The 60,948-nt window shown below is 25.6% G+C and overlaps 7 protein-coding genes across 12 annotated transcripts; 3 read left to right on the top strand and 4 right to left on the bottom strand.

Annotated features, from left to right (window-relative positions):
- Window positions 1-20,722: 20,722 nt before the first annotated feature.
- LOC123264185 lies at window positions 20,723-23,337 on the bottom strand. Its single transcript, XM_044727347.1, has 2 exons — window positions 23,134-23,337; window positions 20,723-21,955 (listed from the first exon to the last, which is right to left on the bottom strand). The coding sequence occupies exons 1-2, from the start codon at window positions 23,239-23,241 to the stop codon at window positions 21,665-21,667; spliced, it is 399 nt and encodes a 132-aa protein (XP_044583282.1). The 5' UTR covers window positions 23,242-23,337; the 3' UTR covers window positions 20,723-21,664.
- Window positions 23,338-24,973: 1,636 nt separating this feature from the next.
- LOC123264183 (UPF0605 protein GA14893-like) lies at window positions 24,974-27,271 on the top strand. Of its 2 annotated transcripts, XM_044727344.1 has the most exons (5): window positions 24,974-25,114; window positions 25,975-26,050; window positions 26,320-26,358; window positions 26,520-26,904; window positions 26,966-27,271. In XM_044727344.1, the coding sequence occupies exons 1-5, from the start codon at window positions 25,041-25,043 to the stop codon at window positions 27,193-27,195; spliced, it is 804 nt and encodes a 267-aa protein (XP_044583279.1). In that variant the 5' UTR covers window positions 24,974-25,040; the 3' UTR covers window positions 27,196-27,271. The 2 variants fall into 2 exon arrangements, with proteins under 2 accessions (XP_044583279.1, XP_044583280.1); XM_044727345.1 differs by lacking the exon at window positions 26,320-26,358 and having other exon boundaries at window positions 26,966-27,269.
- Window positions 27,272-27,403: 132 nt separating this feature from the next.
- On the bottom strand, window positions 27,404-29,950 carry LOC123264180 (mini-chromosome maintenance complex-binding protein). 2 transcript variants are annotated; one of them, XM_044727340.1, is made up of 4 exons: window positions 29,799-29,950; window positions 29,659-29,710; window positions 29,286-29,554; window positions 27,404-28,981 (listed from the first exon to the last, which is right to left on the bottom strand). In XM_044727340.1, the coding sequence occupies exons 2-4, from the start codon at window positions 29,663-29,665 to the stop codon at window positions 27,464-27,466; spliced, it is 1,794 nt and encodes a 597-aa protein (XP_044583275.1). In that variant the 5' UTR covers window positions 29,666-29,710; window positions 29,799-29,950; the 3' UTR covers window positions 27,404-27,463. The 2 variants fall into 2 exon arrangements, with proteins under 2 accessions (XP_044583275.1, XP_044583274.1); XM_044727339.1 differs by lacking the exon at window positions 29,799-29,950 and having other exon boundaries at window positions 29,659-29,769.
- Window positions 29,951-31,265: 1,315 nt separating this feature from the next.
- Window positions 31,266-32,427, top strand: LOC123264182 (N(G),N(G)-dimethylarginine dimethylaminohydrolase 1). The gene is made up of 5 exons (XM_044727343.1): window positions 31,266-31,556; window positions 31,640-31,742; window positions 31,807-31,904; window positions 31,971-32,066; window positions 32,128-32,427. The coding sequence occupies exons 1-5, from the start codon at window positions 31,299-31,301 to the stop codon at window positions 32,380-32,382; spliced, it is 810 nt and encodes a 269-aa protein (XP_044583278.1). The 5' UTR covers window positions 31,266-31,298; the 3' UTR covers window positions 32,383-32,427.
- Window positions 32,428-32,662: 235 nt separating this feature from the next.
- On the bottom strand, window positions 32,663-33,853 carry LOC123264184 (probable malonyl-CoA-acyl carrier protein transacylase, mitochondrial; the record flags this gene model as incomplete). Its single annotated transcript, XM_044727346.1, has 1 exon — window positions 32,663-33,853. A coding segment is annotated over one exon (1,143 nt), but the record flags the coding sequence as incomplete, so codon positions are not given.
- A 661-nt stretch (window positions 33,854-34,514) lies between these two features.
- Window positions 34,515-39,671, top strand: LOC123264178 (integrin beta-PS-like). Of its 2 annotated transcripts, none has more exons than XM_044727336.1 (13): window positions 34,515-34,867; window positions 34,948-35,143; window positions 36,123-36,351; window positions 36,431-36,539; window positions 36,664-36,834; window positions 36,918-37,184; window positions 37,269-37,445; window positions 37,572-37,700; window positions 37,809-38,150; window positions 38,365-38,580; window positions 38,668-38,793; window positions 38,892-39,230; window positions 39,312-39,671. In XM_044727336.1, the coding sequence occupies exons 1-13, from the start codon at window positions 34,655-34,657 to the stop codon at window positions 39,384-39,386; spliced, it is 2,589 nt and encodes an 862-aa protein (XP_044583271.1). In that variant the 5' UTR covers window positions 34,515-34,654; the 3' UTR covers window positions 39,387-39,671. The 2 variants fall into 2 exon arrangements, with proteins under 2 accessions (XP_044583271.1, XP_044583272.1); XM_044727337.1 differs by having other exon boundaries at window positions 37,269-37,448; window positions 37,575-37,700.
- A 5,680-nt stretch (window positions 39,672-45,351) lies between these two features.
- On the bottom strand, window positions 45,352-57,917 carry LOC123263291 (homeobox protein aristaless). 3 transcript variants are annotated; one of them, XM_044725920.1, is made up of 5 exons: window positions 53,687-53,705; window positions 53,428-53,602; window positions 50,824-51,118; window positions 48,593-48,638; window positions 45,357-46,161 (listed from the first exon to the last, which is right to left on the bottom strand). In XM_044725920.1, exons 2-5 carry the CDS (start codon window positions 53,441-53,443, stop codon window positions 45,427-45,429), a joined length of 1,092 nt encoding a protein of 363 aa, XP_044581855.1. In that variant the 5' UTR covers window positions 53,444-53,602; window positions 53,687-53,705; the 3' UTR covers window positions 45,357-45,426. The 3 variants fall into 3 exon arrangements, with proteins under 3 accessions (XP_044581853.1, XP_044581855.1, XP_044581854.1); XM_044725918.1 differs by lacking the exons at window positions 53,428-53,602; window positions 53,687-53,705 and adding an exon at window positions 57,594-57,917 and having other exon boundaries at window positions 45,352-46,161; XM_044725919.1 differs by lacking the exon at window positions 53,687-53,705 and having other exon boundaries at window positions 53,428-53,671.
- Window positions 57,918-60,948: the final 3,031 nt, after the last annotated feature.

The following is a 60,948-nucleotide window of genomic DNA, read 5'->3' as shown; positions in this document are numbered from 1 at the left end:
TTTATGACAGAATCAATTAATATTAATATTTAAATTAAAAAATGAAAAACAAATGTGAATTTACAATTTCAGATTAAAATTTTAAACTGTTATTTTTGTTTTTTTTTACAATTTGAATGTTCAAGAGTATTTTAGTTCAATCAGTATATAATGACCTACTCGACGCTAGATTATGACTCAATAAAGTTTCCAATGGTGATTGAGTATTGTATTGGAAAACATCGATTAACGAAAAAATAAAAAAGAAAATAAATGATGTTAAAAAAAAAATAAAAGTAAAATTTATTGCAGTGTCTGATCAATGATATAGAGTATCGATGAATTCAACTGACGTATTTTATAAAAATTTTCTCATCAACTTTTTCTTAAAAGTTTTTATCTTTATTTTATACTTTATTTTTATTTGGTCATCGATATCTAGTTAAGTGCAAAATAATGCTTTTTCGTAGTTGTCTTAAAGGCAATTTCGTACTACTCAGGTCATACCCCGTCAAAGGAATTGAGAGCATATAGAGATTTTTTCACCGTTTTACTGAATAGGATGCTCTTGTTTCCTTTTTTTTTTTTTTTTTTTTTTCAATATATATATTGTATAGAAATACAAGTATATACTTTATTTTTATTTTTTTTTTGTTATATACTTTAAAGCAGGGTACTTGGTACTCTATACGTAAATAATTTCTCTTACTTTTTATTTTTCCACTTTTCTTTTTTATCATAAACATTTTCCTTTTTACCATGATGATTACTTGATTTCTGTTTTTCTTTTATTTTTGATACAAGTTAACAATAATTAAAAAAGTTATTATATGATTACAGACAGTAGTAAATTAAACTGGCAAAATATGTACAGTATAAAATATATATGCTTACACGTTTGTACGAAAATGCTCACGAAGCCAGACTTCAAAATACATCATCTGTGCAAACACTCGTGTTTATCCCTTCCGGGCAATAAAATCAAACTGTCATAGCAAAGCAATACAATACAATACAGAACAGTAAATTATTGCCACTAGAGGTAGGTGTTTCAATATCTTCTTATCGATTAAATGTCAATTAATATATTCTACCTCTCTGGCTTTCTCAACATCTACATATATACACTTCAAAATATTTTACCGTCGTGTATATTCAAAAATAAAAAATTTTTGTTTAATTATTCTAATAAATACTTTTTTTATGTTACTTTGATGGAATTTAATAACATTTAGAGAGAATAATTTTCATCTAAACCGATGTTTATTCCATTTATCCAATTTATAAGATGTTCAGTTACTGAAATAATTTTCCCATTCACAAGATTATTTCAATTATGATTTTACGATATTTGCGAAACGATACAACACTCTGTTATATTAATAGTTTATCATATTATTGGAAACCATTATCAAAATAAATTGCCAATAATATCATTTTAAAAACTCGATTTACTTGGATGCTTTAACTCAATGAATAAATAAATATAAAAATTTAGTTAATGAAAAAAAAATTATAAACAAATGCGACAACAGTTAACATAGAGATGAATAGAATATTTGATAAAAAAAAAAAAAACGATGTGGAAAAAGTTTGTTGGCTTACATAGAGAAGAGGGGAATTTATATTTTCTATGATGCTGTGTTTATATTTTCATGATTTATTATTGGGTAATATCACTAGGTTACGTCATTCTATATAAGTATTAACTATAAAAGGTATGCATATTTACATAAATGTGATATATTATATAACGTGAATAACTGTAACCGATCTAAAGTATTCATTTAATACTTAATCAATATATTAAAATTATTTTAATTAATCGTTATAAGTTGTAAAAAAAAAGTTTGGAAAATCCAAATGAGCATGCCTTAAGCGCTCATGTCATACATAAATTATTTAGATCATAACAAAAATTATTCGTTTTTAATTTGAATTTTCCCGCGAGTAGTATTATCTCCTCTGTAGATCGAGCTAAAGAAAAATTTTAACAGATGATAAAACAGTTAGTAATTATACCATCATGTATGTATAGTTTCTGCTTGTTTATAGCTATTTCAATTCTGTTTATGAAAAACAATATATATGGCTGCCGAAATCGCAGAAAAAGTCACCGAACTGACAATAGAAAAAAATTAACTGTATCGAATCGGAATTATTTTGACACGCAATTTTCACAAGGGTTTTAATAAATTTCTTCAGGAGTAAAACAAAAAAAAAATTTAATCGTGAAAGTGATTTTTGACAAAGTTGTGGTGTTATCAAGCCCATAGCTCCCGTGAATACCACGCTCCTATTCATTTAATTCATCAGAAAAACGAGTTTTTTCTGAGAAATCTTATTCAACCGATAAGAAAATTTTTTTAATGTCTTCTGTAGTTACTATTATTTATTTCAATATGCTTTTTACCCATAATTTTTTTTGTTTAAATTATGAAAATCACGTTTTAATCGAAATCACGATTTTTAGGGGAGAGTAGAGCATACCTGCGCGCTTCGCGCTTAAGGCATGCAATTATAATTAATAGTTTTATTTATTTTTTTTTATCATTTATTGTATATATATATATATATATAAAGTTAAAGGTAAAAAATTAATAGAAAATAATAATAAAAAAGGCAGTGACCGCACAAATCCACCAGATCACAGAGAATTCTTTCCATGCATCGGGGATTGAAAGTACAACAACATTGAACCAGTACATAAAAGTATCAACACATCTATACCAATACACAACAACGAGACTAAACCTTTATACTCTTTTACACTTTTACACTTTTACACTCTTACACTTTTATACTCATCCATTATAAAGTGAACAAGAGAAGATTACACTGACAACAATGAAGAGCATTTTCCTATTTTCGTTTCTCTGGATATGACGAGAGTAAAGTTTCACCCACCAACCCTTCCCTTCCAACATTCTACTAGCATCCAAAATACTTGTTACGTGATAGTGTTACTGATTTTAATTTCTTATCAGTTCAACATATACTTTGAGTTTTTATTCTCATTACCCTTGTCACTCTACTTTCAGCATCTTCTATCACCAATTGAATTAAAAAAAAAAAAATTTATTAGACAATACATTAACTTTTAGTTCAATACTAGAATTATTTTCAGTTATCTTATTACTATTAACCATTTTAATTTTGGTTTAGGTACATAAGTATAATATATTTATGCAATTTAGCAAGATAATATAAAAGCAAGTAGCTTCCTTCTGTACCGGTGTGTTTAATAACCCATAGAATAACAGATTGTGTAGTCATGTTGCATCCAGTGTAGTATAACAAAGTTATTTTTTTCTTTTTCGTTTTTTTCATTTCTTAAAAAAACAATATTTTAAATAAAAAAATATTTTTCCTCAACAAAAATGAATTTAAATAATTTTTTTAAAATAAAACACTTGCCTATTTTTAACCGCGTAATCTAATACATATGGTATAATCCATGTGTAAATAATTGGTACTGTTGATGGTGGATTTATTGAAATAATATAATAGGCCATAATAAACTCGGTTTTATCATCGGAAATAATATATTATCTACCGATGTACCTTAACCCCAATTAAAACGGCAATTTAGAAACGTTTACGATGGATATTCACCACCTAGCAGTATAGTCGCTTACGCCGTATTATTACATAACAATTATGAGTAGTTGTCTTGAATTTTGACACGCCGGGACATAATACATCAATGATAATTTAAATTTAAACTCAACTGTTATTTCAACTAATAGAATATTCATTTATTTATTTATACTATTTTGTTGACTACTTATAAAATTATTATATCAATTAATAATGATTTATCAATAAAAAAATAAAACTATTGGTTAAAACCATACCATACATAGTATCGATAGCAATAAAATGTTGTCCAAGACGTTGATTTTGTTTATCTTTACTGTTGTCAAATTTTTTAGAGTTTTTTGTATATACGTGTACCTTTAAACATTTTTATCTCTGAAAAACTTGAACTCGTGTTTATTTAAATAACGTATACATATATCCAGTGAATAAAATATTTCAGGGATAGTTAAGTTAAGTAAAATAGGATAGGAGAGTTTATAGAAAGAAAAAAAAAAAGATAATATAACAATACCGGTCATTTGGGAAATTTCATACCCTCTATATTGATAATATATGTACATCCCAATTGATACGACTAAAAATAAAATAATTTATCTCTACCGACTCTTTACTAAACTCTCGACAAATAATTTCCTAAATTTTATTTTTTTATTTTTCCTCATTTATTTTATTACTCTCACTAAGTGACATAATAATTAATGTCTCATCGTTATAAATAATTTATTTACATAAAAAAACTAAAAGTATATATACAGAGCTTTCACGATTTACCAAATAAATTAAATAAAAAAAATTTTTTATTAAAAAGATATTTATGAATTGTAATATATCTAGGTATATAAATCAAAGCTTCGTGTGATGAGAATGGGACAATTTTTAAGTAGTGAATACTACTGATAATAAGTTCGATATCTCGATTTACTTATCCAGGTACCTTACACGTCAGCATGTAGCCATACCGTGTTAACAGAGTTAACAGAGTACAGCCCGAAGCCTCAAGCTACAAGTCAAGAGGTCGTGACAAAAGTGTTGAGCAAAGTATAACTGAACGTATTATAATGTGAATGGTGCAAGTTGCGATTCACAAGAGATATCAAAAGATAAGAACAGAATGAATTGAGAAATATTAACATGACAGTATATATATAGAATTTATACCTTCTGGCAATTTGCCGTATATTTTTTTCCTTTTTCGTTTATTCTCCATACACCCGCCAATCCAATCATCGTCATCACCATCATCATCATCATCATCATCATCACGATTATTATTAAAATCAGGACAATTAGAATTTTTGAGTTATTAGAACAATTTAATGAATAATGATAACAATATTTAAAAAATAAGGTTAAATACATTAATAAAATTTTTTGTTAAAAAGTGAAATATTGGATTTTCACAGATAATGCAATTTGTTTTTTCTTCCCCTTCGGACTTGAACTAATGATATTTATGAGACCCGCTTTAAAACTTTAGCAGTAGAACGTTTTCATGGAAAAAAAAAAAAAATTTACGCTAGTAAAAATGTGACATGCCCATATCAATGAATTTACCTATTTATTTTTTATAGTTTATTTTCATTTTTATAGCACCGCAATTTATATTAATATATCAAGTAATGTTTTTATTAAGTTTTATTAGTACTTGTACGGAAAATCTGATAAAACTATAAATTTTAATTAGACGCTGTACGCGTTTTACGCGCGCGCGCTCTCTCAATTAGTATCGAGAATTTTCATACTGAACTAACTTTTCTTTAATCATAAATTTTCTACTATATAGAAAATGTATTATATACTTGACTCGACTTCCATCATGTTTCATCTTTCATTTCAAATAAATATACGGTATGTTGAGCATAATAGTGTCCTACAAAGTGTATAATCACAATTATCAATATAGCTATATACAACTTATTTCAAACTAAATCAACTGTATATGTGTTCTACTAGCTCTAATGCAATAATTATAAAATTTATCTATAACATATATATATATATATATATACCATCAGTATAAAATTTTCAAATGCCACTGATATAAAAGTATCTAGGTGTATCTCTCCTTTCTCACTCTCCAAAATGTTCAATTTCAGTTACTCACTATTAAACTCAATAATTACTACTAAATAATTATAACCGATTGAACAACAAACCAGTTGCTAATAAAATCACCAATCAACGTATTAGTCATAATAATACTCATAACTGATAAATAAATCAATTACTGCATCTGTTGATCAACATTTTAATTTTTAATTTTTAATTTGTCTATTAGCTACCTATAAATGTTATTTTAAATATAAAATAATTTAATAGACATAAAATGCATTGATAAAAAATTTAACAAAAGCCAAGCCAGTTGTTGAGTTACTTTTGGTGTGGTTACGTAAAGCAAAAAAGTGTAGTAAAAACTGTACATCTGAAAATGTTTACTTTCGCGAGTAAATCAACTAAAGTACATTAGACTCAAAAGAAAAAGAAAATGTAAAAAAAAAAAACGTAATAATTCAAATAGGAAACCAAAAGGAAATCAAGAGGAAATCAAAGTATTTTTTTTTTCTCAGTGAACCCAACTGAATTGCGCTGATAAAATATCATATGATTTTATTACTAAAAGTATTTTAAAGCTTTTACGGTGATTTAATATCATTTTTTATGCTTATAAATGTACAATATTTTATTTATTTATTTGTTTTTATTTGATTCTTAAATTAAAAAAATTAAGAATAGTTTTATTATTTTGAAGTAGTAGGTATAAGTCATATTTTGAAGTGTATACTTGCGGTCTTGATAAATTTTGCGGTAAAACTTTTAAAATAAAGTAGAAAACTTAAAAACTGTTGGTGTTATTGCTGCTGTTGTTGTTGATATAAACTCAATTTTACAATTGCAGTGTCCTATTTAAAGACTCACTGTACAAATAACAGACATATAAATTAAAATTTTTTAATTTTTCCTTTTTTTTTTACTCGTAATTATGTAGCACATTCAATTATGAAAATTAATTAATATTGAAATAATATAAACTTTTTATTACCTTTTAAATAGATTATTATTTACTTTATTTTATAAAATAAATATAATATGTCAATAAGTGTCAGTTGACAATTAAATGATGCTGAATCTATTTGAGGTATTTCAACTGTGATAGATTTTTAGTATTAAAGTTTCACACGTAATCTCTCATACCGCAAAACCATGTACCACATATATACGCGCGTTCTATATATCACGAACCTACCACCAAAAATATTAGTAATATAATAAAAATAATAACATAATGGGACAATTAAAGTGAAAAAAAAAAAAAAAAAAAAAAATTATTGACGGAAAATGTGTGTTTGTATACTGTGATATCGTAAAGTATAAAAAAAAAAAATCAACAACTGTTTTTTAATAAAGCCGCACAAAGGACTTGTACAATAACCAATAACATATTTTACTTGATATATTATTCTCGAGAGAATTGAATGGTTGTATATTTTTTTTTTATAGTAACTTTTTATATTTGGTTTTGTTCGTTTGGTAGCGCGAACCACGCGGGAAATCAATACGAGTGGCGGATTTCTAAATATATAGAAATAGAAATTATTGGGGCATTTTTGTAAATCCAATAGCTTCCGGCAAAGTGTATATGTATATACATATACAATATAAACTGAAATGAATTGCACACGAAAATCAAACTCAGCACGTATGTAACGTGACGAATCATAAATTTAATAAATTTAATAAATTTAATAAATTTAAAAACCCTATTGACTTGTCAGACCGATACTTGTAACACTTGTTAAAAACTGTTAAACTCTCAATAAATGTATAACATTTATATATTTTAATTTTATTTAAGAAAATATGTTTTCGAGGTACAGTATTAAAATATCGAATTTTGCTAGCGTCGTTCAGAAGCACGTTGAGACAATATTTTAATGTAAATTAAATGAAAACCATTTGTATTCTTATTCGACATTCGTAACAAGTATAGCTCGAAAACTAAAAACTATTTAATATTTTATTTATACGATGAAACATGTTGAGAAATTAAATAAACATTTACTTATTATTATTATTATTTAGATTGGCGACAGTGAGAATAATTATAAATAATAACTTGAGTTAGTCAAATAATTTAATTTAAAATTAAATCGAATTTTCGATATATATTAGAGTTTGTTAAATACCGGTTTTCCTTAAAATAAATAAAAAATACAGAGTTATAGATGGATCAATCGAAATAAGTAAGATATATGTACATAGTATCTTAATGTAATAAACTCTTTGGTCATTTGGCACAAACCATTAACAGTATATAAACTAGGATAGACCCACACAATATCATTCTGTATAGTTTATATCAGTTTAACCTCATACCTTCTCAGAAGGATATAATAAATTACCAAATCATGAAATCATAAAAGACGGTGCTGGATAGAATGAGTTTGTCGAGCTAGAAATTTTTAGCGGAAAAGATATTTTTTAAATTTATGACTCGGCTAAATGTTACCTTATTGTTTTGTCTCTTTTCCAGATTTTTTTTATTTTTAACTTTATACTATATAATAATAATAATAATAATAATAATAATAAGAAAACAACTGTGTCATTGGAGATTAAATGGTATTTTTACTGACAAAAATATAAAAATGATAATATTTGTTTTATAAATATGATTTTAAAGAAATATATTCAAAGCAACTAAATGTAACAAATAAAAAATATTCATATTTTATTAATATCCGTTTATATTTTTTATCAAAAATTTCTTTCCGTAGTTAAAATTTCATTTTTTTTTTCTTCAATACAAATGAGTGTACATAAAATAAAAAATGATTTGAAAAACTATTTACATAGGATAAATAAATGATGTTTGTATAGAAACACTTGAAATGTCGTTTTAATGAACAAACTAGAATATAGTGAGGTGTAAAAGACATCTTTATTGGTAAATAGAGGTCAAATTCCAAGTGGTTAGATGGTATTCTGTGTTGAGTAAATCCGTTTAGATTAAACAATCGACGTGTACTCCCTTTCGATTTAATTCAAACAGAGCATTCAATCAATATTCACCAATAAATCTAACCACAATCTAAAACAACAATCCGTTTACATATTATTATTATTATTATGTATATTCATATAATAGATAAAATTAAATTTAAAAATGACAATCTTTAAACGTCTATAGATGTATATATGTATATGATATATGATCCAAAATTAATATGAATGTTAATGGCATGTGTATGCGAGAAGACCCCAAGTTTGCTCCCAAGATCCCAAGATACGTCCGTCGGTATGTATATTAACATTAATATCAAGACGATCAATAATTCAAAGTTATGCTCATAAATCACTAACCCTCTGTACCTTTGTACCTACGTACTTCCATATGCGGTAACTTGAGGTTAAATATTGCACCCTAATAGCACACGATATCCTCACCAACATTGTTTTTCATGACCTACTAAATTTCTTTTCCATCATTGTTATCATCATCATCATCATCATCATCGATTATTATTCATTAATTATAAAATATTGATCTAAAATTGATAAATTTTGAGTTGTGAGACAGAAGAGAGAAAAACTACTAATTGTTACAACAACTGTTGAGAGAAAGGGGCTGAGATACATAGATTTAATACGCCCGGGTTGATCCCAATAAAGGGCAACGCTTGTTTTCATTGACATTATAAATTTATCGTATATTATGTTAGATTTAATGATGAGTTACAATTTGAGTGGTTTAAAGTAATAGTTAAAAGGTGAGACTAAGGACACAGGGTAGATGGGCTGTGGCCCGTGATATTGCAAGTTGAGATTGCAAGGAAGCCAACTTTCTCAATTAAAACCTTTCTCAACTCCCTTCCGATCAACCAGGACCTCATTCACATTAACATTTACAATTACATTTACATTCACATTCACCATGATATAAGCTATTCTAATAGTAATAGTTTAACCAACACAGTTGATGTTCCTTTCCCCGTGGTAGCTTCCGATGACCTAACTTTTCACCTAACTTTACACATATACCACTTTGGTATTGACATTAGAATTTATTGATGCTAAAACCTAAAAGCTTTTAGACTTAAATATATTAATATTAATTTTATATTTTTATATACTATATAAAAATAATCATTAAATTTATATAATTAAGTCTGACTAAAAAATTACTTCAACTACTGTATTTTAAAAGTCTCATTAATTGTATATATTTATCGATTAACCCTGACTGTTTAATAAGTATAATTCTTTTAATTTTATAGTTGGGCAGATTTAGATCTTGATTATGATAATAATATATACGAAATAATGTTTGAGAATTAGATACCACCACAATGTCTTTTTTTTTATTATTTTACTATATAGCTGGCACTGACCTTTAACTAGTTGACTGGATGGATATTAAACCGACTGATAATCGTACATGCAGTTGAAGACAATGCTCGGTAGAGTTGTACGACAAAAGTGCTTTCTACGACAGGAAAATAATACGATGCACTCGTGTTTCTCATTGTTCTCGGAACACCAACATTTTCTACACAGCCACCATCGAACAAACGAAAAGTACTGCCAGACAAATACCATTCCTGTAAGAAAATAAAAATAATCCGAGTTAGAAAATAAGGAAGAAAAAGAGGAAAAAAGATCTAAACAAAAACCACTGTGAATAAGAATAAATTGAATTAAATGTTACGAGTTAGTTTAGTCTAATCACTATAAAATAAAACTTGTTTTTTTATTTCTGGATATTATTTATAAAAACTTTATAAGGTAGCAATTTAACTAACTCAATCAAAATAAATAAATAAAAAATTTAGTTTATTTTAGAAAAGTTTTTTAATAAAAGTTACCCAATAGCTATGTTTAAGCATATCTTAAGTATACAATTAATAATTTTAAATTTAATAAACTAATGGCTTGTTTAATTCTTTTATAAAAACTTTTTATACAAATTTTATGGTAATAACAATTACTGTTGCCAATAAAGTTTGCAAAAGTTTTAAGATAATAAAAAAGAATAAATAATTATTATACTTGCAGTAATATAAATTATTCATATTATAATAAGTCAAAAACTTTTAAACTAACGAATCTCGTTTTCAACACCACGACTTTATTTTGTCAACTATTTTCTTATTAAAAAATAAAATCTTATTTTATTTATAACAATTAAATCAATTAAATAGATATGTTTTATAGTATTATAAATAATAAGTAGTATGTATTAACAAGAAAATAAAAATTGTATGATTAGCAAGATACAAGAAAATGATAAAGTTTACGAAATACTTGAAAACTCTTCTTGTCTTGGACTTGTTACTCGAATAAGCCAATTTAACGTGCTGGTTATTATCAAGGCAGTTTCCTCATATATATACACTGAAAATCCACTTATGTACTTTCTAGTTTTCCGTTCTTGTGCTCATCAGACAAAACTAAAACTTTTCTTAAACTTGAAGAAAAAAAAAAAAAAAAAAAAAAAAATGTGTTTGTTGAAAATGATTTTCAACAGCAAAGGAATGCTCAATTTAATTTACTAAAGAATTTAAAGTTTATCCTATTGCTATAATTCACGGTGAATTAACTGATGTATCGGAAATTTGCTGACCGATAAACACAATAAGCTCAAGTGGATTTTTCTCTTCAATAAATTCCCATTTGATTATAATTTTAATTGTAAATAAAAAACTATTTAAATCATTTAAAATCATTAACGACATATAATAAAGTTGATAGAGTTGCTCCAATTAAAAATATCTTCGAATATATTTATAGTGAGATGGATAGAGAATTACCGAGAATTCGGTGTCTATCAGTACAGTGAGTGCATGTTGACAAAACCATACTCTGGATATGTCTATTCGTATATATAGATATATTAACAACTGTGATCTATCTCACCAGTCAAACAGTTCCCACAAAGCATCCTTACACATACCCATACGATGCTCAAGCGGTGTGCATGAGGTTGGTACGGGTTACGAGGAACACTACGGTGGCAAACATTACTCGGCGCTTGATCGCAAAGCACGTTCCGACACTGTTGGAACGGTAAATGAATAATCAGCTGGGAGCTCTATACCAGTTGTCTCCAACTCCTAATACTATCTCTGACTCTAACTCTTAATTCTATATATAAATAAATAGAAATTAATTTTAATTTTTTCAAATTAGATGATTGTAATTGTTTATTTTTTTTTTATTAAAATGTAAGATTATGAGTAATAAAAATATTAATGATTTTATCAATGAAAAATAGCGCCTGCAGTATGAATACACTGATAAAAAAATTAACTTGACTCAAGAGCCAAAATCTTGAACCAAGAATACCATTTTGAAGAAAATGATTTTCTTCAGTCAAGAGAATAAATTCTTGAGTCAAGAAATTATTCTTGATTTAAGTAAATTTTTTTTGTCTCAAGAATTTGTTTTCTTGACTCAAGAAAATCATTTTCTTCAAAATGGAATTCTTGATTTAAGATTTTGGCTCTTGAGTCAAGTTAATGTTTTTATCAGTGTATGAATAAAATTTACCGGTTAAACCAACAATGGTATAAATGTAGATACAAATTTGAATTTAATGTAGTTTGATAGATTATGGTTTGATAATACAGCTAATGTAATAATAGTAGAGGAACTAAACACTCATTCAGGTTTACGATGACGACGTCCAGCTACCGAGACTTGCCACACATGTTTGTTACATAACTTCCGTGAGTTATCACAATAACAGTATCAATAATAACAATAACAACTATACCCAGAGGGTTAAAGTCATTACGGGAGTACGGAAATCCCAGTGTGCTCATATTAACAATAACACTATTATCATCATCATCATCATCAGTAATTATTATAGCCGATGATATATTAAGGAAATTGATCATATATATTTAATATTTATGTGAAAATATGTGTTTTTAGTTATTACATAGATCATCAACACCAGTTATTAAGTTGTGACGTAGAATAAATAAATGGAAATTATATTCTCGTGATAATCCGATTGCAAATTCAAGTGATGAATGTGCATGTGGATGCAGGAACAAGTCGGACCTATGATAGTGTAGGACCACTAAAAAAAGTTATAGCGAACGTGTAACAAGCATAACTTTTCGCTCGGCTTTCAAATTCCCATTCGATTTTCCGCCGTGACGCGAACAAAATTGCATTTTCACATTCATCTGATTCAAATTTTTTTTTTTCCATCTATATACATACAATTAAAATTAAAATTTTACGTAAAACGCCATATTACATTTATAGCAGATGGATCAATGAGTTTAATAAGGAAAATAATTTTTTATTTTTAAATTAATTAAAAATTTTTTGTACTTATTTAATTTAAAAATTCAGAGTACAAGTAGTTGTGGCGATTAATCGATAATATTTATATAAATTCAATTAAAAATAATATAAAAACATATTAAATATATGTGTATCTATGTATAATAATTTACATAAACTCGTAACATAGATCGCGTATAGGAGTATTTGCTGCTGAGTTTGTTTACCAACTGATAACGTCTGTAAGGGTATAGAGCATTACAGTCGAATACAGATAGATATATAATGTTGCTGTTATTATTATTAGTCTTTACTATAAACTGTAGACTGTAGCAAATGATCTCTATTCATCTAAAAGATACATCTATACATATATACACATAACATATATTTTTGAGGTCCATAATAACCAGGAGATGTGATATTATATGTACATATTATATTGTATAAGACCGCAGCTATATGACCGCAATCTAACGATCATACCCAAAGATTAAAAAAAATGAAAAATGTGTACAAGCTTATATTACGATGAAAGACAAAAATTGACGCGTTGAGATTTAGGTCGACGATTTAATCTTAACTCTTTCTCTATTTAAATATCTAAGTACACGCGTGATTGTAAAAACCAAAATAAAAAAAGATTTAAAAAATTTTAATCTTGACGGATAGAAAAAAAAAAAAAGAAAAAAACGCTTCCTAAACGAAATATAAAAAATTTTCAAGTCCGAAAGTTCAGACTTCAAGTTATATCCTCCCCCCTCCCCTTCCCCTTTACTTACTGATTTACGTGCAACAAAAGTTAATCAAATATTTTTTTTTTTTTTTTTTTTTTTTTTTTCATCCTCTGTTAATCAATTTGCCAAGTATACGTAAAATAAAACTGTAAAACTGTAAAACTTATGGTTATGTATATATGTATAAAGGTACTTTGAGATCGAATCAAGGATACTTATATATATTTAGGGATGAATAAAGTGTAAGTGAATCATAAAAAAGAACGACGAGCGGATGAGCCAACTGATACACGACTCGAATATTTGAAATCAAACTTGAGACATGCAAAATACCACAAGTACATCGGATGTGCATGCAGCCACTGTATAAATTATTACATAAATGCATGTCTTGAAAATTTTTTAATAATTTTTTTATTAAAAAATTCACAGAGTAAATTTTAACGTCAACACTTTGCCGAAACGTATTTTTAATTTTCTTATTTTTTTTTTTTTTTTATTACTTTTGAAATATCAATTATTCCCTCACTGAGAAAAAAGTATTTTGCTACTAAGGATATTTTTTGTTGATAATCAGAATACTTGGTATTGTGCTACTTAGAATACGTAGTATTTTGATTATCACAATAAGTATACTGATTTTCACAATACCTAGGTATATATACTGATTATCAGTATACCAATGTACATTACCAATGTAATGTTACCAATGTAACGTTACCGACTATTAGATGTTTATAACCTTACTTTACTGGCACCGTTTGTTCAATTTCACTGCGGTAAGCGACATTTAACAGGCTGTTTTTTTAAAACGCGATTTTGGGAAATTCATTTTTTAAATTTCTTAAAACCTATCGAGTCGAAAATTTAAAATTTTAAATCATATTAAATATCTCTTGGTCGCTGATCAAAATGAAAGGAATTCCACCAACGAATGACAACATATCTCCAGTAGATAAGTTTTATGACTTGAAATAATGAAAATGAAGCAATCGGTAAAGTAATTTTCTATTTTATCGAAAACAATTTAATGGAGGCGCACATTTATAGTATTAAAGCTCGATTTATAGATGTCACTCTATCAATATAATTAGATAAATCGCAAGTATTCAAAAAAATATTTCATTCATAAAACTGCGCATTAACGTTAATAAGATAATTTATTAACACAAATCTAATAATAGAAACAACGATGGTTGGGTCAGTTATATAAATATGAGTTTAGAGAAATTAATCTAATGAAATATAAAAATGACAAATAGTAAGTGATTACGCCAATGTAAAGCACATATACCAATGTAAAATTATGTATATATATATATAACAAGTCAAGACTGGTTTCCCTTGGTTTTCTCTTAGACGTAAAAATATTATGTGGGTACATAGTATTTAATTGAGCGAAAAATGTATACCACGGAAAAGAAACGTTACTTTTATTGATCGTTGTCTACGTCCTTGCCAAGAATTCAAGACGTCATCGAGGCCGCGCCTTTATCCTATTAATCATATATTAAAGATATTTATCTATATACTTATATTATCACTAAACAGCTTACACAGGCCACTGACTTTTAATTGATACGTGTCGAAGAGTTGATTTTATCTTATTTTTTTTTTTTTTTTTTTTTTTTTTCCCCCCGATATGATAGACCTTAAGACATATTTTAATCGCTAAAGTGACGTCACAATAACTAATCATGAAATCTGAGTCATGCATTTCAATTTTGCTTACAAAGTGTATCATAATCTATAAATATAAATATATATATATATCTGTATATAATGGTATTCATGGATGTAATTATGTAATATTATAATGATATGCGAAAGAAACCTTTTAGTCGTTCGTCCATCGTCACAAGTCAACTTTTCTTTTCAAATTTGAGTCACTGTCTATTAGTATTTTAACCATATACAAATTGGTTACTATTATTATTATTATTTATTTAGATTATTACCGTGTATTGCAATAATAATTACGTTGTTAACTAACTGGCGCCAGTATATTTCCTGTCAACAAATGTAGATATATATTTTTTATTCTTTTTTATTTGTGTGTTAATAATATTTATGTTTTTGCTATATATTTTTCATAACATGATGACCTCAATTGTGGTTATGCCGATCGGTCATGTGGCTATGAATTGTTATTGAAAAAGATTAACATTGATTAAATAGGCATGATAAATACGCATTTACATTTACATACTTATATTGGTTAATTTTAGAATACAAGTCTGTGTGTAAATATTTATTAAATTCAGTTTTTATTTTTATCTTTATCCTTAACTGCTTTAATAATAGAATATTTATAAAAACCAGATGATAATTTTTTTACTTTTATTTATATTACATTTATTTTATTTGATTTTACTAACGTTATGATGCAAGAGTAAATTGACCAATTGTAACTTTAAATATCTATCTCTTGTGTAATGTATCCACGTTATTAATTTTTTTGGACGCTTCAATGATATTAAACTTATTATATATAATTACGATAATAAGTATAATAAATTTTACTAACTAACTTTGTTAAATATTTTAAAATCTTACAGTATAAAAGCAGTGTACAAAAATATTAACAAACGTAATTTTTTTTAATTATAAACTCGAAATAATAACAAAAGCAAATAAAAATTAATACTATCGTAGGCGTTGAGACACTAAACTATTCACCTGTAATACATTGGAGCGTTTGAAGCGCCAAGCGCCACAACATACCCACCGATTATGTAGTTTGTTTAGTCCAAAAATAACACTGGTAACTTGTTCTGTCGCGACTAACAGTAATATATATACACACATGTAATGTACGTATAATATGTATAACTAGTAAATATATTATTGTGAATTGTGACACGTTGATTATACGGGTACTAATATACAAATCACGTTCTTACCATGTGTTACAATTTTACACATTTAAATTTTCGGCAAGTTTCCAATCACAGTAAAGTGACTTTATTGTGTATTTGTTTTTTTTTTTTTTTTTTTCATATTTTATTTTTTATTTTTTCTTTTTATACATCACTATTCTTAAAATGTTTCTCAACGTAAGAAGAAAAATTTCACTCAATAAAAATACATTTCAAGGATTCGATCATCATAGTCATCACTATTATCGTGATAGTTGTTATTTTATTAAGACATACATATTTGTTTTATTCTATAAATAAATACATAGTAAATAAAACATAATTTTATACAATTTGTGCTGATAAAATAACTCGAAAGCTACATATTCAAATGACTGAATAAATTTTGATTTAAAATTCACTTTTTATTAAATTTTATTGAATATTACAGACAATTAAATAATTAACTATAACAGTAAATTATCGTAAGCACACTATGATAAACTATTTTTATTATTTTTTTTACTCTAACTAATGTAAAAAATGATAAAAATTTATAAAAATATACACTCTGTTTTTCGATTTATCTCAATCGAATTATAAATAATAATGATAATAATAATAATAATAATATGTCCGTGACTTGATCTTATGGTAATATCTATTATATATGGTCTTGAACTTTGTACATAACTGTATAAATAATAAAAATTAATAATGTTAAAAAAAATAAACAAATTTCATTAAAATTTTTAAAAATATCAATCATTTAGTTAATTAATTAATAAAAAAAAAACATTAAACACGGTAATAAGTGATATTAAATAACTTATCGTAATGAGTCAAATTCTTGGGTTCTTGATCTCACAGCGGGCACTTACACGTGCAATGATGGAAATTTCCATTTGTAAATCCCAATGGCGTAACCACATATAAATTTAATAATTATCTAATAATATTATTAATTTATTTGAAATTGATTATTTTTATTGATAAACATAAACAATATACTTCTTAATTATAAGTTTGTTTAAATAATGGTAAATTTCTAATCCTTAGGTTTATATTGATTGGAGTTAATAAATAAATTGAAACGATAATAATAACTGTTTAAAATTTTATTTAACACATGTCATAAAAATCGCTATACATTGTCATTTTAATAATTCAAGCATCCAAAACAATTTTATTTCATTTGTTTTAGTTTTATTGTTATTACATTTTTATTTTGGTGATGTAGTTACAATTACTTTTCAACATAAATTTTATTAAATCTTTAATATTCATTATAAAAATTTCGTAGTTATAGATATACATAGTTTACAAATACACTGGAATGTTAAAACATCATTTTATTATAAAACCTTGAATATCCAAAATTATTAATTAATATAATAAAACGATAATCTATTCAATGTTTCTAATGTATTTTAAAATTCTGCTGCTGATTATTTTTTTAAATATTAATATCAAGGTTTTAAAGTGATATAAAAAAAAAAAAAAAAAAAAAAAAAAACTACTTATTTCTAATTAATAAAACTATAATCTTAAAAAATATAAAAGTTAAAACAAAAAAACAAAACACTGAAAAATAATATGTTTATAATTGACAAAAATTTAAGAAAAATAATTTTTCTCCATTTCCTTAATTCAACTATTATATATATTATGATTAAACCTGGGTTTTTTGGCAGTGATATTTAATCATGAATAAGATAAAATATATAAACAGCCAAATTTGAATTTAATAATAATAGTATTTGTCATTTTACAAGTATATATCATAAAAGTAATCAATAAAACTAATCGTATACTAGAATCAATAAAAAAAAATAAATTAAAGTAATAATAATGATATTAATTAATCAATAAATAAATTACTTAATTTTAAGAGAAAATAAAAAAAGAAACAAAATACTTTATTACGTCTGAGCAAAAACGTGAAAAACTTAATTATTCGACACTGTTCATACTAAAATTAATAACTAATGATCAAACTGTTTAAATATAATCTTATCCATGTGTCCAAAAATCGGCTCAAAAAATCCCAAACTATTACAAACACATAATATAATATATACATAGTGAACTCTTAATTAATTATCGATTCTCACAATTCATAAACTGTGTGATTTTTTTGCTTCAGTAATAATCGAATCAATAAAAAAATTAAATGATAACAAAACTGTAACATCTAATAAAAATTTTATAATAATGAAAGTATATATAGCCGTGCGAAAAAAAAAAAAAAAAAAGAAATACATATATATATACAATATTTTAATATTATAATTGGCTCGTTTATTACTAAGCTAAAAATCACTGCAATAAATAGATCGTTATCTCACTTGATCATTAATAATGAATATATATTTAACATTTTTTTATCTATGAATAAATATTATTATCCAAGATATTATTCACAGTCTAATCAGTTCAGGTCATAAGGCATTCACGAATAAATAAATTAAACACTAAGTTTGAATAATATTTTGTATTTTCTTTCATAATTAATTAAAACTTAATGTTCAATATATTAAAATATTTATTTATTTATCCGTATAACCCAGCACCAGTAAATAACGATCTTACACACTATTGTTATTATTTATCATCGTATCTTTCATAAAAGCAGTCTTACATAATAAATATAAAGCGACAATTTTTTAATTATCCCCGTTTTTTCAAACAATTGTAAATAATAATTAATTAACAATAATAATAATAATAATACTATATTAATTAATGAAAAATTTAATCTATGCTTCTTTTTTTTCCTCACTTATCCACAAAACTACCAAATTTATCAAATCACTTATTTTAACCCTCTAATACTATCAAATGCAAAATGTATAGGCGATTTTATTTAAATTTTTATTTTTATCATATTATTATTACTATTATTATTTTTATCAATTACTCAAGTACGATTTTTAATTAATCTTAGGGTTATTACGGCGTATATAAATTTATATTTTATTGATTTCGAGACGACTTTATATTTAATTAATTAATACAATAATAATAACTAAAAGACTAATTGAATGAGAAATCGACTCTCACTATCGGACTTGCCGATTAATTATAACTTAAAATAGAATTTTTGTTTTTTTTTTTTTTTGTTTTTTTTTTTATCGTTATTTATTCATTTATTTATATATTTACGTATAATAATTATTAATTTTACTCTCACCAATTTTTGTTTATTTTAATTTTTTTATATTCGCAAAATAAATCTATTCTTACAGCATATTGTATCACAGAATTACATACGGTACATATACTTTTTAATTGTTCCCGGTAAAACCGTGATGTAAATAAAATAAACTAAATCAATTATTAATTGAATACAATTACCAAAGCAGTTCTAATAATAAAATTTATCAAGAGTTAAGAACTAATATGATTATCATTATTTTTATTATTATTGTTATTATCATGTGTAGTAAAATTAACTTTTAAAAGATGTTTTTAAAATTTCAACTGTTAATTATTCTTCATTGAAAAAATTCTGTTTTGTATCTCTACTTAAAAATTTATTTTTCTATATGAACTTTTCATAAAATTATTATTTTATTATCATTATCATTGACATGATATTTACAAATCTAACGAACAACTTGCATTTAATTTTAAAAAGCTCAAAAGTAAAAAAATTATCAAGTATTTACAATTGTGATAAATAATAATAATAAAGAATTACAAAATAAATTTTTGAATAGAATAACAATAATAAATAATTTTTCTTTTTATAATTTAAAAAAAAAATATATATATCTATTATGACCAGAAGGACGACACTTTTTTTTTGTGAATAGCTCTTATCATAATTATTAATAATGTATAACTTTATTTTATTTTATTTCTAATTTCAAATAAACTGATTTAATAATGAAAAAATATCAATGATTAAACATTTTTGATTTCACCCCACTCTTTTGTAATAAAACGAAAAATAATCTAGTTGATTGTCGTTTTTGTTTTTAATTAGAAAAGTATTGGGAGCTAAAATGATTGAATAAAATCAATTAGTACTATATCATCAAATCCACTACGCAGAAAAATGATCATGAAGTACAGAAATAACAATAATATTAATAATAATAATAATTGCAATGTCGTTTCTATATTAGGGTACCTCGTAACTTGCTGTTAGTGAAAATATTTTTTTCTTTACTTTTTATTATTTATCTGCAGTTTAAAAAAAAAAAAAAGAAAAAAAACGATTAATTTTAATTAATAAAAATTTATTATAATGAGTCAATATCAACATGTACTAGGACAACTTATTGTTAAAAAATTAACTAATTACAGCGTCAATAATAATAATAATATTATTATTATTATTATTATTATAATATCGCGATATTTTTAGAGATAACACTAACCTCAAATCGACTAGTCTCTACTACAATTGTAATACAAATAATAAATTATACTAGGTGGACATGATTGATAAATAAACAATCAAGCTTCCACAACCCCAATATATAATCGTCTTTATAATAGTGTAGTACTCGTTGTATATAATCGATAATCTTTTAAATTTTAACTACTGAAACGAAATAAATAATGAAAAAGAATAAGGAACGACTAAATAATAGTGTAGCAACACAATAAGCTATTGCTGATGTTTTATTCGCTTATATATATATAGATAATTTACTTGATGATTGTAATGGTAGTTGTCGATAGTAGTCGTCTCGTAACCGTATAGTAGTTTAGCTAATAATTTATTCAGTGTACCATTTTACTCAATACAATTACTTGGACATGTCAAATTAAAAAAAAATATATCATTATCATCAGACTAGTAGTACACTGTGACACGTAATTAATATTTTAATATTGTTTTACATATCAAAGTATAATAATAATAATAATAATAATAATAATAATAATAATAGTATCGATGATGATGATGATGATGATAATAACGTTGAGATATTTGATAATAAAATAATAAAAAATTCACCATGCAGCAGATCGATCCGGACATGACCGCACCACTTTAGTAGTATCATTTATATCATTGTTATCATTGCTATCAGTGTTATCTTCTAATATAGCAATCCTTGATACCGGAGGTGCCGAAATTCGTCTTGTTGAATTATTTATCTCGATGGGTTTTGAGCTAATTCGGTGATAACCAGATACTGGTGAAAGACTCAAAACCCCTTGACTGTTTCACGATAAATTTCTTTGATCTTCACCACGGTCATCTGATTTTTTTAATGACCTTTTAAGTTTATCTACCAGACGATTGTGAAATTTGTTAAGGGAATTTGAACTACCAGTTTTAGGTGGTGATGATCCAGTACTTTTGCATGGACTTTGGAGAGAACTTTGAGATGTTCGTGATGAAGTCCGCGAAAAATGACGAGACATTGCTACTGAACGGTGGGCAGGGGATGTTAAAAAATCTGACCCTGGTGATGTTGAGAGCGATGGCCCTTCTGACTTTGAACATTCAGATACCTTTTAAATAATTAAGTATCAATAATTACTAACAATTTTTTTTTTTTTTAATCATTTTTTTATCAAATTCATTTTAACGTAAATAATATATTAAAATTTAGGATCAATAAATTATCTAGAGATAATAACAGATGAAAAAAAAAAAAAAAAAAAAAAAAAAAACTATTATTTTATAAATTACAGTAGAATAATATAAATTATTTAAAAATCAATAACAAATACTACAACTCAATATAAATTCATCCGTTTATAATATGTAATTATAAATTATAAATTTTTATCAGATTAACATAAACACTTGATTAATATCTTTTAGTTTTAATGTTTAATGCTTATTGCTTTATGTGATATCATATAATATTACGATACACACTATAAATCCAATTGTGCTACTTGTTGTAACAACTATATATGTAATCAATTATACTATTTATTTATTTCTTCGACTATTAATAACAATAATTTAATTACAAACAAGGCCCTATACTCTCCAATTGTTGGAAAAGTCAAGTGACACGTTCTCTATTTTGAAAATTAATATAAACAATAATAATAACAACAACAACATTTAATTACAGTAATATTATTGAATATTTATTTAAGTGTACATGCACTTAAATTCAATTAATACTACATTAATTTCAGTTAAAATAACGTTTTGAAAATTATATATTGGTTTATAAAAATTATTCGGTTGGATAAAAAAAAAAAGAAAAGAAAAAAAGTAGCAGATGATAAAAAATTATTGATGGCATTATTTATTTTCAACTAATGATAATGATACCTAACTAAATGAGACGTTTGTAATAATATACATTATAATAACTGTTGGAAAGAAAAAAAGAGGCACGAGTCAAAAGGAATGACGAAACACAGTGAAAAATTAATTCACTTTCTTTTTAATTTTATCGTTAAATATTTTTGTCATCGAATAAATTAATAATATAAATTAAAAAATAAAAAATAAATTCATTTATAAAATTGATGTATGAAAAAATAAATAAAAGACTTGCGCAATACATGAAATATATCTACCGGCGAATAATTTATTATTATTTAAAATGTTATGCTTATGATGATGATAATAATAATGTAAATAATATTTATCAAAAATAGTTGGAAATATAAATCGATAATAAGTTAATATAAAAGAAGAAAAAAAAAAAAAAAAAACTAACCTTACGACTACGACACGCCTGAGGATTAGAACATTCCGAGGATCTTCTACTACGGTTAGTCTTGTAAATATCCCACTCGTTTTTTACCACAGGCATCATAAACGCCATCTCGGTAATCCAAAATGCACTCAACTCTTTTATATATATTAAAAATAATAATAATATTATAGTTATATACGTTTAAATATTTTATTAAATTTTCACTATCACTCGTTGTTAATTAATCACCACTATTTTATTGTAATAGTAATAATAATAATAATAATAATAAAACTTTTGATAAATAAATATAATTTTTCTATAAAATAAAACACAGACACGTAGTATTAGTAGTATTACACGATGTTATTACACTAGCTAGATAATAAAACAAATACTATTAAAAAAAAAAAATATATTTATATCAACAATAATTTATTGCGATTAAAGTTTATCAAGTACGTTAATAATAATATTAAAAGTACTCTACTTTTCCAACTTCCAACCCGTAATAGTTGATTTATTGAGTTGTATGTATTTATATTATATATGCATTTAAGAGTATATCTATTCACCACGGCAGACTGTTTCAGAATGAGTACGCTTGGCGGCGTGCAGCGTACGCATCGATACTCAACTTTTAGTCTACCAAACGATATCTATACTATACTAACCAGTAATCACTACTCTCCTCTACCCTCTACTATACACTCTATACTAGGCTATTCTCTGCGTTGTATTATTTTAATAAAATAGTGGGGCTACTACTGACGCTATTGGTCTAATCTAAGGCGGGACTCTTACGTCACTAAATCACCATTGATTTTCTTCTTACCGTATAGAATAATAATAAATACTTACTATAATTATAATATATTTACTAATTTTAAATATTATAATAAAAATTATATTGGTCATCTAGAAAATTTGTCAAAATTTATTCCTATATAGTCTAATTGTTAACGTTTACAATTTTACACAGTTTTTTTTTTTTTTTATTTTTTTTTTTTAATTCAAATATATATATATTATTTTATTAAATAAAATTTTTTTAATATTTTTATCTTTCTTACTTATTAAATTTTAATTATAGAATTTATTGTTTATTACTTAAATACTGTTACTATTTACTTTTAAATGCAAATCTCAAATAAGCGAGTAGTAGAGTAGTAATAAAACGTATTATTAATTGTTAAATTTTATAGTATTAAGACAGCAAAAATTGAATAAATATTTATATTTTCGACTGGTGGTAACATTTAAGATTAGCAGTTGTTAGAGAAGAACTTATAAAGATAAATATATTTATTAAAATTAAAATTAAATTCCAATAAAAATAAAAAAATTTACCACTAGATAGTGATTTTTTAAAGAATAATTAACAAATTTTTAGCATATTATTTTTATCAATCACTGTATCACTGTATTACTGTATATATTTAACAATTGGTTAACAAATAAAAATAAAAATTGTTTTATGAAATGAAAATAAAAAATTGAAAGAGAAGGAGCGGTTTCCGTTTAATTTGGATAACAATTAAGGGAGGGAGTAAAGTTTTGTTCACTTGAGTTAACTTATTATATATAAGCAAAATAGATATAGACTTTTGTATATTGTATATTTTCAGTCATAGTAATAGTAATAGTCGGACTTTATACGGTTCTGTTTCACTGGCGCGAGCCAGTAACCCATTCATTGCGCCAACTCGTGTTCTACTCTACTCAGTTTCTACTTATTATATAGATATAATATTCAAAACAACAATTATTTATTTGTTTTAAAACAAAAACAAAAAAAAAAATCATATTAATTTTTAGTATAATGGGCACTTTTAGTGTTTATTTTATTTTCATCATCAAATTTTAAAATAACTTAAAAAATATGAAATATATTTTCATATTTCTTTATAAAAGTTTAAAAATTTAAAATGGTTTTTGATCCAGTTACAAGTGAACAGAGAAAACAATTTTTTAGACAAGGATATGGAGCTCATGTACCTGGGTAATAAAAAATTTGTTCAATAAACTATTTATAAAATCATTTTTACAATAAATTTGCAATTTAAAAGTTTTGCGTAAATTAAATTATTAGTTTTTTTTTTTTCTTTTGCCAATACTAACTTGATTAGTATCGTTATTATCACATATTATACTCTAATAAAACTTACTTAATCGTTCAATAATTTAATTATACAAATTGTTAATTTGTCAGTAACATAATTACAATTACTAAAAAAATTAATTCAAATAAAATATTAAAAAAAAAAAGTATTTAAACATAGATGTATTGGTAAAAAATTATTGAGACTTGTACGAAGACTGGTACGAATTTTTTACTGTATTTATAATACAATCCGATTACCACGCAAGCTCACATCACGAATGAAACCACTTACTACCCTAATATTCAATATTTTTTCAAATATTATCTAAAATTTTCCATAACATATTATGTAAATAAATTCCATAGTTACTACCTTGAATTTTAATTATTATTATTCTTTTCTTACTAACCATCAACAATATATTTTATCGATTTTTATGACAATGTTGTCATAACAAATATTCCACCTGCAATGCAGTCTGATATCGATTAATAATATTAAATATTAAGTTAAGAAATATTTTAAGTATATAAATTATTTTTCACAAGTATAAATAATAATGAAAAAATAAATAGTACAAAATAAGGGTTATTCATCTACAACAAAACAAAAAACACTTTGAAATAATCAAGGTTGAGCGGTTGAGTTATGCGCGCGCTGGTTACTGGTTGTTGCACCCAATCCACAATTTAAATTAAATTTAAAAAAATAATACCTTTACTATTTATAAAAATATTTGTTTTATTTTATTACTTAGATACACAGGACACTGTCCTACCTTGAAATTTCGAGTAGGCAAACGATTCGGCGCTAGCACCGAAGAAATAATCAAGGTCAGTATATACTTGGTTATTTAAAAAAAAAAAAAAAAAAAAAAAAAATACTTTAAGAAGAAAAAAACAATTAAATCAAATGAAAAGTATATGTTTAAATATAAATTAGAGCAATAATAAATAATTGAGAACATGGTTTACGTAAAATTGTTTAATTTATCAAGAAAACCTGCCCTCAATTTCTCAAAATTATAATTTAAAAAAAAAAAAAAAATGTATTTATTATCTATAAAAAAAATTGATTATTTTAAATAAATTTAATTTGCAAGATGATAAAAAATAACGAGGAAGGCCGTAAAAAGAGACACGTGAGTCTGTATATTGCGAGTAAATATATATATATATATAATAATAATATTATTATGTTTAATATTAGTGTATTGCACTAAATTTCTTCAAACACTTTTGATATAATATATTATTATGTTAATAAATGATGATAATAATAATAATTTGATTAAATTTACAGGAATTACTGGAAAAAAAAATTCTAAAATCTGGACCATACAGACCTAATTCTGGTAAAGATGTATTACTGCCAATATCACGAGAACATGATATACGGAAAAACTATAAAAATAGTGATAATAACAACTATCAAAAATCCCCATTTATATTGGGTTATACGGGTTATATTCCTGGATTTAATAACAAATATGGTCTTCCATTTATGCGCGCTGTTGAAGAAGGTGGAAAAGAGTGGCGTACTTTACAAAATAAATTACGTATTCGTCGTGACACTATGCGTGCTCAAATAGAAAGAACAAATTCACGTAATCTATTGTCAAGAGCCAGAACTGACAATGTTGATATTGAAATTGATCATGGATTTCATCCAGATAAATCTTTTTTTGGTAATTTGTCATTATTATTTATAATTATTATTATAACTATAGATAATTTAATATTCTGTAGATAATCAAGTATCACCAGATAAACCACCAATCGTAGGATACACTGGACACATTCCTGGAGCTAAAAGTGAAATATCTTTATCAAGAAGATACGCACAAGCTGCTAAAAAAGGTCTAGAATCATTACGAAAACAACAAAAAAGTCGACTTGACTCGATTAATGATTCTGAAATTATTAAAAGAGTTTTAGATACAACGTATCTTGATGATACTGGTCATACTAAGGCTTAATTAATATTTATCTTCTATTGGTAATTAACAAGCTTTTATAAATTGTTAAATTTTATTTGAAATCTCGAAATATTTCTTTAATACAGAAATACTTGAGAGAGAAAAGAAAATAATATTAATTTATTGCTATTTTTGTTTCTTATAAAACAATTAAAATAAAAGAAACAAAATTTAGCTTTGTAAATCTCTATGTAAATAATTGTTTATAAAAGTTGAAAAAATTTATTAAAATAATTTATAAAAGTACAAAATAGATATGTCTAAATTATTATTTAGATAAACGAGCGAGTCTTGATTTTTCCAAGGTCAATATCTGTTTCCATCTTTCAACCGATAATGAATCCTCTCCATAACTAATAGCCATAAATCTTGCAAATACCATAAGTTGATGTAAGCTATCAGCGTTAATTAATTTGTTATCAATACGTCTCAAATCAACAAAATCTTGCTGAATAATATCTGTTATATCATCTTTTAATTTAAATTCATTTTTGTGGAGTAATTCAAAGTATCCACGTATATTATTGAGTCTCTCTGAATTTTTAAGAAACTGTTTTGTTGCTTCAATAACTTGAGAATAAACTTTATCAGTTTCTTCATTAATCTTTAATGGTATTTGCATAGCACATGGAATAAAGGATTTTACTTGTGATAATATCAACACTGGAATATCTGTTTCATATTCAATAGTATAATATTTGAAATCATAATTAATTTTTTGAAATTTAATTAAATCAGTTATAGCCTTGTAATTAATTTTACCATTGGGTGTTACTTGTCCGGGAATTAATTTAGTTTCATCAATTATTAAATGAGTATTATCACTTAATTGTAATATTCCACTTATCAATTTATCAGAATCATAATCTTTTTCCGGAACTAACTTTGAATTATTTAAATTATCTAGTGTACATTCAAATAAATGAGTTTTAGCAATAAATAATTTTAATATATCATAAAAATTATTTGTAAAATATGGAAATTTATCAACTGAAAATCCATTAATGTTTAATGGAAAATTTCCTAAACATAAATAATCTTTGCGTGTATAAATTCCTGATAATAAATTACAAATAACATAATTAGCAGCCAATTCATCTCCAAATAATAATTGACTCAATACTAAATGCAAATCACTCCGTATTAAATTAACTTTAGATATTATTGAATTATAATTATTGTAAAATATTTTTGGAACAAGTTGATTTATTTTAATCGCGTGAAGACGTGGAATAAATGATGGTGGTGGTAAATTGTACGTTTGAGCTTCAGCTATTTCCATTTCATCCATAATATCTTCAGTTAATGTTAAACCATTTATGTTATTAGGATTCAAACAAATGAATCCAATAATATCGAGTGCTTGATTTAATTTATAACAATCATCATTGTAAATTTTAACTACACATTTTTTATCATCGACTATTGGAATTGGAAAATTAATTAAATGATCCTGCGAAATAATTACCTTGGATTTTAAAAATTTATCATTTTTAGTTTGTGATTCTGCTGGTACAACTGATAATTTTTTTTCTTTTTTAAAAGCAGGTTCTGTAGTATCCATTGGTTCATCATTATCATCGTCATAATCATTATCTAAAGCTCGTTTTTCAGTTGAACTACTTGACGTAGCTTTTGTTAAATCATTTAAATTATTTTTATTTAATTCGCAGCCAATCATATTCTCTTTTGCCCAATTATTAAGACCAGGTATCGATATCATGAGACAATTTAGACGTTCCGAGTTTTTATTTTCATCACAATCAAGAATCACCTCCTCATTAGCCTGTTTAAAAATTATATAATAATTATTAAAACATTAAAATATATATTTTTAAAATATAATAATAATAATAATAATCTGTAAGCCGTAGCATACATGAGAAAACAATTCTTTTAGCTTCTCACACCTAGTACTGCTTTTTACTACTTATTTAGTAGTTATTAATTATTTTTAGCCCCATTTTATCGAGCTTGGAATGCCAAATGATTTGTGACATAGCTCATAACAAAAAAATAAAAAAAAAAAAAAAAAAAAAAAACTCCTTGGAGGCTTTTAATATATTAAAAATTATGAAAAATATACTGACCAAACATTTTAAAACATCTTCGTACATTCCGGATCTCATTTTGACAATTCCAGTATCTAAATTTTTAACTTGGTATTTTTCCATATATAACTCTGGATTATACATATCTTGAATCATCCCTGAAAAACGTACTAACTGTCCATCTTTAAGGCTGTGCAATGGCAAATTATTTAGTGATGGTATTCCCTCAAAATTATCCATAGATTCGAGAATTTTATCACACAATTCTTTATTCTCAATATAATATTCTTTTGTCCATTCTTTAATATCTTAAATAATAACAAAAAAATCCAAATAATTAATGGAAAAGAAAAAATTATAGGTTAGAAACAGTTGAATTAATTGATTGTAATAATTATAATAATTATAATACCTGTCATTGTTAATGTTTAAAATTGATACTGTTGAGAACCGCTATTACAAATCTATTGTTTTTTAATATAAATTTTATTAATAAATTTTATATTTCAACGGTATTTATTTCCCGCTAAATCAATTTATATATATATATACCTGATTTGCTGGTGGGTATAGTAATAATAATAGTAAAAGCGTTTACATCGACTATAGTATATCAAGTTGAATCGATTGCGCAAGCGTCAATTTTAACCGAAAAAATTATATAAATTGCTGTGTTGCAAATAACACTTTCAATTAAAATCTCATTAAATACTGACACTGTCTATTTTTGTTGTTTGTATAAACAAGATGAAAAAAATTTTCAATAGCGTTAAATATCAAATAAAAATTTTAAATTAAATGAATGATGTTTCACATTATCATCATTATTATTATTATATGCGCAAATATTGCTTGCGCAAATGTATTATATACGTTGTAATAAATTATATTATTGATAAAACAATCATTTGTTACTTAATTTTTATCAGTCGATAATATTTAAAGAATAGAAATAAAAAGACCTAAAAATTCTAAGTAATTAAATATTTTTAATAAAAAAATTAAATTTAAGTTTGAAGTAGTGTAAAATAAAATGACAACTCAAGGAAAAAGTAAAAAACGAAATGAGAGTAATAATAATAATAATAATGATGATAATAATACAATAATAAAACCTGGTGGTGTAACTGTTGGAGCTGGAACGGCTACTATCACTAATGGTGGAAAAAATACAAAAAAAACTAAGAAAAGTGGAGGAAAATCAAGATTTACAATGGACATTTTTAATGATGAAGCTATGGAAAATGCATATTACACTTGTCATAATATAATGGATGTTTTAAAATGTCGAGGATTTCCTTGGCCAGAAGCTCAAAAAAAGAAAAAAAAAAAGGGAAGAAAATAGTAATATATTTAAAAAAAACATTTTTTTTTCTACACATTTAATTAATAATTAATAATGTGTATTTATTTGCTATTGTAATGGGGGAAGGGATATAAATCAAATTTTGTCTAATTGAATAAAAATAGAGTATGTATTTATGTATTTACCTCTGATAGTTGAATAAGAAATAAGAAATAACAGTTGACGCCATCTTGAGGATAATTTTTTACAACTGCAACCCAACAGCTGACATATTATTATTGATAAAAAATACATACATCATATTAATTAAAAGTGTTTGTATGTAGGTTGTATTTTTTTATTTCTATAATTTAGATATAAAATAATCATTATCACATTCTCATTTATATAGAATTTTAGCTCACTAAAAAGTGTTTTTGTAGTAGTACCCAAATAAAATATTATTCTGTTTATATATCTACTATAGTAATAATAATAGATATAGATATATAATATATATCAGACAAACTTTAAACAAAAGTGGGTATATATGTACATAAATGTTCTCTCAATTACTTAATAAATTGATTAATTAATTTTTCCTGTTGGTATTTATTTATAAAAAATATTGTATTGTATATTTTTTACTATATTAAATTAATTAACAAAAATGAGAGTGTGACAATGATTATTGTTACTTAATAAATAATAATTAAAAATTAAATTGTTTTTAGGTATATTGTTGAATATAAAGAGAAAAAAAAAAAATGCCGCTACACAGATATACACACGCAATATTATGTCGAATACCAAATTCAATAGAAAGCAAGGGCGAGGTCATTGTTGAGGAAGCTAGAAATCAACATTTAGCACTTGCACAACTTTTACGAGAACTTGGAATTGATGTTGTTGAAATGCCAGCTGATGAATCTGCACCTTTTTGTGGATTTGTTGAGGATATTGCTGTATTATGCAATGGTATTGCTTTAATTGCCCATCCTATCGATACTACTCGAATAAAAGAAGTAAAACAGTTTATTTTTATTATAATTATATAATAATAAATAAATATTATTCTTGAATAATGTAAATTATCGATTAATTATAGGTTGAAACTATTAGAGCAGTGTTGAAAAAAGAACTAGAAATTTCGCTTATTGAAATAGCTGATACAAGTGCTCGATTGGATGGAGGAGATGTTTTATTTACAGGTATTATTATTATTATTTAATATTAAAATAAATAATAATTGAGAATATAATTTTGATAATTAAGGTCGAGAATATTTTGTTGGACTTGGACAGTATACAAATGAAGCTGGAGCTAGAGCAGTTGCTGCTGCATTTCCAGAGTATCCTTGTGTTCCAATAAAAGTAAATAAAAGCGCATATACACATAATTAAGTATATAATAAGAAAAATTTTAATTATTATAAATAGGTTCCAGACAATTATCGACTTAAAGGATTGGTTAGTATGGCTGGTCCTGATGTTATGTGTGTTGGAGCCGGTAAAGAATCACAACAAGTATTAAAGGTAGTTTAATTATAATTATAAAAAAATATTATTATTATTATTATTATTATTTTATACACAGAGAATTGAAAGGGAAGCTACTTACACTTATCAAACTCTGACAGTACCAGAAGATGCAGCCGTAAATGTTATTTATGTAAACGGTACTCTTATTCATCGTAGTGAAGATGAAATTCCACTGTCATATCAAGTTTTTGCTGAAAAAATAGAATTCCCAACTAGATCACTTGGTGCATCTGAATTATCTAAAGTCAGCTTAGGATTATCTTCTTGTTGTTTACTAGTACGTAAACCAAAACATATTCGTAGCCTTTAATTTATTATTATACTAATATATTATTGAATTTATAAATATATACGTAGAGCTATATTAGCTAAAATAACGTATATTATTATATTATATTACATGATAAAATAAATAAATAATTAATATATAATTAATAAAAATAATAACAATATACTTGAAAGCATTAGATGTATAAATTTAAAAATAATAATTATCAAATATTTACATTAATTTTTAGTATAAAAATTGTCTTTATTATTAAATTTAATAATACATAGTTTATTATTATGAAAAAATGGATAACTTTTATTTATTATTGTACGTAATGGAACAAAAATAATAATAATAATAATCATCATCATATAGAAGTACATGAGTCAGATGCTGATAAATTAATTTTTCTTAATATAGTTTTCATTGTTCCATTAGATCCTAAATCATACGATTGTGGAAAATTATTGCCTTGTGGTCTTTTATATATTTCATGAATTATTTGTTCCCATTTAACTGGTGAAATAATTTGTTTAGGTAGTAAATTAATTATGTCTTTGATAGATCTGTATGGTTTAGCAGTAACATTAGAATAAACAGGTATTCTTGGTTGTTGAAATTCAATATCATCAAGTGCTTTAACAAATGATTTTAATGCTGGTTTCATCAGAGGGGTATGAAATGCACCTGTTACTGGTAATTTAAATATTTTACGAAAATTTAAATTATATGAATTATTAATAATATATTCAAGTGCCTGTTGATGACCAGCTAAAACTTTAGTTTCACTGCACAAATAAATAGCTATTTGACAAATAGGTAACGATAAACCTAAATTTGTTGAAAAATTACGAGCTTCTTGACAAGCTTTATTTACTTTAGTGTTGTGCTTTGAAATAATAGTTAACATTCCTTGATTGGGTTGTTGATCAACAGCATATTGCATTCCAGCACCTCTTATACCAGCTAATCTTATTCCATCTTCAATAGTTAGTGCTCCCGAAAATATTAATGCTGTTAATTCACCAACACTGTAACCAGCAGCAGCAATACAATTTTCAGTAGCAAATGAATTATCTTCCCAAATTTTTTCTAACGCTGCCAGTGATGTTAAAATAGTTGCTGGTTGATTAAATTCTGTTTTATTTAATTTTGATTGGGGTCCATTTAAACAAATATCCATTATATTATATCCCAATATTTCATTGGCAATATCAAATAGTTTTTTAACTCGGGGATAATTTAAATATTTTTCAACATCTCCAACTTTTAATGTACCTTGACCGGGGAATATAAAAACAGTTTTATCCTCTGGATTTATTTTTTCTCTTTTTTTTTCATTATTATTATTATACAATAATGCTATTCCATCTCCAGCTGAATTATACGGTGTAGTTGACCAACTACTATTTGTTATTTCATTAAAATTTGCCGCATCATTAATTAAATTTAATAAATTTTTATTTTTATCATCATCTTTAAACTTTTCTTCATTTTCTTTAACTGAATTATTATTGTCATTTGAAAAATATCGTGATGTTGTTAAAAATATATATTTTTTAACTACTGAATTATTTGTTAATATTGATTGTTTATTAAAATTTTTAATTATTTTAGGCCACATTTTAATATTTAGTAACAACAATTACAGTAAATATTTATTATCCACTTAAATTATAAACTCTTAAAAAACACGTGTTTTTTACGATAAAATAAATACATAAAATAATTCAAGTTGTATACTACAGCCACCTATTATTCACTATTAAAATTATTTTATATATTTTATAAGAGTATTCGTTTAATACCGATTGTTAATAAATAATATTAACTACTCTGTTTTTGCGCAACTCTCGTCAAAATTTTAAAATTATAAAAATATATATAAAGAATAATTTACTTATCATTTCAATGATTCATTCACAATAAATTAATTTTTTACATTGAAAGTTTTTATATACTTTAAACACAGAATATAAATATAATAAGTTTTACGTTGTAACATTTTTATGTTGGAAAAAATGAGTAATAATAATAATAATAATATATATGTAAATGATATATTTATTGAAGCGATGACGCAATTTTACAATGTCACATCAGTAAAGAGTGATGACTTATCGAGGCGTATCGTAGATGAGGTATGCATCATTTCCGTATAATACTTTTTATTATGAATATTATAAATAACATATAAACTAAACTTTACCACCGCAGTATCCTTTCAACACTCGATAGCGATTATTATATTATATTTCTTTATCTTTATTTTGTTTTTTTTTTTTTTTTTCTTCTCGTTCTATTAAAAATAATGTATTATTATAAAAAATATTTAATTATATTTGGATTTACAGTAGTGTTTATAAATCCTTTAAAAGAACATAATTCAGTAATTGCAATAACTAATAAAAATAATATAGTAGAATATGATCAAGAAAATATTAATGCACAATTATGTGCAGTGCAACAAACGTGTTCCAGTTGTTTGCAGACGCCAACATGCATTTGGTGTGCGGCTCCTACGGTATTATATACTATTATTCATTATTGTTTAAATTTTATCCATAGTATCTATGTAGATACTTTTATTGTAAAAATTTTTAGGATAAGGAAAAAAATATTCAGCCGTCAGTTCGTTGCATAACAAAAAGTAAATTTAATAAACTGTGGTGTGATCCTTCAAATATTATAAATGAAACATCAAAAATAGTTATTGAAAAAAATATTCCACTGTCATCAATAAAGAATCGAGAACCAGTCCAAATACAGCCACAAAAAATAAAACTTTATCTCCGAAAAGGTATTTATTTATTTATTTATTTATTTATTTATTTAGCCCTGATTAAAAAATTCGATTGAAAAATATTGAAAAGCGTGAAATTTGAATTTCTTTCAATTATTCCAATATCTCGATTTTTTCACGATCTCTGTAAAACGAATTATTATGAATTTTGTTGAATAAATAAATAATTTTCGAATTCCAGGTCTATAAAAAAATTGAAAAGAATTAAAAAAAATTGATAATTAATAATTTTTTTCAATCTCCTCCAATTTTCAAATAATCATCAATTACTGGCTTCGCCAAAGATTGAAAAATATTAAAATAAACTCGCAAACTTAAATATTTTCGAATACTTTTCAATTCTAAAATAATCATTTATTACTGGCCCTCCCAAGGATTGAAAAAAATTAAAATGAACTCGAGAACGTGAATTTTTCTGAATACTTTTCAATTCTCAAATAATCATCTATTACTGGCTCTGCCAAGAATTGAAAAAAATTCAAATGAATTCGTTATCTTCAATATTTCCGAATACTTTTAAATTTTAAAATAATTATTTATTATTGGCTCTGTCAAGGATTGAAAAAAATAAAAATGAACTTGTAGACGTAAAATAATTGGTAAATTAAAAATTCAATTTATTTCAATACTTTCTAATATTGTCGTAAGAATTGAAAAGAATTCAAATCACGGTTTGAATTTTTTTCAATACTTTTGAATATTACCGTAAGAATTGAAAAGAATTCAAATTGCGGAGGTTTGAATTATTTTCAATACTTTCTAATATTACTGTAAGAATTGAAAATAATTAAAATTGCGGAGGTTTGAATTCCTCCCAATATTTTTCAATCTTATTTTAACAATTGAAATGAATTGAAAAATGTTGATATTATGCCAATACTTTTCAATCGAATTTTTTAATCAGGGAGATATTTAGATGTTTAGATATTTATATATTATAATTTTTTTGTTAAACTTAAATTTATTATTATTTTAGGAGAAGAGTATAAATTAAAAATAAGATATACCCAAGCTGAAGATTATCCAGTAGACATGTATTACTTAATGGATCTTTCAGCATCGATGCAGCCTTACAGGCAACATTTATCTGAGTTGGGCGCTAACTTGGCGAGTGTTATGAGAAATTTAACTAGTAATTTTCGTCTTGGATTTGGTAGTTTTGTTGACAAAGTTACTTTACCAATGACTGATACCCAGCCTATCAAGTAAATTTAATATCTCATTTATATTGTTTTCATTTTTACATGCGTTTAATATGTTTTACTGTTATTTATATTATTTAAGATTAAAAAAACCATGTGATTTTATTGAAGACAATAAAAAAACTGATTGCGCACCGCCTTACGGTTATAAGCATCAAATGTCTTTAACAGAAGATTCAGATTCATTTCGGGTAAATTATAATTTATCATTTTTAATTCTGCTATAATAATAATAATAATAATAATAATAATAATAATAATAATAATAATAAGGTATTTTTTATTTTTTATTTCTTATTTCTTATTATTTAACAGAGTAATGTACGAGCAGCTCCTATTTCGGGTAATCTTGATGGACCAGAGGGTGGATTGGATGCAATAATGCAGTCTATTGTTTGCACAAAACGTATTGGTTGGAGAGAAAAAGCTCGACATCTTCTTGTTTATTCATCGGATGCTAGTTTTCATTTAGCTGGTGATGGAAAAGTAATTGATAAACGCATTATTATATATTTTATACTATTGCTGTTTATATATGATATATATTTATTGTACTTTTTTTTTTTTAGCTTGCTGGAATCATTGAACCAAACGATTGTCAATGTCATTTAGATAATAAGGGATTTTATACTCATTCACTTTTACAAGACTATCCTTCAATATCTCAAATAAATAGAAAAGTTGGTCAACACAATGTTCATATAATATTTGCGGTTCCAAGTACTAAAAATAATACATATCAGTTATTAAGTCAGAGTCTAAGTGGATCTTCTATTGGTTTAGTCGAAAAAAATGATACTATTAATGTTATCAACTTAATTAAAAAAGAGTATGAGGTAATTTTTTTTTTTTTAATACATAGATATTTTCTTATTATAATAATCTCTATAACAAAGAATTATATTATTTTAATAAATCAGAAATTAGTCGAGTCAGTGAAAATGATTGATAATGCACCTCAACATATAAATGTTAAATATTTTTCAAAATGTTTAAATACAATTGGTGATAAAGATTATGATGATAATATGAAAGAACAATCTAAATGCCAAGGACTTCGTTTTGGTGATGTTGTCGAGTTTCAAGTTGTAATTAAGGTATTAAAATAATAATAGAATTTATTTTATATTAATAATATAAATTTTGCCTCGATTTATTTAAATTTAATTACACATTATTAATTATTAATTTATTATACTCTGTTTTATTTTATATCTTCATAGGCTACTGAATGTTTGTCGAGTAATTTGGAGTATAATAAATTTGAAATAAAGCCAGAAGGTTTAAATGAAAGTCTTATCATTGAATATAAAGTAATTTGTGAATGTCCTTGTGATAAACCTGGCAATAAGGTAATTGTATTTATTATTAATAATATTTTTTCTTCTGAAATTAGTAGTTGCTGACTGGAATAATTAAATTTTATAATTTTCTTATTAATTATTATTATTATTATTAAGGGATTTAAAGTAGATGCAGAAGAATGTAATTACAGTGGATCTCTTACTTGCGGAGTCTGTTTATGTGATAAAAATTTTCACGGTAAATATTGTGATTGTCACAATATTGCCAACGATCACAATAATAAAAGTGAAAATAACGATAAAGTACCAAATGAAAATAATAAAGGTATTGTAAAAGAAGACTGTCGAGCATCAGTTAATGATACTGTCAATTGTAATAATCACGGTACTTGTAAATGTGGTATTTGTGAGTGTCACGTTCGTCCAAATCCATTAGAAAAATTTAGCGGAAAATATTGCGAGTGTAATAACTTTTCATGCAAACGTAGTAATCGCTTGGTATGTATATACATGTATATATATTTTTAATCTTATATTCACTGGTTGTATTATCATTATGTGGTAGTGGTCATTGTCGTTATTCACACCAACCCGTGGTCACTTTTTTCTCTACATTATTATAATTATATTTATTATTATTATTATTATTTTATTATCTTGACTCTCATTTTCACACTTACAACTTATAACATAATATATATTTGTATAAAAGCTCTGCGGTGGAAATGGCGACTGTGTGTGTGGTTCATGCAATTGTTATTCTGGATGGAGTGGAGAGAGCTGTGACTGCCATGATAATACTACATGTTTTTCACCTGGAAAAAATACTGAAATTTGTAGCGGTCACGGAGATTGTATTTGTGGAAAATGTCATTGTAAGCTTGAAAATGATGTATTATACTCGGGTTCTTTTTGTCAAGATTGTCCTGTAATTATATATTTATTATTTTAATCATAAAATATATTAATTATCATTCGTACTTTTATTAACTCTTTTTTTTTTTTTTTTATCTAGACTTGTCCGGGATTACATTGTGATAAATTAAAGGATTGTGTTGAATGTCTTGTATATAATTCCAATAGTTATGATCGAGTTGGTAATGCTGGTTGCTATCATTATTGTCATGATGAAATAAATATTGTAATTTATTTGTTTATTATATTTTTTTTTTTCTTATTTACGTTTATTTATATATTTATCATATAATATTGGTAACTTTTTTTTAACTTTATTTTAAGGAAAAAATTGATAAAGTACAAGTTAATTCGAGTGAACACGAGGCAGGCATACGAATGTGTCGTGTACCAACAAATGATAGTTGTACTTTTTTATTTAAATATCAGCTCATCAGTAATCGTGGAGATATTTCACTTTTTAAAATAACAGCCCAAGAAACAAAAGATTGTCCTGGATTACTCTCACCAATTCCACTTGTTGGTGTTGCAATTGGTGTAATTTTAAGTACAGTTCTTCTGGGATTTCTTATTTTAATGATATGGAAAATTCTAACAATTGTTCACGATCATCGTGAATTTGCTAAATTTGAAAAAGAACGTGCTATGGCTAAGTGGGAACGCGTAAGTTCTGTATTACATATATTTTTTATTTGTAATTAATAATTCATTAAATAATAATTATTATTAATTTTTATTTTTTAGGGTGACAATCCTTTATACAAACAAGCAACTACAACCTTTTGTAATCCAACCTTTGTCGAAAGTAAAAATAATTAATAACTAAATAATATATATTAATAGTTTTTGATCTTGTTTATTGACTTTTGTATTTCTGCGAGACTGAAACTGATCCTTCAGGGTATAATCTGTTAATTTTTACCTCGTCTCTGAATAAATGCAAGTCCTGAAATAATAATTCAGGTGAATAGAAGACCCGGCGCTCTTTACTAATATAAATCACTATGGCACGTCTGTATCTTTACATTGCATCGATTTTATTGATTATTTTATAGCTTTAACTACTATAAATCTTACAATACAAAACTTAAATTATAAATCTTATTTTTTTTTTTTTTTTTTTTTTTTTTTTTTCCCAATTGTAATATACCCATGAATCTTTATGGATACAGATGTAATTAATAATATATTTTATAATTAATAAATAAAAATGTCTAGACTATATACAAATTATTATGTGTTAAATATCGAATAATTTTTCAAATTTAATCATATAGGTAATAATAATAATAATAATAATGTGTATATATCTTTTTAAAAAAATTATTGTTAATAAATAATTATAATACACATTATCATTAAAGCGGTTGATTTAATTTTGGAGCACCAAAGTTTAGAAATATCCATCGATATTTTGGTTATCTCGGCGTCCTATATAATCTATGTTACCAACATATATGTATAATCCTTACTTGTTACTCTTTATATATGTATATAAATTTAAAATATATTATATATACTTGGCTCGTTAGCGCGCGTTCGTAAATCAAACCGCAGGGGTGCAACCGCTAATACCCGTAAGCGTTTGCACGTTGTTCCCAAGAATTGCTTTCTCTACATATATTCACTCGCGCGCGAGTTATACAGTAAACGTTTGGTGTATCTCATCGATAATGAGTTTGTTAAATGGATTAATATTGTTCATGGCTCTTGCCCTTTTATAATATCGTCCAATTATTTTGATCTTTATTATAAACAATAACGGCATTGAACCATAATTACATTAATTAACGTTATTTAAGTGATAAAAACAATTTTTTTTCCATCTATTATTTATTATTAAATAATTAACAACAGTGATAATAAATGTATAATCCCTTATTCTAAAAATTATATATTTCTACATCATATATATATATATATATAAAAATGTAAATTTAAAATATAGGATAAATTTTCGTATTATTATTATTATTATTATTATTATATTTATATTATATAACTATATAGTGCACTGTAAGATAATTAATTGACCTGGTAATGAGATGATTATTATTAATAATATTTAGTCAGGTTAAGTCAGTTCGACCTCAAGCACGATGAGGAACCCGGGATGTTCGTTAATTGAATCTGCCAATCATCGTAATGAGTACCGCATACTGGACATGGACACACATATGGCTTGCGATGAGGGATCTTCACCGACATTCCTTTATACATATATATATTTATACATAATTTACTTGTTTTTATATTAATAATATTAACAATTACAATAATCACAATATCACATACATATATGAGTAGCAGTCTTGATGTTATAGCAAATTTTTGACGTTAGAAAAAAAAAAAAAAAAGATAAAAATATATTAATCATTATATTACAAATTATAAAATTATTATATTCTATATTATAGCTGTGTGTAGCTTTGAATTTTTTAAAATCCCGCGCGTTACTCAAATAGACATCATCGACAAAAGGAAGGCGTGGATGCTTACAAATCAGATATACATATATACATTCGATGAGGACCATAGCAGGTAACGTGAGTAGATTAATTATTATTGAGTTTCTACTCTGCTCGTGAGGAATAATATGTATTTAAAGAGATGACCGGACGTATCTTGACACGCCTCCTTGCGACCAAAAAATATGTATATATACAGTCCCGTCATGTCTTGGAATTCTAATTTAATTAAGACCGGTTATCATATTAAATAAATAAAAGTATATACATATATAAAAAAAATGATTAATTTGAAATAACGAATAAAATAGTCATTTTTGAATGTGTGTATACTACTAATAAAGCGCGTGCCTTTACCACACATAACATGTATATATGTATAGATATTTGCTGTAGTCCCATGATATGATATGATATGATGAACGTACGAGAAACGTACGTTTACCTTTAGTATAATATCACTCCGCCCTCCTGCAGTGTCACTTTCAATAGGAATAACAACATAATGGGCAGTTGACCATCATCAACACTTGATTTTATGAGACATAGTCATCTCTTACGACGCGATTCTTTTTAATATATACTATAATACACACCCATACATATATCACATAATTTAATAATACCATGTTTGTATATATATATAAGTTATAACTGGCGCCTATAACATATTTTCTTGTTAATTAAACCAAATCATTATTCTATCGCCGCAATATCAATAATAATATTATTTAATATGCTATAGTTTATGACTAATAATTAGAGCATAATATTAATAATAATAATAATAATAATAATAATAATAATAATAATAATAACAATAATTATATTTTTATATGTATATATTATACAAGTTTATCATTAACATACACATGTGCAATTAATATACTTATGAGCTGTCAGCATAAAAGGTTTTTGAAATATAGTTTTGCCCAACGACTTGATAATTAGTTTACTCCTCATTATCGTTTGTAGGACCTTGTGCATTATGGCGACAGGTATTCTGTGAGTAAAAAACAAAATATAAAAGCTTATGACTTTCAAAGGGTAACATTAGTAAAATTAATAAAATTAAAAACAAAAAAAATTATAAAAATAAAATAAAAGGAATTATGTATTATATACAAAATATAATTTAATATTTAGAAAAATAAAAAAAAATAGCCATGATTTATATAAAATAAACGTATATTTTTGATGTCCATAAAATAACGAAAAATCAACTAGAATCGACGAAAGCTTTATTTATAATATAAAAGACCGGACGATTGCACGGAAGCCATCTCTGTTAATCATCGTATAATTACCACTCTAATTATCAGATATAGAGATATACGGAGTCGACGGGATGCTGGAACGCGTTAAAAACAAGTTTTTTTTTTCTTTCTTCTTTAATTTCGTTTGATTAATCTCGAGAATAAAAGGGCGGAAAAAAATTAACAAAAAGTATTTTTTATATACAAGTAGTAGCTGTATTAGGGTGAAATACATATATACTTATACATATATGTATACTGATGAGTATACTCATATATATATATATATATATATATATATACATAGAAAAACGCGTGATGTGCTGAGGGTAGTTGAGGGCGTTACCCGACATTCCATGGTAAATTAACTTAGCAGCCGCGTGGATTTCGAGGCGGAACCTTTTTTTCGTCGGCGTCTTCGCCGCCAAATATTCATTTAAACAGGTAAATGCAATTTTGCCGTTTTACGTGATTGAGATAATGCCTCCCGATTAAACTTGGCTTTCTCTTTTCCTCTTACTCTTTTCAAGTATTATTTCTTCTCATTCTCATTTTTTTTTTCCGTAATATATTTTTTTGCGATATCCACCGATTTATCTCTATTCTTCCATTCTCTTATACTTGCACTTATACATGTTATATATGAACGAGACGGTAGCTAACGCATCATTACCAAAAAATCAAAACTGACTCCTTTGATGTACTATGAATAATATTTTGCAAAATTGATAATATTAAAAATATTTTACATTTTACAGGTATTTCTAAAAAATTAAATTAGATTGTTTGTTAGTTTGTATTTACAGTTAATCGAATTACAAATTTATAATCGACAGAGTGGAATCACTCATTATATATAATAATAATAATAATAATAATAATAATAATAATAATGATAATAATGATAAGAGTATAATTTAAAAAGTAAAAAAGGTGTATGGTGATACAATGAGAAAAGTGTCAGGAATAAACAAGTTCGTGCCACAAACTTACCACACTAATCATTCTTTCAGAGGGTCGTGGTGGTATAAGTACAAACCACAACATACCGGAGTCTACAATCCTAAACGATCAAACAAAAAAATAATAATAAAAATTCGAAACATCTGCACATGGATTATTATTAGAAATTAAAGTTCTACCATGTTAAACTGATACTGGTTTTTTATTTTTTTTTTTTTTTAATCAATCATAGAATCAAAATATAAATTTAAATAGTAAAAAAATGTTATGAAAAAAAATTTTTAAAATTGGATGTTAATGACAACTAAAGATCAAAGTACATTTTAATTTATAATATGCGATGAGTATTTATTGTCAAAGTATAAAAGACAAAAGCCGATAAAATATGTATAATAGACACTCAGATTTATATATAAATATTGAAATCACAACTTTTGGATTTTCCCACACGAGGTAATATAAGGTGCAAACCACAAGCAATATGCTGTAACCACATTACAAGCGGTAGCTGAATAATTTAACATACTCTCATCTCTGGATTAAATGAAAAATTATTTTTCTTTCCAATATATATTGTAGGCATACATTATTTAATGATTTGTACGATCAATGATACGATTTTGTTGACGATATGTTGTTATCTCATCATTAATATGGATCAAACTTAATCTAATATATTATCTGATGTGTATAATATACTTATATATTCATATAGTAGTTAGTAGATGGAGTTTTTAGAGTAATAGAGACGCGCGAGAATAAGAAGGGAAACGAGATTGTTACACGCGCAGGTGGACAAATTATCTCTGATTCTCTCGCCAAGGTCTTTTACCGACTATATTTATCTATATATACATATATACATATAGTTCTCATCCACATGCATTGATATATAATAGCGTGCAGAATATATAAATATATATATAGATTTTGTACGTTTGTGAATAAAGAGAGAGAAAGCACTCAACGAATAAACGGTTATGAGTGAAATAAAAGTGAATAAGAAGGAAAACATGATAGGTGAATACCGAAGGATACAGAGGATACGGAGGTAGCTCCGCGGTGTAAATGCAATCAAGGAGACCTCAATTAGACCGTCACGCTGTATGGTACATTCTTCATCTTCGACGGCGACGAGGCTCATCGTGTATACATATATATATATATATATATATAATATACTTCTTACTTAATTTCACTGTGTCTATTATATGATATCAACTTTTGATTTTATATATCGGACATTATATTCTCGGAATCCGATATACGCATATAATATAATTAATACAATATACTTTGAATGAAATAAATAGAATATTTATTAAAAAAAAATAAAAAAATAAAATTAATCTTAAACGTAATACCTAATAATCTGTCAACAATTTTATATGGCTATATAATTTTTTTTCAACTTTTAAATTAAAGTAATTAAATCTAAAAAAATAATAAATCACTGGTAAAATAATAATGATGTTAAAAATTTAACTTTACAGTATATTTTTGGCAACTTAAGTTTTTTATTAGTATGCGTATTATATATATATATATATATACATCAAAATGTAGCTGTAAGTTTTCTAATCATGATTTAAATTTAGCATAGTTTCTTTATTTAGCTTGGTCCTCAATCAAACTTTTATTATTATCTTACAAAAACAGTTATTTTTTTATAAATTGATAATCAAATATTAATATATTCAACAGTTATTATAGCTTCACACATATACTGTATGATGTTTGATGTTATTTTAAATGCAGAACTTATATGTTAGAGAAAAAATAATATTTATTTGCATCAAAAATGGCCTGTATTAAAAAGTTTATCACTAATTATATTATTTTTTATTTATACAATCAACTATATATATATTTATAATATATCAAAATTTTTAATTAAAAAAAAAAAAAAAAATTGAGTATTTCCTTTATTAAAACAATATTTTTAAATCGTTTAATATCGAGTAAGATAAGTTTTATACATTCAACCATTAAAAATTCAGGTTTTTATTTTAAAAAATGATTTAACATATACTAATACCGTGATATCATTATTACACTAATACATACATTATATAATAAGTAATAATGTATTTTATAATGTTTATAGGTTGATAAAAATACAATTATCTGTTTATAATGTATCCTTTTTTAGTATTATTGTTATTATTATTTTTAGCTAATTAAATCACCATTTTTTCTTAACATCTCTAAATGTAATTCAAATTCTCGTGCTTTCAATCTTAATGATGCAATACTATTAGTCCGTCTATCAATATCAGCTGGAATATTTTTAACAGTTTCGCTAGATAATGTAGATTCTGTAGGTAATCTCGTTTCTGTAATAGAAACAGGTGATTTTGTCGAAGATTGGGGTGGCAAACTTATCACTGATGACGTTGAAGGTATTATTGGTAATGTGGGTGAAGTTGATGCAGTTGGAGATGAAGCGGATATTTTTGAAGATGATGATGTTGGTGGCGGTGAAGATGATCCAGGTAATGGAATTTTTGGCTGTTGCGTGGCGGAAATATTTGCCAAAAGAGTTTGAAATGATGCGGCGGTTGCTGAATAAGATAATCCCGGCATATTTGGTGATGAAAGCATAGGTGGAGGTGGACGATGATAAGGATGACTGCTACCACTAACACCACTAACTCCACCGCCTCCACTACCTATTCCATAACTGGGACTGAGAATAGGCCCGGGTCCTAACGGTGTGTAGCGAAATCCCTCAAACGGTTTTCGCAGTGCAAATGTTCCTAGATGGGCAAAAGGATGTGGGAGCGTTGGAGTAACTACAGTCGATGATTGAATCGCGGTACCACTCAAATAAGGATTATATGGGTGACCTTGTGGTCCTACTTTTTCTTGTTTCCGCCACTTTGCACGCCGATTTTGAAACCAAACCTATAAGAAATACTATATAGATACTATTCTTTTCTATATTTTATCATTTTATATACACAAATATTATTTTAATATTTTTTTTTTTATTTTAAAATTAAAATACTTTTTTTTTTTTAAGACGATCAATAATTCTAAAATACGTCTATTTTTTTTTTTTTTTTTTTTATTTTTAACTACTTTAGACGATTTAGTGACATTTGGTACAGCAGCTTAAGAAAGAAAAAAAAAACAATAACTAAAAAAAGTAGTACGATTATTATACATATTAGATGTAATATAGTAAGCTAGATATCGTGACAGAGTGCAGTAATGCACGGAAGCTACTGTACATATATGTGTATATATATATATATTTGTTTTCCTTCACCAACATTATAACGTATCCAATCATCTTGACGAAGGACGCGTGCTCGCGCACCTGATGACGAAATCATTATTATAAATATATATATATATATTATAATGAAGAATTTTTTTACCATATTTAAGAAATTGGAAAAGTTAGAAATATTTATAATTTGATTTTATGACATGAAACGAAAGAATATATTCTTTTATAATAAATAATACTTGATTGTTGTTTCCATTATCGATTTTTGTATTCTCTTCTTGTATTTTAGTAATATGCTCTTATTATATTTGCAAGTTTTTATATAATAATAAGTTTTCCTCCAAAAAATCACATGATAAAATTATAAATGCTTAACGTTTCAATAAAAATAGAATTTCCAATAACATAATATATATTCCAAGTATTATGTTACTTCTGATCTGAATATATTTAAGAAATAAATTAAAAATTCTTATTCGTTAAATAAGTGTGATGATAAATCGATAAATTTGTGTGAAAGAAAATTACTAATATATAAGTGTAGGATCACCTATATAATCAAAACATAGAAAAGAGAGTGGATACGGAGCGTCTAGATTATATAGAAAAAGAAGTAGTGATTCCCTATGGAGAAAAGGATTGCCCCCCTCGGTAGGGAGCTAAACAATCTTTTGACTTAAAACAAAACGCGCCGACATGCTCTAGTGGAACCCGGCCGTTTCCACCTTAATTGCGGTACATTAATTACTATAGCCGTCGGCATTCAAGACTTATTATCCATTCGATTTGTACGCTCTTAGATCGCCCAAGTAAAACTGTCTGATCATTAATCCATCCAATCAATTTACATTTTTTACTACAATATATTTACTTGTGATGCGTTACATATTATATTTATTATTTAAATTGAACGATTTTGAGTACATTAAAATAATAATAATAATAATAATAATAATAATGCATATTTTCATTATTTCTTATTTATTTGTTTATTATATTGAATTAATATTTTGAGTTTTGGGATTAAATATGCGGAAATTAGTACTTTTTAGGCTTAACGAGAAATAATGTCAAAAAAAGTACAGATACAATACAGGTATAGATAAAAGTATAGGGAGAAAAATGTGACTCACGCGATATGTCGTGTTTCCGGGAATCGTCTTGGAACGATCATCATCAACTGCGCGCGCGTAGTTGCGGAAAAGAAGGGAATGAAGCTTGAAAGAGGGTGCCGCCGACAAACGACTCCTGGACATTCAGGTTTGGACCACACCGTAGTTGTAATTTTTTGTTTCTCCAATTTTTTTTTTTTTTTTCAAGTATTTCGGTATTTTATATAGTTCGAAAATTAAACAGAAGTTGTTGTTATTATTATTATTATTATTATTATTATTATTATTATTAACTAATTTTATTTTAAAGTTTAGACTTATTTTATAATAATATTGTTGTCAATAAATCCTAAAATTTTAATTTATTAACATTTTTAGCCGCATAGTTTTACACAGTAAAAAATATTATGTAAAATCAGCGTGATTTTTATTTTATAAATTGTCTACTAAATATTTGTGTTGAATTTTGGCATAAAGAATATGTTAAATTTTTAACACAATTTTTATGTTAAAATAGAGTGTATGTTGGAAAAAAAAAGTGTAAAGACGTTAACCGTTTTAAATGTGAATGGTAACCAAGATACAGGTTGATTGAAGATTACGTATTATACTCATACTTCGCCCTTATCCTACTTTTATAGATAGATATATATATATATATATATATATATATATCAAGATGTAATAATATCTTGAACTTCGATGAAAAAAATAATATAGATCAATTTTCAATTAAAACAAAATGTATTTTATAACAACACCTTTTCTATGTTGAAAGCAAATACCGTAAAAAAATTATTAGTTCATCATGCACTGGAACCTATATATATATATACATACATTTTGACATATAAAAGCCATTTTTGACGCAAATGCACAATATTTTTTACTGTATAATTTTTTATTATGATAAAATTGATTATAAATAATGATTACTCTAATGTTAATATTATATATTATTTATATGTTTACCTGTAATGTAACTTACTTGAATACGAGCTTCTGTAAGACCAATTTTTATAGCAAGTTCCTCTCTGAAATTAATAAATGAAATATGTAAATCAAATAATCCTTCTTGTAATTTTTTATGTACAGTATAAAAATTATAAATTTTGCAGTAATATCAGCGTGTTGTAAACGTGGCATATTGTGTAATTACATTATTTCTATTCACGAGTTGAGAGAAGGCTATAACCTCGATTCTTTAATACCTCAACTTTTTGTTTCATTTGCTAACTAACACCCAAAGCACGCGCGAGTGTCCTTCATTATAAGTGAGTATAATAATTTATTTTTTAATGAAACTTTGAATTTAATAATACATTAATATAATAATTTTTCTATAGAATAAATAACGAGTAAACGTATATGAAAACCATCATTGAAATTAATAAATAAATTATACTGATCTACATATATATGTATACGAGAACGTTTAAAAAAAAACTAAATTTTTTCTTTTATGGTGTCTAAAAATTGAAAGTACGCCTACAAATAAAAATTTTGCCCTAACCATCAGAGCTTTTAATATTTATATTGAGGCTTTCTCAATCCATTTTATTTATTTGTTATATTAATAACATGAGGAAATTTGTTTTTTATTTCTACAACTTTGAATGAGTCGGTCGCTAAAACTTTTGAATCATGATTTTGAAGGGAATTTTACGCTCAACAAAAAAAAGAACTTGATCAAAATTTCTTTAGATTACCCGTTCTCAAAATATCGGCGTTTATAAATAGTGCTGATTATGAATTTCAAACATTCCTTAAAAAATATCAAATTATCTCTTTTATTACTATTGCATGCATTTAGAAATTATTCAAATTTTGTCAACAGCACAGTATAAGAATCTTTTTCAACGATAAATTAAAAAAATTACTTGTAGTAAGCATCGATTTAAATATATATGCACTTGATTATTTTAGGTAACTTACAAATAACTATAAATATAACTCTCAATTTTGTATTTAAAAAAATAAAATAATAATAATAATAAAAATAAAATTAATAATAATAATAATAATAATAATGAAACAAAAGAAAACGTAGCCCTTTGTTTGTAGTAATTTTATTTTACGACCGGAAAGGTTTAACCAACTTCCCGAGAAATGTTCGGTTATATCCAGAGTAAAGTTTCGAGCATCCTTTTCAAAAGAAAATAAAAAAAAAGACTATGAAGATATAATGAAGAACTTCAAGGGCGTGCGGGGCGGTTGAACTTAATAACGATAATTGTTTCCGCGATCCCGAAAGCAAGAGTTTATGTGGCTCCGCTCTTTTATGTATCCTTTCTTTCATTAATTGCCAAATTTATTCAACGTTAAATTTTTTTCTTTTTAGATATTTTCTGCTTTAGCACACCTATGTCATATATTTTATACGGTTTCTTACATTTTTATATTATAAGTATGTGTTTCAATTATTTTTATTAAATATCTATATGTCCTTAAATTACTAAAATAACTTTTGTACGTAACATTTTACGGTGTATGGTATATGGGATAGCTATTACAAAGCACCTTCTTGTCCTTATATCTTAATTAGATCTTTAGAAAGTCTAACGTATTGTGGATCAAACGTCTTGATAGTTTGAGTGACGCCAGCAAAAATTGATGTATATATATATATATATATATATATATATATACATAACCAAAAATGTGGTTTTAGTTATTTCAAGCTTTAGCTAATTGCAATATTTTTAATTAAATAATATACATATAGTGGCTTGATAATGTAGACTATACATATATAGTAAATTTTTTACTCAGGCAACATACATACAATTATACAATGAAATAGTATGTATTATTACAAAAAGATTTAAACATACATTTATACATAAAACTAATCAAATATAAACCGGAATGGTCATAAAATCCAATTAGTCTGATGCTAAAAACTGCCCGTTGATCATTTATAAAACATCGAGAGAAAATACTGATTAACTTGTAGAGCTTATTATAGTGTTGTGATGTTGTTATTTATTATATTTATATTTTTTAATTATAGTCTATTCTATTATTACAACTTGAACATGAAACTCCAATATGCATTTTTCATGATACAATATCTACGACACTTGAAAAATGACTCTATATTTATCTAGAAAACAACTCTTATTTATCTGCTTTGTATTGAGAGGCAAATAATTTTTAAATTAATTATCAACAGATAGTTTTGCAGCAATAAAATTAATTATTGAAATGTTTGTCTACCTCGTAAAAACGTCAGGATAGTGAGTTCTAGAAAATGCCTTTTCCAGTTCTTCAAGTTGAAAACTTGTAAAAGTTGTTCTATATCTTCTTTGTTTTCTTTTAGGTGTAAAATCTTCAATATCAGCATCACTTTCTGGACTGGTAGGTGGTGCTGTACCAGCAACAGCAGTAACTGCGGTAATGGTTGTATTTGTATCAACAGTAGCAGTAACAGCATTACTACTAACAATAGTAGTAGTATCAGATGAACCTGTCTGAGGTGGATGAATATCTTCATCTTCCATTCGATTTTCATCTAAAATCAAAATAATCAATTAATTTTATGTGTATTTTATTATAAATATTATTTCAATTTATTGTATTACATGATTCATATTCAATAAGTTATATTTTAATAGGATTCCAAATATATAATGATATAGTAACAATAATCATATTAATTTTTATAAATTTTTATTTTCAGGGTATTGACATTCACTACTTATACAATTATCTGTATTATTTTTAGTATAATCTATTTAAAATTAAAAATATGTTTTAATATACATATATACATTTTTACGTTGCACAACGGAAAAATAACGTCCGCCCGTATAAGAACATGTGCAAACCGGAAACATTTTCTTTATCCTTGTCGCGTCAACTTTACTTGCTTTTATAACTCATTAAATATCATTTTACATGACTATTAATTACATATTACTCTAAAAAAAAAAAAAATAAATAAATAAAAATATCCTCAAATCGAGTTTACATATATTATAAATATAGCGGTTAATATTCAATTAGGGCCAATGAGATGACAATAGTTTTATTCAACGCAATTATTTTATATCCTATATATAATAAGTTTTTACCGGTACGATTAATATTTAGGATCCAGATGTACTAAATGTGCACAGGTGCCTAATCTCAGTAAAATAACATTCTCCTAGTTTTTATTTATCATTTTTATCCTAAGAGTTGTTTGCTTCATCATCGCCATGTGATTGAAATCATCGTATTCGTTGTTCTCAGAATAACAAACACTTTTCTTGCACCACACATTTTTTTTTTTTCATATGACGACGAAACGAGTTGACATCTAACAAAACAACAACCACCACCACCAACAACAACAACAACAACAACAATATATATCTATATATCATAATGGAATTTCTGGGCAATTCATCGTCGCTTAAATTCCTATGTCTAATCCATTTAACATAACCCTTCGCTGTCTTTCTTTGTTGTTTTACCGAAAGCGACGAATCAATTCCGTGTAAACACATTCGGGGTGGTCGAGTATACATGGTCCTATATGTACTATAGTGTGTGTTTTAATTTCAAGAATTAATCAACCACACAATAGTTTTTAATTACATACTATACTAGATAAGTGAATTGTTGTGAATGATTTGTGAATACAAAATATTTATCAAATTGAAAATTAACAGTTCTGGTAAAATAGTTAATAATATGAATATTTATTTTTACATAAAATTATTCATGAAAATGTAATTATTAATTCTCAAGTGATAGTTTTGCTCGTCTTATTCTTATTAATTTTATTATGATGACTCAAAGCAGAGCTATAATGCTAAATACTATCGCTATTATATCTGAATAAAATTATTTTATTTTTTTATTTGTCTGTGTAACTATCAATGAATTTGATTTCATTTTTATATTATTTTCTATGCATTATTAATATATTAAAGGTTTCTTTAATAATAAAAGTTGATGGAAGTAATATTTAAAAATATTGATTTAAATCGTTTTCTAATCTTTAAAAATATTAATTTTATTTGTATACTATGAGGATAAGAAATCATCATGTATAAATAATAAGTGGATGTATACTATATGTATAGACAATATTATCGTATAATAGCTCAAAGGTAGGGGTTGTCATTAACTGGGAGCTCAACCGAGATAACTACTACCTGCCACTGTATATAAAAGACTAATTTCCTTGTTCTTCGGTGAATTCATTTTAAAAAATAATAAAGGTGTAAAATACTGTAACAGTATTAAAGATAATTATAGCAAAAAAGTTTAATTTTAATTTTAATTTTAATTTTTATTATATATCTATATATATATATACTATAAGTGCAAATAGATTAAAATTTTGGACATTTCATTAAATATATTTATAATAAAAATCCTGACTGAATAGTAATTATGAATTATGACAATATATATTATGGTTTTTACTTTCCGTTTGAGATATATATGTATGCACTACACACAGTAAAAAATATTGTGTAAAATCAATACAATTTGTGTGTTAAATACGGTCGACACAGAGTTCGTGTTGAAATTCAACAAAGTCATACACTTTATGTTATTTTAAAACCGACCGTATTTAACACAAATACACAATATTTTTTACTGTACAATTTACTTTAAATATAATAATGTGACATCATTAAAACTTGAAGAAATGAATTATCTATTAGCAGCACTGATTGATGATCTGAATTATTATATATTGTTATTAGTGTGAATTACAATATTCTCAGTTGAATAATGCTATTATTATTATTATCATCATCAATATATTTCAAAATTATGCAATAGAATACAGATATTATAATAAATATTATATACACCTACCTAATTTAAAAGTCATTAGATAAATATATCGAGTTTTTCAACTCTGTGTTTTATATAATTCACATAAGTTTTTATAACTCTTCATGATATATAAGCCGACGGTGGGTAAAACAATAAAATCCGATGATAAATATAAATTTTGTTTATAGTTATCCTTTCGATAAACTGTGTTCAACTAGAGGATGAGATAGCTTATCATATTTTTAATAACATATATTATGCGTATAAATTTATATATATATATATATATATAACTCACGTTACCAAATTAAATATATGCGATTAAACGTGGATATGTATATATTTCAATTATATTAAATTCAATAATATAGTTTAAAAATGTAACTAATGTTAACTGTAAATTGGAGTCTTTTTCGATGTAAAAGAATATCTATTGTTAATTATCAAAATATAGACATTCTAAAAAATTTTCTATATATTATTAATTTTTATACACAAAGACAAACTGTGAAAAAATAATATATTACAAAATAACTCTTGTATGATATTAAAACAACACAAATAATTATGAAAATATTATTTTGATAAAAAAAACACATAACATATATGAAACACAGTATAATAAACTTTCCAGACCGCGTATTTTTTACGACTGCGCGGGTAGAGTAACTTGCCGCGTCTGCGTTTTAAAAGCCCGATATTGCTTGTCCATGTCGGATGAAACCTACTGCGGTGGTATTCTCCCTACTACGTTGGCCTGATACGGAGTTACCTCTTTTCTCTCTATATACTTGCTATTGCACGATGAGGTTATTGTTAACTCCTTCGTGTGAGTAAAACACAACTTTGTGTACCGCCCAACCAACTTTGATACAGCCAATCGTGTATATTATGTCTTTGATAAATCTCCTCCCATAACTGTATAAACATACGTTGAGAATTTACCTAAAAATTACATAAAAATATATATTTATCATGTATCGTTACATGAGATTTGTGTATGAAATTGTTTTACTGCAGACTTTGGAAGATACTCGATAAATAACAAAAATTTTGTAAAAATTCATGTACTTTTGTCGTTATATAGAAATGTGTGTGAGTAAAATTTCATCGTACAATTATATGATAATAAAATGAGTTAATTAATTAACTCGCGTAACACGGCGTTTAAAAGGGTTTCATAGAGATTTAAATCTTATTAGCTTTTGGAGTTAATCGGTTCATCCGTTTTAAAGATACTAAAACAATGAAAAGTGAACAAAAAAATAATTTTAATTTTTTTTTTAGCTACCTCAAATTCTTCGACCAGTTAATGAAAGACGTTTTAGATAAATTAACTGTGATTAAAAGTTTACGTTGAATTCCATTGAGGAAATCTAAATCTAAAGTAATTAGAAAATAATGCACCAAAAAAAATGTTGCTTTGAAATAGTTCTCAGATTTTTATATTCGGAGAATAACTAAAAGGTGAATTTTCGAACGTTTTACTTTTAAAAATAGCGAAAACTTCAAAGTTGGTCTATAAAGATTCAATTGTTCCTTGTTTAGATTTTATTCTATAAATATTCGAAATGATTGAGAAATCTAGTTATTAGGAAAAAAATTTATATGTAGTTTCAATCTTAAAACTAAATATAATATACAAATACTACATAAACATGACGAACGTATATGCTTTGAGGACATTAAAGACAACATCTATTTTGTTATCGTCTAACGCATTATAACACTCGATTGTATATTCTTTTTAAAGCCGTTTTTTGTTAATAACATATTAATAACAATGATTTTACGAATATAAATAAATAAATAAAATTTCCAATATTAATGTTAAACTTGAAAGTATATATACGATTTAAGCGTAATTCAAACGTAATTCCTAAAATGTTTGAATAAGGTAAAACTTCTATAAATTCAAAATAAAATTTTTTTTTATCACGATTAAGACTAAAACTGAAGTTAAAAAAAAACTAATGAAATATTTGATAGTAAAAATTGGTACATGTATATCTGGATATCTGAACCCAATTCTCTGTGGTTTCGTCTTCTGGCTTTGAGAATATATATATATATATATATATTTATTATATAGAATACTTTATTTTGTTTTTCATGATCATTCTCTCCACCCACATCCGCAAATTCAAACACTTAAGTATACTCGGCCGCTATGGTCATTGTTGGTTTATCGATATTATCGATAATTTGACAATCAACCATAGTTTCACTGGAGACCGAGAAGTGCTATTTATGCACACCGCGCGGCTATTACGACTACATAGTTTTATTTTATTTAACTTTACAAAATTGCCCTCACTTTTTCGTTCGCTTGAAACTGTTATTTATATATGTGATTTTTTTAACCTCTGCTTGTAACAGGAATAACATCTTGTATTTATTTTATTTTATAGAAGATGAGAAATGTGCAAATAATATAATCTAAATGTTTATATTTTCATTAAAAGTTCTAACATTTGTTGCAACTCATTTCTTATTGAGTGATATTATTTTCATTACAATTAATTCTACAATTTATTGCAGTGATTTAAGAATTTCTTAAATGATTATATAGGTATTACATAGACAGATGTTAAGCATGAAAAATTGATAAAAATCACAATAATCTACGTATTTGTATTTTTAAATGTATGCATTGTAAGTAATTAGACGTTTCCTAGCGTTGTGGTTAACTAGAGTATGAGAAATTATATTCTTTAACCGGAAATAGACAAGGAAAAATGAATTGTATAGTACATAAATACACATATTTTTTTTTTTTTCGTAAATATTCAATTAAATTTCAGTCTTTGCCAAATAAAATTAATTATTCACATCACAAAATTACAGTATATATGATAATTATGCTTATAAGCAATCTTACATAATTAGTTTAATAATAAAACCAAAAAAGATGATTATCAATCAGCCATAGAGTGTTTGTATTTGCAATTAGTAATTAGCAATTACTTGTTTTTGAATGGAAATACTTTCAGTATATATACGCAGAGTCGGCGATCAGCTGTCACGAACCGACGGAGCGATTAATGATCCAATTGGCTAATATCATCGTCACGCAACAGTGTATAATATTAAACATAGGGCGTTGTTTACAATGATAATATTGTAATTTTATATAGTGTAATAATTTATTATATTGGTTAATTATAAGTTATATGAATAAAATTAGCAAATACGTATATTATTTCTATATATATCTGTATAGAGAAGAGAATACTCTACAGATATAAACTAGTTATAATAATTGATCTATCAAGCTAGATCGAAATATAACTTTAAAAAGATAATTGGTATACATTGTTATTTTGTGTGTGACGATAGTGAGTGACGATAGTTATTAGATAAATTAATCATCAAAATCAACAATTATACTGCCATCTAATGATATTATTGTATATTGATAAAAAAAAATCTTATATACATAATACATTACATTATACTTATAACAAGACTTTTAAATAAAAGTGTTAATTACAATTAAAAAAGGAAAAATAAATGTATTTTTGAGAATTGAAAGAGTGCTTACAGTGAGCGCTTAATAAAACACAATTAGTGAATCGTTTGGGTCAACCAATCAGTGCAAGATAGCACGTATAAAACCCCTGTTGCTGTCTAGATTATTTATTACCTTATGTAACCACATATTATTGGTAGCAGGATCATCATATACGATCTTTTTTATTGATTTTTATTATTTCAACTTCAATCTTAAGATTGGAAATTTATTTTTTCTCAAGTCAAAAATTTAAGTATATATTTTGAGATTCATTGTATCAGTAAATTTAATTTAATAATATCAATTAAAATCTTAAAAGAAAGATGTATGTTAATAAATCCTCGTAATTGGATCGTATTATGGTACTTGAAATAAAATTTTCATGGTAAATTTTTTATAGTTAAAAAATTAATCTAGAAGTATTAGATAAGAATTTAATAAGTATTTAAAATAAAATTTTATTCGAAACTGGTAGGTGCCAAGTGACCGATAAGACTATATGTAGAGAATTTTTAATAATATTATATACATAATACTATATTTAAAAATGAGACCATTGATTTGACGTAATAAATATATTGTAAAATTTACAAGGGATAAGACAGTAAATATTAAATGATAATTGAGTTAGCTTATTTTAGAATATAATAAATGCAATTAACAAAAAAAAATGTTGATAGTAATATCAAACCTTGATAATGAAGTTTAATATTTATTGAATGTTGATTATCGATTGGTGTTTGAGCTGTTGAATTATGTCTGGTTTCAACATCTACAATGCTACGGATACTAAATACACTTTTTGCAATCCGATGAGTCATTTTATTAGTAATTGTTGTAATCGACACTGGTAAAACTACCGGTTGGTTATTCCGATTAGAGGTTGATGTTGTGCTCAGGTCCATTTTGTAAGTAAAGTTTAAAGGTGAAATTGGAAAATTATATGGCACGGGAGACTAAAATAAATGTTGTTTAATAGTGTTTTGCTTGCGCACGACTAACACGATTGGCAAAAACTGAGTCCAACGAGGTTCAGAAACCATTTATCTGAAGAATACACTTTTACGTGAGCAGCATGTACATATATATATAAATATATATATATATATGCAACAGCTATATATATATATATATATATATCCTATATATACATACACATATAAGTATGGATGTGTATATTTGAAGAGTAGTGGGAAGTAAATAAAAAGCTAAAACATTAAGTACCGCCTTTATTCACTGAACAAAATGGTGGAAATTAAGTAACGCCCCAAAAGTGATAGACGTATTGACATTGACACACTAATAAAAAAATTGATTTAACTCAAAAGCAAAACTCTTAAACCAAGAATTCCATTTTGGAGCGATTTTCTCCACTTTTTTTACAAGAATCACTGTCGAACCATACATTAAACGAATTCCAATGGTAATATTCAAGAAATTACTGATTACTTTGAATGAATTGCGTTTGGATAAAAAATCGACGATTTTCCAGGTGAGGGTACTATCGTAAAATATTCAAAACGACTTAATTTTTTGAAGAACATTATTTTAAGTAATTTTTTCACAAAAATCACTAAGGTAAAAGCCCCAATAGATGATCACGTACCAGTATATGATCACTCCATGTATTTGTATATCTATATTCACAAATATAGGTATACAAATACATGGAGTCATCATATACTGGTACATGATCATCTATTGGGGCTTTTACCTTATATAAACATGGCTTGCACGAATTCTGATGGTTATACTCAAGGAATTACTAATTACTTTGGATTTATTGCGTGTGGACCAAAAATCGACGATTTTCCAGGTGAGGGTGCTATCGTAAAGTATTCAAATCGAGTTTATTCTTTAAAGAACATCATTTTAAGTAAGTTCTTTAAAGAATTCACGATATAAACATGGCTTACACGAATTCTGATGGTTATATTCGAGGAATTACCGATTACTTTGGTTTAATTGCCTTTAGACTGAAAATGGACGATTTTACAGGTAAGGGTACTATCGTAAAGTATTCAAATCAACTTAATTTTTCAAACAACATTATTTTTAGTAATTTTTTCACAGAAATCACTATATAAACATGGCTTAGGCGAATCCTGATGGTTATTTTCGAGGAATTATCGATTGCATTGAATTTATTTCGATTCGACCGAAAATCGACGATTTTCCAGGTGAGGGTACTATCGTAAAGTATTCCAATCGACTTTATTCTTCAAAGAAAATTATTTTAAGTAATTTTTTCACAGAAATCACTATATAAACATGGCTTGCGCGAATTCTGATGGTTATATTCGAGAAATTACTGATTATTTTGAATATATTGTGTTTGGACCGAAAATCGACGATTTTCCAGGTGAGAGTACTATCGTAAAGTATTCAAATCGACTTTATTCTTTAAAGAAAATCCTTTGACGTAATTCCTTCGTAGAATTCACGATATAAACATGGCTTACACGAATTCTGATGGTTATATTCGACAAATTACCGATTGCTTTAGATTTATTGCAATTGGGCCGAAAAACGACGATTTTCCAGGTGAGGGTACTATCGTAAAGTATTCAAATCGACTTTATTCATTAAAGAACATTACTTTTAGTAATTTTTTCACAGAAATCACTATAAAAACATGGCTTGCGCGAATTCTGATGGTTATATTCGGGGAATTACTGATTGATTTGAATATATTGCCTTTGGACCGAAAATCGACGATTTTCCAGGTGAGAGTACTATCGTAAAGTATTCAAATCAACTTTATTCTTTAAAGAAAATCCTTTTAAGTAATTCCTTCGGAGAATTCACGATATAAACATGGCTTACACGAATTCTATAGGTTATATTCGAAAAATTACCGATTGCTTTGGATTGATTGCAATTAGGCCGAAAAACGACGATTTTTCAGGTGAGGGTACTATCGTAAAGTATTCAAATCGACTTTATTCATTAAAGAACATTACTTTTAGTAATTTTTTCACAGAAATCACTATAAAAACATGGCTTGCGCGAATTCTGATAGTTATATTCGAGAAATTACTGATTACTTTGAATATATTGCCTTTGGACCGAAAATCGACGATTTTCCAGGTGAGAGTACTACGGTAAAGTATTCAAATCGACTTTATTCTTTAAAGAAAATCCTTTTAAGTAATTCCTTCGTAGAATTGACGATATAAACATGGCTTGCACAAATTCTGATGGTTATATTCGAGAACCTACTGATAATTTTGGATTTATTGCGTTTGGATCGAAAATCGACGAATTTCCGAGTGAAAGTACTTCCTTAAAGTATTCAAATCGACTTTATTTTTTAAAGAACATTATTTCAAGTAATTTTTTCACAGGAATCACTGTATAAACATGGCTTAAACGAATTCTAATGGTAATATTCGAGAAATTACTGATTATTTTGGATTCATTACGTTTGGACCGAAAATCGACGATTTTCCGGGTAAGGGTACTATCGTAAAGTATTCAAATCGACTTTATTTTTTAAAGAACATTATTTAAAGAAATTTTTTCAGAGAAATCACTGTATAAACATGGCTTGCACAAATTCTGATGGTTATATTCAAAGAATTACTGATTATTTTGGATTCATTGCATTTAGACCGAAAATCGACGATTTTCCGAGTGAGAGTACTTCCTTAAGGTATTCAAATCGACTTTATTTTTTTTAAGAACATTATTTTGGGTAACTTTTCCACATAAATCACTGTATAAACATGTCTTGCACGAATTCTAGAGGTTATATACAAAGAATTACAGATAACTTTGGTTTCATTGCGTTTAGACCGAAAATCGACGATTTTTCATGTAAGGGTACTACGGTAAAGTATTCAAATCGACTTTATTTTTTAAAGAACATTGTTTTAAGTAATTTTTTCACAGAAATAACTGTATAAACATGGCTTGCACAAATTCTGATGGTTATATTCAAAGAATTACGGATAACTTTGGTTTCATTGCGTTTAGACCGAAAATCGACGATTTTTCATGTAAGGGTACTACGGTAAAGTATTCAAATCGACTTTATTCTTTAA

This window comes from Cotesia glomerata, linkage group LG4, assembly GCF_020080835.1.
Source record: "Cotesia glomerata isolate CgM1 linkage group LG4, MPM_Cglom_v2.3, whole genome shotgun sequence".
NCBI classification, from domain to species: Eukaryota; Metazoa; Arthropoda; class Insecta; order Hymenoptera; family Braconidae; genus Cotesia; species Cotesia glomerata.
Note: the sequence above shows the minus strand (reverse complement) of the source record. Positions and strands in the feature narration are given on the sequence as shown.

Bases quoted from the DNA above. Each gene is read 5' to 3' on its own strand.
- LOC123264185 (XM_044727347.1), bottom strand. From the start codon at position 23,241: ATGGCGTTTATGATGCCTGTGGTAAAAAACGAGTGGGATATTTACAAG. The intron at 21,956-23,133 runs GTTAGTTTTTTT...ATTATTTAAAAG, and splicing joins AGGCGTGTCGTAGTCGTAAG to GTATCTGAATGTTCAAAGTC.
- LOC123264183 (XM_044727344.1), top strand. From the start codon at position 25,041: ATGGTTTTTGATCCAGTTACAAGTGAACAGAGAAAACAATTTTTTAGA. The intron at 25,115-25,974 runs GTAATAAAAAAT...TTTATTACTTAG, and splicing joins TATGGAGCTCATGTACCTGG to ATACACAGGACACTGTCCTA. The intron at 26,359-26,519 runs GTGAGTCTGTAT...TTAAATTTACAG, and splicing joins AAGGCCGTAAAAAGAGACAC to GAATTACTGGAAAAAAAAAT.
- LOC123264180 (XM_044727340.1), bottom strand. The intron at 28,982-29,285 runs GTCAGTATATTT...ATTTTTAAACAG, and splicing joins AAGATGTTTTAAAATGTTTG to GCTAATGAGGAGGTGATTCT.
- LOC123264182 (XM_044727343.1), top strand. From the start codon at position 31,299: ATGCCGCTACACAGATATACACACGCAATATTATGTCGAATACCAAAT. The intron at 31,743-31,806 runs GTATTATTATTA...TTGATAATTAAG, and splicing joins AGGAGATGTTTTATTTACAG to GTCGAGAATATTTTGTTGGA. The intron at 31,905-31,970 runs GTAAATAAAAGC...TATTATAAATAG, and splicing joins ATCCTTGTGTTCCAATAAAA to GTTCCAGACAATTATCGACT.
- LOC123264178 (XM_044727336.1), top strand. From the start codon at position 34,655: ATGTATTATTATAAAAAATATTTAATTATATTTGGATTTACAGTAGTG. The intron at 37,701-37,808 runs GTAATTGTATTT...ATTATTATTAAG, and splicing joins GTGATAAACCTGGCAATAAG to GGATTTAAAGTAGATGCAGA. The intron at 39,231-39,311 runs GTAAGTTCTGTA...TTTATTTTTTAG, and splicing joins CTATGGCTAAGTGGGAACGC to GGTGACAATCCTTTATACAA.
- LOC123263291 (XM_044725918.1), bottom strand. From the start codon at position 57,807: ATGGACCTGAGCACAACATCAACCTCTAATCGGAATAACCAACCGGTA. The intron at 51,119-57,593 runs GTTTGATATTAC...TTTTGATTTTAG, and splicing joins TATTAAACTTCATTATCAAG to ATGAAAATCGAATGGAAGAT. The intron at 46,162-48,592 runs GTAAGTTACATT...TATTTCTTATAG, and splicing joins TTACAGAAGCTCGTATTCAA to GTTTGGTTTCAAAATCGGCG.